General features: G+C 40.4%; 8 protein-coding genes and 1 pseudogene across 10 annotated transcripts; 1 reads left to right on the top strand and 8 right to left on the bottom strand.

Annotated features, from left to right (window-relative positions):
* Window positions 1-4,134: 4,134 nt before the first annotated feature.
* Window positions 4,135-5,145, bottom strand: LOC113030952 (olfactory receptor 8G17-like). The gene has a single exon (XM_026182763.1). The coding sequence runs from the start codon at window positions 5,143-5,145 to the stop codon at window positions 4,135-4,137; it is 1,011 nt and encodes a 336-aa protein (XP_026038548.1).
* A 14,610-nt stretch (window positions 5,146-19,755) lies between these two features.
* On the top strand, window positions 19,756-21,378 carry LOC145431617 (general transcription factor II-I repeat domain-containing protein 2-like). The gene has a single exon (XM_080307693.1). It carries the CDS (start codon window positions 19,756-19,758, stop codon window positions 21,376-21,378), a length of 1,623 nt encoding a protein of 540 aa, XP_080163819.1.
* Window positions 21,379-27,589: 6,211 nt separating this feature from the next.
* Window positions 27,590-28,670, bottom strand: LOC113030951 (olfactory receptor 52B2-like; annotated as a pseudogene).
* Window positions 28,671-29,365: 695 nt separating this feature from the next.
* LOC113030539 (olfactory receptor 1-like) lies at window positions 29,366-30,857 on the bottom strand. The gene has a single exon (XM_026182067.2). It carries the CDS (start codon window positions 30,344-30,346, stop codon window positions 29,366-29,368), a length of 981 nt encoding a protein of 326 aa, XP_026037852.1. The 5' UTR covers window positions 30,347-30,857.
* Window positions 30,858-37,100: 6,243 nt separating this feature from the next.
* On the bottom strand, window positions 37,101-43,547 carry LOC113017899 (uncharacterized). Of its 3 annotated transcripts, none has more exons than XM_080307142.1 (7): window positions 43,186-43,547; window positions 41,301-41,419; window positions 41,030-41,218; window positions 40,280-40,432; window positions 38,684-38,842; window positions 38,142-38,237; window positions 37,101-38,063 (listed from the first exon to the last, which is right to left on the bottom strand). In XM_080307142.1, the coding sequence occupies exons 4-7, from the start codon at window positions 40,400-40,402 to the stop codon at window positions 37,743-37,745; spliced, it is 699 nt and encodes a 232-aa protein (XP_080163268.1). In that variant the 5' UTR covers window positions 40,403-40,432; window positions 41,030-41,218; window positions 41,301-41,419; window positions 43,186-43,547; the 3' UTR covers window positions 37,101-37,742. The 3 variants fall into 3 exon arrangements, with proteins under 3 accessions (XP_080163268.1, XP_080163266.1, XP_080163267.1); XM_080307140.1 differs by lacking the exon at window positions 43,186-43,547 and adding an exon at window positions 42,431-42,560; XM_080307141.1 differs by lacking the exon at window positions 43,186-43,547 and having other exon boundaries at window positions 41,301-41,914.
* Window positions 43,548-50,786: 7,239 nt separating this feature from the next.
* On the bottom strand, window positions 50,787-51,758 carry LOC113031271 (olfactory receptor 1500-like). Its single transcript, XM_080307692.1, has one exon. It carries the CDS (start codon window positions 51,756-51,758, stop codon window positions 50,787-50,789), a length of 972 nt encoding a protein of 323 aa, XP_080163818.1.
* A 2,811-nt stretch (window positions 51,759-54,569) lies between these two features.
* On the bottom strand, window positions 54,570-58,304 carry LOC145431616 (E3 SUMO-protein ligase ZBED1-like). Its single transcript, XM_080307690.1, has 2 exons — window positions 58,219-58,304; window positions 54,570-56,807 (listed from the first exon to the last, which is right to left on the bottom strand). Exons 1-2 carry the CDS (start codon window positions 58,302-58,304, stop codon window positions 55,154-55,156), a joined length of 1,740 nt encoding a protein of 579 aa, XP_080163816.1. The 3' UTR covers window positions 54,570-55,153.
* Window positions 58,305-62,488: 4,184 nt separating this feature from the next.
* On the bottom strand, window positions 62,489-64,903 carry LOC113030797 (olfactory receptor 1E16-like). The gene has a single exon (XM_026182515.2). The coding sequence runs from the start codon at window positions 64,161-64,163 to the stop codon at window positions 63,198-63,200; it is 966 nt and encodes a 321-aa protein (XP_026038300.1). The 5' UTR covers window positions 64,164-64,903; the 3' UTR covers window positions 62,489-63,197.
* A 4,076-nt stretch (window positions 64,904-68,979) lies between these two features.
* Window positions 68,980-69,948, bottom strand: LOC113030917 (olfactory receptor 11A1-like). Its single transcript, XM_080307689.1, has one exon. It carries the CDS (start codon window positions 69,946-69,948, stop codon window positions 68,980-68,982), a length of 969 nt encoding a protein of 322 aa, XP_080163815.1.
* Between the last annotated feature and the right edge of the window lie 995 nt (window positions 69,949-70,943).

Below are 70,943 nucleotides of genomic sequence, written 5' to 3'. Positions count from 1 at the left end.
AAAGTATATTGTTCTAACAATATACCTTTCACATTTGAACAATATAATATCACGTTATTACAATATAAATATTATATTGTACGAACGTGATATTATATTCTTCAAATGTGAAAGGTATATTGCACGAACATGAAAAGTATATTGTTAGAACAATAAACTTTTAATGTTATAACGTGATATAGCTCTATTTTTCTTTTGCCTGGGTGGCAGCTCTACGCTTACGTACTCGGATGAGCTAGCCTCATCCTACAAGTTGTGCCTCTCTTGTGTCCAGATCACACGCTGCGCTGCCGTGCTGCTCCACCTTTTCACTTTCATTTCTGTGTTTGTGCGTGCGCAGTTTGAGAGGCTGCGTTGAGGGGCGACAGGATTTCAAACAGGTTTGATTATCATGCGACCATACGATTGATGATTGGGAGCTGGTCGTGAGGTGTTAACTGCTTTTCGTTTTCCCATGTACACGGTGCACACACGATTAAGGTAAAACTCGGGCCGATCCCCAAAACGGTTGCGCGACTGAAAAATCGGCTCAAAATGGGCCAAAAATCGCACAGTGTATGGCCAGCTTTTGGAGGCTAGCTCCAAACAAACATCCACAGCTTGGCAGTGTATACAGCACTATAATGACCAGACCTAATTCTTTTGAAAACCATACATCTTTCCACAGGTCTCAACTTCATCAGACATCACCTAGACTCAGAGCTGGATAAGGCCAGCACAAACAGCGGCCTATTCGACGAAGATGATGCATCCATGGGGTCGGGAAAGCCAGAAGCAGGGGAGCTGGAGAGGTACCTTTCATGTCCATTCACTGGATGGATCTATTGCATGGCTTTCCTGACATCAAGAAGCTGTCGATCAAAGTCAATACTGCTCTTCCTGCATCTGGAGCTTGTGAAGGACTTCTTAGTCATGCAGGACGCCTGTTCACTGCTAAACAGTTAGAGCTTCACAGAAAGAACCTTGAGAGCAAACTGCTGCTGAAGCTTAACCATCACCTCACTGAGTGAAGAAATGGCACATTTTTGCTAAATATGCAGAATGCACACCCATATAATTTATGGTAAACTGAGCTGCCTTGTATGAAGATATGTTGAAGATGCCTCGTTCTAACGTTTTCTCTGAGGCTGCTGTGCCATTTGGAGCAAAGATGAATATAAAGTTTACAGCATATCTTGTCACTGGAAATTGTTTGCACTGATACATACATTTTACTTTACTGATAAAATCCTATCTCTCAAATCCTCACTCCCCCTAGTGGTGAGCCCTGCTCTCACTGGAGAATGTACTTCAACTTTTCATCAGTTTGAGCCAGTGTCACTCTGTACACTTAAGCAAATTGTCAAGCAACTGAAAATTACTAGTTCTGCATATGAACCTCTTCCGTCTCGCATTGTGAAGGACGGCTTTGATGTAATTGGGCCCAGTATTCTATTTTTAATGAACTCATCATTGTCTTCTGGCTATGTTCCCTCTGTTTTTGAACATGCTATAGTGCAACCTGTTCTTAAAAAAAGATGTCTTGATCATTGTGATTTCGTTAATTATAGGCCGATATCCAAACTTCCGTTCCTCTCTAAAATCCTAGAGAAGATAGTTCTCTCACAACTCCAGGCTTACCTGGATGCACATGACATCTGTGATAAATTTCAATCTGGTTTTAAACCACGCCGCAGCACTGAAACAGCTTTGCTGAGAGTCCTTAATGATCTTCTCTTAATTACTGATTCAGGGCATTCTGCTGTATTAGTCTTATTGGATTTGTCCTCAGCCTTTGACATGGTTGACCATATTATTTTATTAACAAGGTTAGAATGCACTGTGGGCATTCGGGGCGAAGCCCTTAATTGGTTCAAATCATACCTTTTGAACAGGTCTTTCTCCGTTACCTTGGGTACTTATTCTTCCTCAACTGCATCCTTATGCTGTGGTGTGCCCCAAGGCTCTGTGCTTGGCCCTATGTTATTCTCATTATATATGCTCCCCCTAGGCTTAATCTTTGAAAAATATAACATTTCTTATCACCTCTATGCCGATGATATACAGATTTATTTTCAATTAGATGATGACGACATTGCTTCTTCGTTGCACTGCTTCCTCGAGTGCATGAGAGAAGTCAGAGAATGGCTTTCAGACAATTCCCTTATCCTGAACGAAAAGAAAACGGAGATTGTGGTGTTTGGCAACCATATCCCTAGGGGCCTATCAGCTGATACCTTTGGTTCCTTTGCCACTTCTTTCTCTGACTCAGTTAGTGACCTAGGGGTTCTGCTGGACAGCTCTTTCAAATTTAACAAACAAGTGTCTTCAGTAATCAAATCTAGCTTCTACCAACTGCGCCTTATTGCTAAGGCTAAGCACTATGTCCCTCATGAAGATCTTGAAAAGCTCATTCATGCTTTTGTGACTTCTAGATTGGATTACTGTAATTACCTCTACTTTGGTTTTCACTCCGCTCTCCTTCACAGACTTCAGCTTGTCCAGAATGCTGCGGCTCGCCTTCTGACTGGCACTAGAAAGCATGCCTCTATCACCCCAGTTCTTATTGAGTTGCATTGGCTACCCATAAAATATCGCATTGAATTTAAAATATTGTTGCTCACTTTTAGAATTATAAATAATTTAGCCCCTCGTTATCTTGTCGATCTTCTTAGTTTATATGTCCCGGGGCGAGCCCTCAGGTCTTCAGCCCAATTACTCCTGGCTCAGCCTAGATCTAGACTTAAATCGAGGGGTGACCGTGCTTTTGCCCTGGTTGCACCGAATCTGTGGAACAACCTTCCTATCGCTATCCGTGCGTCAGACTCCGTTTTATCTTTTAAATCCCGTTTAAAAACTCATTTATTCAACATAGCTTTTCATCTAGTTAGCGTCCCTGTTTTATACTTGGTTCAATTTCTTATTTATGTACTTTATCTTTTAGCTATATCTGTTCTTAGTAACTTTGTTCTTATATTCCCTTTTATTGTTGTATAATTAGTACCCTTAACCTGATGACATGTGGTACTTTGTTAATAGTCTTTTATTTATTGTCTTAATTTTCCTGTTTTTATTGTAAAGCACTTTGGTGTACCACTGGTCTTTTAAATGTGCTATACAAATAAAGTTGTATTGTATTGTTTATATATTTATATTATTTACTATAGGTATTGGTGAAAAAAGCTTTATGTTGTGAAAAACTGAAATCTGGAAGTTAGAATTGTTGTGCCTTATTTTGTTGATGTTTTTACATATATTCCTTTTGAAAATGGTAAAATTTGTATATTTATTTATTTTTGTTTGTCTGATAACATTTATTTAAAAAATAAATCAGACTTTTCAAACAGTTACTCGCTACTTGAGTAGTCTTTTCGCCAAGTACTTTTTTACTCTTACTTGAGTAACTTTTTTGACGACTACTTTTCACCTTTACTTGAGTAATAATATTTTAAAGTAATGCTACTCTTACTTGAGTACAATTTTGGATACTCGACCCACCTCTGATTATACACTTATTACTTCCTTTCAGTGTTGAGATGGTTGACTTGTATCTTCTTTCCACTACATAAAAATCTTTCATCTCTATCCCTTGACTCAGCCCTTTAAAAGGTAAATTAATACAGTGATGCAATATAAGTGCCCCCTCACATAATCATGATTAAAAACTGTTGCACCTTTGCCGATAGAGCAATTGTTCCAAACATTTTTATTTAGATGAAAACATTTTCAATTTAATTATTATAATTATGGTTGTAAACTTACTTAACATTTTTATTTTACAGACACTGGAATCAATACTTCACTTAAAGTAAATATAGAAAATATTTTTTTCTTTCATTTGCTTTGCATTTCAATTTACAATAATAATAAAAACATAAGCAGATAATCTGATGGAGAAATTCAGAGAAAATTTCCCCATCAGAAATTTTTGAGAAAAAGAAAAATTTGATGCTTTTTCTCAAACCAAAAGACAGTTCAGTCAGAACTGCAATTTGTGTCATGCATAATTTCATATTTAAATTCTACTTCTCAACACTCTTAACAACAGTCCACAACATATTATGAAACACTTGGCTTTACTGGTATAATTTATGGCTATTGCACTGTATTACAAATGAGTAAGCTAATTTCAATATGTTATTCTATAACACTCCTCTACGATTTAATACAGCAGTGATTACAAGGTCTTGTTTTTGCTTTCATGCGATTGAGATAAGTTCTTTTGCAAAGCTTCTTAACTGCATTCATCACTTCTTCTGTCTTCAAAGCATATACAATCGGATCGAGCAAAGCTGGTATTGTGTGTGTCAATGTGGAATTTATCATTCTGGCATTAGGATCAATGTAGGAGGTCATTGCAGCTATGTTAGTGATTCCAATTGGCAAGAAGAAAATGACCACAAGGATCAGGTGAGAAGTACAAGTTTTTAATGCTCTGAGTCGCTCCTCTCTTGACGTAGTCCTGCTCAATGCTATGAAAATACAGACATATGTGGCTATTATGAATATAAGAGGAATGATGATAAGTATAGCAACAAGTGCAGATGCCATGTTGTAATTTAAAGATGTATCATTACAAGCCAGACGATAAACTGGTCCGTGATCACAGAAAAAGCTGTTAACCACCAAAGATCTACAGAATGAGAGACGATTAACAAGCCCAACCATGGTTGCTATTACACTCACTAAAAAAATCCATACAAACAGCAGAATTGCAGTAATTGATTGTTCAGTCACAATACTATGATACCTTAAAGGGAAACAAATGGCTATAAGTCTGTCATATGCCATAGTGACAAGTGTCCATGACTGCACACTTGCAAAGAAAATAACAAAGAACATATAACTTAAACAGGCGTCATAGAGGATGTATCTCCTGTCAAACAGAAACGTATCTAAGACTTTTGGGATGAGAGCTGTGCTCCCACACAAATCTGTCAAGGCCATGTTGAACACAATCATGTATTTAGGAGTATGAAGAGTCTTCACCAGTGAAATAAGTGAGAGAAGAAAACCATTACCCAAAACAGTCATGATGTAGACAAAACACAGGAAGGCATAGAAATACCTAATATGAGGGATGTTGGAAAACCCACTGAGATAAAATTTTGCAGGGCGAACAAATGTGTTATTAAACATGGTAGTGGTTTTATCTTCTGTTCCCATTGCAAATATTTGTTTCCCTAAACATAATAACAGTAGAATAGAATAAAGCATAATGAGTTACTTCATTGTTGCTGTGTAAAAAAACTAAATTCACCCGCGAAGACAGAGCATTGCACAAGTGGGTTATACTGTGAAAGATGTGCCGCTTATATATTACCTCTATCACTGTGTGACAGTTGGAAATTCAGGTAGGTGTGCCTCTTTCTATCAGAGTTTATATCATCAATATGATGGCGTAACTGTTTAAGAGCACTGAATCATTAATTAAAAATGCTTAAAACAGCACTGGAAGAAGTAAAAAGTTTTAAGTGTCTTAACCCTCCTGCCATCCTTTAAAAAACTCACACCCATCACCCTAGGGACCATTCTCAGCCACGCCATAAAAAGACCATATATCCATATTTTATTCCACTTTAAATTAGCCAACCTTGTAAAACTACTTCTCCCTGAAATATTCATGTAAAGTTTTAATTATATTTTCGTTGTTTTAACCCTTCAAATCCCAGTGTTATTACATGAGCGCCCTGTGTTATAAGCCCCAAAAACCAAAAAACGAAACTAAATATTTCCACAAAAAACCAGTTGAAGTAATATGTGATTGTCATTATAAGTAGGCCTTTAGATGGACCAAAGATTGGCACCAACATACATTTTGACCTGCCATTATTTTTTTTGCATTTTTTTTGCAATTTAAAAATTAAAACTTCAAGGCCCTGAGTCTTCATTGACATCCAAGAAAAGAAGAAAAAATAAAATCATATGATGATAATTTGGGGTTGAAAAATAGCGTTTATAATGGAAGTCAATGGGCAGAAAATGGTCCCCAGGGTGATGGGTGTGGGGATTTCTGCTGCTCAGCCATTTTAGGCTGATTTAAGGAATTCACACTGGAATATTAACATTGACAGGTAAAAACTATCCTGTGGCAAGTTTGGTTATATTCCACTGAACACAGTGGAAATGGCAGCCATTTAACACATAGCAGTGGCACAAAAAGGTCCCAAGAAGGCAGGAAGGTTAAACTAAATTGTGTCTGAGTTTTTTTAAACAAGCAAAATTTGAATTGAAGCCACTAAGAGCTTTTAATGCTCTTTGTTTGTGTGTGGAAGGCTGATGGGGACACTCAAGTTTGTAAATGCAATAATTCGTACCATAGGTGCATCTACTAAAATCTCAGATAAGTTTGAATCTCAGTGACCTTGACCTCAAAGTCAAGGTCATGTAATGACCCCATGATGTTTCAATGTCTGAGGCAGGCCACAATGAGTGATTTGGTCTTTCAGATTGTGTTGATCTACTTGGATGATCTATTCGTGTTTTCAACAATATTCCAGGATCACCTTGTGAGAGTCTCTTCTCAAGGTAAAGGTTGAAAAATGCCATTTCCTCCGGCTCAAGTTCAAGTTTCTCGGTCATGAAGTGTTGGCTCAGGGGATAAGCACTGATCCTGACAAGATAAGCGCTGTGGCAAAATGGCCCAACCGCAGTACTGTGATAGAGCTAAGTTTTTTGGAATTTTGCAGTTAGTATAAGAGATTTATTGAGGGCTTTTTCCAAACTGCAGGGCCACTCCATGATGTAGTGAATGTCTGCGTTAAGAAGACCAGTCATGGCAGGGCTAAACAGCTTTTTGCTTCAGCCTGGATGTCACAGTGCTTACAAGCTTTTGAATTACTTAAGGAAAAGTTGACTAGTGCCCCTGTTCTAGGCTATGCTTCGTTCTCCAGAGGCCTGGTAATGAACTAATCATTTGATTCAGGTTTGTTGACCCAGGGTGATATCTAAAACCTTCAGGACACCGGCCTTTGAGGCCTGGAATTGCCCAAACCTGCTGTACACACTCCAGCCTCGTCCCCTTCTACCGAAGTGTCGAGGAAGAGCCAGAGGAAGAGGCCCAGGGACAGCCAGGCTGTACTTCAGTTTCTAAAAGACCAGGTGGAAAGAGAGGAAGAGAGAGAGAGACAGGCGCTGACTAGGGAGGAAGAGAGGGAGAGGGCAGCTACTGAAAGGGCAGACCGATATCTATCACTGTTTGAAAAACTTGTCGAAAAATTTTAAATAAAGCAATTTGGAATGCAAGCATGCTGATCCACACAGGTATGCACACATGGGTATTCACAGACGCGGACTAAAGCTTTCTTGGCTTTAAGACATGCATGCGCTCAAAGCACACTGTGCGCTGTCTATCTTGCGTGCTGCACAATATCGTTTATTATTTAGTAAATATTGATATCTATGACTAGCTAGTTTATTGTGATGGTGCTTTGTTTTCTCTATTATTATGTTGCTCTTTGTTGTTTGCTGTCTCCTCTGTTTGTTTTTTTTGTTTGTTTTTTTTTTTTCTCCATACAGGTGACCCAGGAGTTCTTTTTTTTTTTTTCTCTCTCTTCCCCCCCCTTCTCACCGTCTCTTCTCCCCTTTGGTTTTCTTTCTTTCTCTCCCCCTCTTTCTCTCATTCATTCCCCCTGTCCTATTTATTAAAAAAAAAAAAAAAAAAAATGACAAAGGATGAACTGAAGCTCTGCCATCACGTAATGTCGCATACTGCTGTTTCTGATGTCATTTAAAAAAAAAAAAAAAAAAAAAAAGCAATTTAAATCTCAATAATGAAGTGAGGTTTCTGCTGCATGTGCAACAGAGAATTTCTTTAGTCAAAGTAAAACATCATTTCAACAAGTGTAACAGTTACAATAACCTTTAACATTGAATTCAACCTATACAACCGTGAGCGCACAAGCAAATATACAAAAACGAACACTAATGTACACTATTTACAAGCTGAACAAATAAAGATGTATTTTAACTAATTAACTTAACTAACTAACACTAATTTGGAAAAAAAATGATTTGAATTTACTTTTTTTTTTAACCAACAGTTTAAAACAGGCTTTTTCTTTTGGCCTTAGCTGCCTACATATCTTGTGTGAGCATGACTACATCTTACAAATGAAACCTTTACCTAGATGTAGTCATGTTCAAACAGACATGCAGGCAGCTGTTCAGGAGCAAACAGTCGTGCAGCAAGCCTGGCTCGGATACAAGCTCCAGAAAACTCCCTGTCCACGCCCGTGCAATCTGTTTCGGCTTCTGGTCCTGCTTGTGCCGCCTCCTCCTCATCTCCTTCTTCTTGGCAGACGTCATCTGTTGCCACACAGATGTTGTGGAGGATGCAGCAAGCTCCCGCAACTTTGGGAGCAAACAGAGGCCGGATCTCAAGGGCTCGCAAGAAAATGGAGCGCCAGCGTGTTTTGAGGATGCCAAAGGTACGCTCTATGATGTTTCTGGCCTTGGTGTGGTGCCGATTGAACCTTTCTTCAACTTGAGCTTTAAAAGAAAGACAGTACACACTATTATTCAGTGCTTAGTAAACTTTCAATTAGTGTAATAGGTAGAATTATAATATTGCATTTCTTTTCTTAAAGCTCTGCATGCTTCACAGTAACAGATGTAGCACTACACGTGTTTGTAGGTGTAAAGAAAAGGGGAATTATTTTCTTACTTGACACAGGCTGGCGATATGGGGTCATTATTGCCACTGGGTGCTTAAGGCAAGGGTATCCTCCATCTCTGGAATATAATTGCATACAGTTTAGTGGCCTGAACAGTAGGCCCCAGGGGTCTGTTAGTTTTAAAGGGCTAGAGTAACCTGTAAGAGTTATTCACACTAATACTGATTAATACTTAGGTTTTAACCTTTATTGAATATTCCAATAAACACTCTGGAAACATAGAAAACAATGAAACACTACCTCAAAGATCCAGTACCATGACAATAACATTATGTACTGCTACTTTCAGAACCTTTAGCATTTAGCACTTAGGTCCTCCTACGCCATTCAGGCAGCTAACGAGCGGCTTACGCTTCGTCCCAGGCAATGTCGACGGTTCTCAGATCATCCATAAATGATCGACGCCATGTGATCTTTGGTCGGCCTTGCTTTCGTTTGCCAGTGCGTGGGAGCCATGTAATGGCGATCTTGGCCGGGCGATAAGGGAGTAGACTTAAAATATGGCAGTACAATGGTAATTTCAGTACCATTGATATTTATTTTAGAGATGGCACGATACCACTTTTTTATGTCCGATACCGATATCATAAATTTGGATATCTGCTGATACCGATATGAATCCGATAGTGTTTTTAATCAATAAAACAGTTTTTTTTATATCTTGCTGCATTTTGTATAAGTTCATACTCAAGTTTAAAAAACAACATCAACAATAAAGCTATTCTGTTATACCTGTATGCAAAAAAAATTGTTCAGTTTCGCAATACTGATCAATCTAATAAACTTAAACCTACACCATCCTCCCTATTCTGGTATTTTAAAGAGTAAGCAACCTAACTAATAGGGTTCCAACTCCCAGCAACAAAAATAAAAAAAAATAAAAAATAGGGAACCATTCCTCACGCTCCACCTCATGATGCTTAATCGACATAATCAATCTTAATTTGATGCAGTGTGGAAAAAAAATGCACAGAAATAAATTATTTTTCAAGAATAATTAAATAGATTCAACATCTTTCTTCAACAGAATTGCAGACTGCACAGATCGTACCTTCCCAAAGGAAAAAGTACTATAGCTTACTAGGGTATATATATTAGACTTAATAGTTACTATATACAGTAATGGACTTCTATACATTTTACATCAGATTAAAACTTTGGGTGTAAGATTCGGATAATTATTTATTAAAAGCTAGACATTTTAAATGAGAATAAGAAAGAAAAGTACGTCTTTGTGCCCCCTGGCTAAACTTTGCTAGAGCCGCCCCTGCACAGTTACCAGCCATCAGCTGCGTAGAAAAGGATCCTGGTGTAGAAAGTAATATTAAATAAATTCTAACAACAGATTATCAAAGTTAAACGTGCTGCTGTTGTTCAGCCGCTGGTTTCCTCTTTCTGGTGCGAAGTGGGCCAAAAACAAACAAGGGAGAAAAGCCGATCAGCTGATCATTGATCAGTTTCACGATTGAAGTAGCAACAGGAGAGAGAGAGGGAGAGAGAGAGGCAGTCGCTCAATATATCGGTTGTTAAGCTTAAAGCTGGAATGCTTTATAAACATTCAGAGATGAGCTTACACACTTGCTTTACTTCTCTGGGATAACTTTGTCAGAGATGAAATGCCGGGTTGTTAGCGAGGCTCCAAATACTCAACCAGACCGCAGACAGTTCTCGCACGCCACAGCCGCTCTATCACGTGACGCATACTGCTCCAACGTGCTAACGTTATGAGGCGAGTTACGGCGTGTCGCAAGTTTTGTGAGGAGCTTTCGTGATATTTAATGGATCGGATTACAGTTTTTATTTCTCTCCGATATCCGATCCAGTAATTTAGATCAGTATTCCACCCATACCGATACGTAATATCGGATCGGTCCATCTCTAATTTATTTAGACTGTTTTTCTCCAATTGATCTTTCTGAGTTAATTTCAGTAATCACTTTCTTCAAACCATCAATGTGTCTTTTAGACTCCATTCCTACAAGACTCATCAAGGGAGTCCTTCCATTAATTAATGTTTCAAACTTAAATATGATCAACCTATCTCTAATAATCAGCTATGTAGCACAGGCCTTTAAGCTGGCAATAGTTAAACCCTTAAAAAACCCATCACTTGACACAGCTGTCTGAGGTAATTATAGGCCAATTTCAGCCCATCCTTTTATCTAAAAAATCTTGAAACAATTTTTTGATAAAAGTTGTAAAACAGCTAACTGATCATCTACAGAGGAAAGGTTCATTTGAAAAATTGCAGTCAGGTTTTAGAGCTCATCACTGTACAGAAACAGTTTTAGTGAAGGTTACAAATGATCTTCTTATGAACTCTGACAGTGGATGCATCTAGGTGCTTGTCCTGAGTACAGCATTCAATACCGTTGACCACAATATTTTACTAAAGAGATGAGAACATGCCATAGGTATTAAGGGTACTGCACTGCAGTGGTTAAAATCATATCTGTCTAATAGGCTCCAATTTGTTCATGTAAATGGAGAGGCCTCTTCACTAGTGATGTGTCGGTCGTGAACAAAACGGCTCACGGTTCACACTGCAGGTCTTAATGCTCAATTCCGATTTTTTGATCAAATCCGATTTTTTTGTCTGCTTGTTCACACTACAAATAAAATGTGACAGCAAACGCACTCTAGTGTGAACTCTCAAAGCGGCCCGCATGTGCAAAAGAAGACGTCACACACAACGCGCTCTGTTTAGACCCAGAGCAAACAGCATTGTTTGACTGATGGCCGTTAATATAAAGACTTGTTTCGGACTTTACGTTTCCCAATTTTGCTTTAAGTTATAAAGTTATTTTGTTATTTACAAATGGCCTAATAATTATCCTTAATGCTGTTTTAGAGAGGAGCGGTGCTTCAAAGGATAGTTGCAGATTTCTGTCAGAATCTGCAGATTATACAGTATAAATAAAATGTTCACGTTTCTCCAACGTTGTCTTCCCAGCAGTTTCACCGGATGGCCAGGAAGCGTTCACGATGTTTTCTCGGGCGCTTCTCCGGCACTGATAATTGGCGTCTGTCTTGTGTCAGTGACGTAAAAGACAGATTTAATGCGACAAGACCATTCAAACAGCAGTTGCTTTCTAAAACATCAGATATGTATCGGATTCAGTACCACATATGAAAGTGACCCAGATCGATTTGAAAATATCGGTTTTGTGCCGTTCACACTGTCATACTGTCAATGGAAAATTGTATTTAGTAGTCAGTATAATCTTTTAGTGATATAAGTTTGCATATGGTAGAATACTGCATGTAGTTATTTGTATTAGGAAATATTAAACCATGTATACTTAGAGGCATATAATTAATTGTGTGTGATCACTAACAGGCTGCAGGCTTGGGGTGCACCCCAGGAATGCACCCCCACGTCCTGGGAGCACGAGAGAGCTTGTACCTGGTTTTATTGTTTTATGGCAGGATTAACGTAGTTACGTTTGTTTTAGTCTAAGTGCTCTTTGTTTAGATGAACTGCAGGACTTCCTCACCGTGTTATCTAGGGTGAACCATCTAGGGTGAGGGGAGGCTACCCTCTTCCTGACCAAGGATGTTTGACCCTTTGATCAGCAGTAACACACACACACACACACACACACACACACACACACACACACTGAAGTATAAATAAAGACCGGGGCAGTTTCTTAGTGCGAGTCTCTCAGTAGGGAGCTGCCCTTGCTAGCAAGAACTCTGTGTGTTTCTCTTCTCTGAGTCTTTACTGAAGAAGTGTTTTAGAATATTTTCCCTAACATTATTTGGTCCTTCGTAGCCGGAGCAGAAAATATCAGAATTGTTATCTGTGACTCTGTTCCAGGATCCAGCACTGATTCCTGACGCCGTGGGGAGCCAGCACCGAAGCCTGTGCACAGCCCTCTTGGACGAGGAGAGAGCCCCAGGACGTTAAATTCGGGTCTGGGCCGGTGTTATAATCTGGTCCACGGCGGTGGGATTCAGTCCAATGATCTGAATCACCAGTGGGACGTCAGGGGTGAGAAACACTATTTTGGTATATAAGACGGCCGCAAAAGTTTAAAGAAATGTGGTAAAAAAGGTCTAAGTTCGCCAAAAGGAACTGTGTTTCGACCAGTTTTAGAGGTAGCTGAAATTATCTCGTGACAAATTAGCGCACAACTGTCTATGTGTGTGTATGTGTCTGGAAGTAAGTTGATTTTACAGCACAATATGCTGCTGAACTACTTCCATTTTTGTTTTCTTTGCTGAGGCTCACGTGCTGGTGACAGGAGAACGGTTGAGTTTCATCTCATAAAACTGATACCGCTTCACCGTTAGGGTGAAGTCGAAGGCCGTATCAGTAAACCACTCTGAAGTCAAGCGTGCCAGCGACGGCCCAGCAAAATCTTTGAAAATGGGTGATAAACAAGAAAAATTAACACCTGATGAGAAATGTCTAGAAAAACAGCAAGCCGGAGCAGGACTAATGCAAAAGAAAGAGAGAGGAATGCATAGTGGAAGAGCAAGAGGTAGAGGCTACACACACACACCAAACAGTGGCTTTAACACTACATGCTGGAGGTGTGGAAAAGAGGGACATTTTGTACGTGACTGTAAGAAACAAAGAAGACAGTAACTCAGAATAGGATAGCAGCTCAGGTAAAGAGAGCAGTTCAGACTAGGAAGAACATAATAATCCCTCACCCAGCAAAAATTAGAGATCACAGTAGTTTGAAGTAGTTTAAAAAAGGGTTGGAAACAGACCTGACTGAATAGATATAAATGCAAGAGGAATAAAGTAAAATAAACAAAAAGCTAAATTACAACTTAATTTTAATGCATTCAAACTAATAATAAAAAGGATAACAACCTATAAACTGGTATTAATAATGAAAGCAGATAATTCACACAAACAGAACTGTGATAACTGTGATAACTGGAGTGTGCAGCGTTTCCGTGAGCAGTTTTCCTGCATCTTGACTTGTGTGTAGAGTGTTCATAACATCAGCATCATGTTTTTGTTTATTTGTTTTGTTGGGTTGAAAAATAGTTAAATAAACTGGTGATCATATTTATGGATCACCATGGCACATATCATCAGCCATGTGATTTATTTACGCAGATGAAAAAGTGAGTGTGAATGTGTCTGACGTCACAGTGTTTTTGTGCGCTGTGTAAAAGTAATTGCCTTTGATTGTGAGAGCGGTGATTCTGCAGGTCACCAGCTATTTAAAAAAAATATATATATATATATAAAAAAGAGTGAAAAAGAGACAAAATTTACATTGTAGATGAAAAATAATTATAGGAAAAAGGTTTTGTGTTGATCAGCCAAGAACAACTACAATCTTATTTTCTGCTTTTAAGAAAGGACTGTTCACAAAAACACACACAGAGAGAGAGAGAGAGAGAGAGAGAGATGTGTGTTGATTAAGCAGCGATGATAATAATGAACATGTCTTAGTTTGTTACTTTCAGGTGAAAAGCAGACCTGAATCAATTTTCCACATGCAGCGGTCGAAAGAAAGTTATAGTTTAACATCATTGGAAACATGCAGGCCAAGTTTCTGGCTGACTTATTTAAAGCGCCATGTGTCTCTCAACCTCACAAGCAAGTGCTCACTCCTCCCTGAAGAATGCAGCTCCAAAGAGCAATAACATGGCAGATAAAGACAGCAGCAAGTCCTGAGCAAAGAGTCCCAGCAAAGCAGCAGCAATGTGGACAAACAGCATCAGAGAAAAAGAGCAAACCCATCATCCTGACTGATCAGATGAATGGCACTGTGTCTACAACAAGCTGAAACTTCACTGTGCATGTGAAGAAAACGTTTGAGGAGAACTGAACTGTTGGAGTTTGACATTTGCCACCTGTGGAGTAAAATGCCAAGAAGAGACAGTGGGACACAGGACAAAGCTGAAGAACTGCCGGCTGTTGGACTGTTGAAAGTGGGAGAGGAACACAGAGTGAGAAGACTAGGTGAGAACACAGAGGAATGCTGTTATTTAATGTGGGAAATCAAAATATGGGTTAGTAAACCTGGGGAAAAGAAAACTGACTGCTTAAGTTGGAAAATTGTGAAGGAGTCTGAAACATTGTGAAAATAGAAACATATACAAAATCACACAAACAAGCAGAACATGAATTAACCCTACTAACAATTCCAAACACAAAATGACTCATGAAGACTCATAGCACATTAGTTAAGAAATGATTAAATAATAGCAGAGAAGTGTGTAGAAAAGGCAGCTTTTAAGAACATGCTCTGCTGGATATGCAGCTCCACAGACATGCATTAGACCTGCCTAATAACACAAACACCCATGCAATGAAAATTAGCTTGTTATCTTTCATCAGTGTTAAAATAGTGTCAATTTAGCAGACACTCGTTATCAAATACTGAATTTATCCAATGCAAAAAATTGACTCTCTAGGTTGCAGGACAACAGTTTAACTTTTGTGGGAAAAAAGATCCTGGTTTGACCAACCAGTGATCAGACAATAAATTTTGTTGTTAATATAGTAAATTGGGAGAAGCTTCCTGCTTGATTGATGCAGCGCAAGTAATTTACTGTATGAGGGAAATTGTCTTTTGTGATACTATTTTGAACATGCTTTTCTGTCGTCCTGTCAACTTAGTGGGTTAATAGCTGATATGCAAATTAGTTGATCGGTTTTAGATTAATGAAAGGTGACTGAATTCTAGCACGAGTGAATGGGATGTTTGTTGTGTGTTGAGTGGAGACTCTAAAACACTGAGTTTCCTGTTTTGATGTGCGAGTGAATCCTGTATTTAGATACACAACTCTGAATATGTCAGAACAAACTTCTTTTGTGAAGTGCATGACAGCATGTCACATGTTTTATGATGAAGGGAAAAAGGAAAAATTGAATAAAATAGATCTGTGGTTTAAATGAGTGAAGAGCACAGACCTGGTGTTTAAACTCATAGCTAATAAGACATTAGGCTTATGTGTGTGTTGTGCAGCTGATGGTTGGTTTGGAGTTAATCTAGCTGATGATTTTTCTTTTGTTGTGAAGTTGAGCCTGCCAATTAGTATGATGGTATGATGAACCATGCTAATGGTGATTTACCCTCCTGAGATGAGGAGCTTGTGTCATGACTATAACAAGGCCTTTTTATTTTGATACTTTCACAGTGCACTGAAAGTTTGGTTTGATAACCTCGGTTATTTTTCATTTTTATCTTTTGAACAGGCACTGATTTTGTTTGTCTATTTCTTTTCTTTAAGCAGATCTGCACGTCGGGAATTGAAAGTGCTATACGACCTGTCGAGAAAGCTGTTACAAGTGAGTTTTCTCCACATTAAAATGGGCTCTGGAGAAAGCTACTTATTTGGGACAATATTAGATGAGCGTCCCTGCCTAAAAAGGATTCAGCGAGGTAATCCGATCTAGAAGTTCTTCTTTTTCTTTTTCTTTTGAAATGACGTCATTTTGCTGAAAGTGGAAACTAAATGCGACGATGGTTTCCACTATCAGCAAAGAAAGAAAGAATGAATGAATGAATGGAAATAAAAAACAAACTGACTGACTGGTAAAAGCTGACAGGACTTGACCACGACTCAAGGTTAACCCCCACCTAGACAGGACACAAGGGTGGATGAATTTATGTGTTTTTGTTACAGGAGCAGAAAGATGACAGCAACATTCGAGGTTGCATGATGGTTTAACCTTTGAAATGCCATTTTCTGTGTCTGTGCATCTACCAGGGGTGTTATTCACTACCTTGTGTTGCTTACAGAGGTAACGGTGACAAAGTATGCATATGCCTGCGCAGCGCTAACATTTGCATTTTCTTTTCTACAGCATTGCAGTTTTTCATGTGTTTGATCATGTGATTTATAAGAGGATTAGTTAATGGTTTTTTTTACTATAGGATTTCTGGGTTTATATGTGACTGACATTCTTTCTACAGCTAGGGATGGCTAACTTTATGGTGTTTTTATGGCACCTCTGGAATGTGGATGGCTGGCGCCTGCCCACCAGGATGATCAATGTGTGTTGCTAATGTTTGTTTTTTGAGACTACATGTAAAAGATTCGGCAGAAGCGGACAAGTGACATGAGACAAACAAATAAGAGATGCGGTGTTATGGAATAGTTAATATGGGCTCATTTGCTGGCCACTCTTGAGCCCATAAATAATATATGAGTGGAGTGACTTTGCTTACGAGAAGTCACTGATTACATTACTGTTGACTGAGTACATGGGATGATCCATGTCTGAGGCAAATTATGGTAATAATTGTAGTTTACTGATTTGAGAAAACCTGCACATGACACTTGTCCTGCTAGTGCTGAATGCTTTATTACTTTATAGGTGTTTATAGGTGTGAAGTTTGATTTCACTTCCAGATTTTGCTTTCCAGGCCATGATGGTGTGTATGCAGGCTCCTGGCAGAGCCAGGTGTTATGCAAAACACACTAATATTTTTATTGCAGGATTATAGGTCCAGGGTGGTGCTGCTCCAGGGGAGGAGATGCCCTGATGTTGCCTGGGATATGATCTAGCTAATCTTTTTCTTTAAGACAGGAATCTGATTTTGATGAGTTGACTCATGGGAGTGTCCATGTGTCAAGAGAAGGGATCCAGGACTAATATGAAACAATGAATTAACATTAAATTTTGGAATTAACATTAAATTTTGTTTTATATAATTTTTGCAGCGATTTGTGTGATTAGCCGTTTTATTTACAAATATTAAACCTATGCAAGTGGTGCACCCATGTTCAGATGAGGCTTTGATGGCCTATAAGTGAAGTTCACTGAACTAAAGAATGTGGTTTGATGATTGTTGACATACTCTCCAAATAGTTTGTCTTCCTAGCAAGGAAATACAGGTGCAGCAGTAATCTCCTGAGAAATCAGGACTATGCATGACGAGAAGGAGTGGCTGAGAGGATCGTCCACAAGATGGGAGCTGAGGCCAGGAGAGAGGCTTCAGGAGGATCAGAGATCATCTTCAGCACAGCGGACATCACACAGAGAGCTGTGCTACTGAGCTTCCGGGAGATCAAGAGGAGACTTCCCACACAGCGTTGGAATATGAAAACTTGAGGGATGGAGAGAGCGTGCCAAGCTCCATCGACAGCGCAGAGGGAATCTAAGGATGGCATCATGATTCTGTGAAAGCCCAGGAACCAGAAGCTATGGTGGTGATGACAGCAGTTTCCTATGAACAACACCTAATGCTGTGCCACTATACTGTGCATACGATGGCACACTGAAGACTGCTGGGATCACAACAGCAGTAAGATAACTGAACCCAGCACCCTTTCCACAGAGGTGTTTTTCTGCAGAGGATGGACAGTAGAAGAGTCATAAGTATTCCTACCGCAGGATGAAGGCCTGAAGTGAGGTGATGGGGGTTGATAGAGGCCAATTCAAGTGCTTCTGACCTTTTCAACTGCCTGCAAAATAGCGGAGAGATCCTCCTGGATTTATCAGAGCCACTGCAAAGAGGTCGAGGTCCCAAGAAACCCCGGCACCCTCAAGACAGCACAATAGAGAAATCTCACACTTGGTTGTTTCAGTGGTGAGGGGGGAGTGCTGATTGAGCCCCCGTAGGGTAAACTCGCACTTCAACCTCCAGCCTCTGATCAACTCTAGGCCAACCAAGTGCGAGGCGTGACGGACCTGTGTGCAACCATGGGAAGGTGGACCCTCTTGGTTACCTTGACTACGACGCTCACTTTTACAGGACCCCAGCTGGTGCCGGAAACAGCTGAACCAGGAGGAAGGCAGAGAAGATGGACACACGACAACTCTCACCTAAGGGATATGACGCAAGACCACATTCATCCGTGGATGAACAATGCCAGGTACCGTTATATCCACGAAAGAACAAAAGCAGAATCGGCAAATACAGACTGTTATGTCTGTTCCCATCTACCCAGCATGGCAACATACCCCACAATATATATGTTCCTGGACTAACTCTCAGGGAAGAACTACTCTATGATACTAGCAGAGAAAGGGGACTTTGTGTCCTCTTCAACAACACATTCTGCGTTTACATAAAGAAGACGCACATTCATCAAACATGACTGACGCCCTGAATGTTTTAAGACAGATCCAGCAGGCCCAAAATCAGGACTATGTAAGTGACTGGTTTTCTTGGCTTTACACTGGCTCCTGGTTACAGGTGCTAAAAAGACTACTCATCGGAGTTGGGATATTTTTACTTTTATTTTGTGTCTTTGTAACGTGTATATTGCCATGTATAAAACTCATGATTAACCGCATAATATTTTCTACTGTTGCTGCATAAATAGCCATGACAAGTGATGATGATGATAATGACCCCGACCTGTTGGAACACGAAGACTTTGTGTGATTAATGACGATGTGACAGAAAATGTACAACAAGATGTTACAAACTGGTATCTCACTTTAAGTTTTACTGACAACAGGAGGGAATGTCAATGGAAAATTGTATTTAGTAGTCAGTATAATCTTTTAGTGATATAAGTTTGCATATGGTAGAATACTGCATGTAGTTATTTGTATTAGGAAATATTAAACCATGTATACTTAGAGGCATATAATTAATTGTGTGTGATCACTAACAGGCTGCAGGCTTGGGGTGCACCCCAGGAATGCACCCCCACGTCCTGGGAGCACGAGAGAGCTTGTACCTGGTTTTATTGTTTTATGGCAGGATTAACGTAGTTACGTTTGTTTTAGTCTAAGTGCTCTTTGTTTAGATGAACTGCAGGACTTCCTCACCGTGTTATCTAGGGTGAACCATCTAGGGCAGGGGTGCTCAATACGTCGATCGCGATCGACCAGTCGATCGCAAAGGTAGTATTGGTAGATCGCATGGCATTAAAAAAATAGATGCCAGCCTATCATCCATCCCGTCACTTGATTGATACAGGGAAGCCAGTCAGATGACATCGGATTTTTTCTGACGCTTAGGTCACTGCGCATGCGCAAACAGCGGCGCGAAGTGTAGTAAAACTGACAAGCTAGCCAGCAGCTAACTCCAATTTTTAGCTCTCGGTTTTTTCTCTTAAACCTAAGAAAGGGTTAAAAATGAGTGAGGGAGCTGGACCAAGTAAGAAGACAAAAACGTATCACTTTCATACGGAATGGGAGGAGGACTTTTTTTTCACGATGTCATTTTCGAAGTGCGTTTGCCTCATCTGCCAGGCTGCCATCGCAATGCCAAAGAAGGGAAATGTGGAGCGGCATTTTCGAACTGTTCACGGAAAATACGACACTACATTCCCGCCGAAAAGCGAGCTAAGAAAGAAAAAGGTGAAGGAACTAAAATCCCAATTGTCCGGACAGCAGTCATTTTTCACACAACAAACTTCAAAAGCGAAAGCCGCCACCGAAGCATCGTTCCGGGTGAGTCACATCATCGTTAAAAACAAGAAGTCTTTTCAAGATGGAGAGATGGTAAAAGAGGCATTCGTTGAAGCAGCTGACTCATTGTTCCGAGACTTTAAAAATAAGGCAGAAATAACATCTTCGATCAAAGCTCTCCAGCTGTCAAGAAGTACAGTTACACGGCGCTGTGAAGCCATGGCGGAGGATTTAACCCAGCAACTTTGGAAGGACATCGGAGATTGCCAGTGTTTCTCACTGCAGTTGGACGAATCTACGGACGTGAGTGACACAGCCCAGGTGTGCATTTTCATTCGTATGGTGTTTACTGATATCACTGCAAAAGAAGAGCTATTAACAGTCCTGCCCATGAAAGAACAGACGCGAGGAGAGGACATATTTCAGTCGTTCAAAAACTTTATCGAGAAAACCCAGCTCCCAGTGTACAAATTGGTGTCTATTACCACAGATGGAGCACCCGCAATGGTTGGCCGCTTGAATGGATTTATTGCCAAGTGCAGGCAGGACGATGCTTTCCCGGACTTCCTAAATTACCATTGCATAATCCACCAACAAGCGTTATGCGCTAAAATGCTCAACATGAAGGAGATCATGAATGTTGCAACGAAGACCGCCTGTTCTATTCGCGCCAGATCTCTTCAAAGACGGTTATTTCGTGCACATCTGGAGAAGGCTGACTGCGACCACTCTGAGTTGTTGCTACACACTGACGTGAGGTGGCTTAGTCGAGGGAAATTCCTGCAAAGATTTCGAGAGCTCTGTCCGGAGATTAAGGAGTTTTTCCGTGTAGCTGGACAAGCAGAATACATGCAACTTAATGACGGTCAGTGGCTGTTAGACTTGGCATTTTTAACCGATCTGACAAACATGTTGAATGACCTTAATCTACAGCTGCAAGGAAAAGACAAAACAGTGATCAACATGATCAGCTCAGTTAATGCTTTCAAACGAAAGATGCAACATCTCTCTTTAAAGCTGCAGCGCCATGATTTGATAAACTTTCAAAACCTGGCGTCAGAGCTGGAGATGCAAGGGATGGCCTGTTTGCAACTTGACAGTGCACGCTACACAGAGCAGATTGACAATTGTCTGTCAGAGTTTGACAAACGCTTTCAAGACTTTTCTTTGCTCGAGCCAGTCGCTACCTTCATGTGCTATCCTTTTCGGGAAGATGCTGATGTCGATTCACTCGCATCAAAAATTGCAAAACTATTTCACCTGAACTCTTCTGGAGTGGAAGATGAGATTTTGACACTACAAGCCGACATTGAGCTGAAGTCCAGAGATCATGGACAGTTCTGGAACTTACTCACAGAAGTAAAGTACCAACATGAGGAAATGTGCTGCCTCTTTGACTGCATTATTCGGCTCCACTTATTTATGTGAGTCATCATTTTCCCACATGAACATCATTAAGTCCAAGTACCGTTCCACCATGACTGATGAACATTTGGAAGTGTGTTTGAGGCTGGCCGTCAGCAGCTACTGTCCGGACTATGCATCCCTGGCTGATTCAATTCAGTGCAAGTCATCAGAGTAAACTCAGGTAATGACAAAAAATTTACATTGTTAATTGTGTTGTGAAATATTGGATATTGCGGTTATGCATGTATATACATTGTAGATAAAGAATCCTCAATATATTTATAAATAAGTATATGTTTTGGATTTTTGTAGTGGGTAGATCATTTTGACTTGGTCATTTTATAAGTAGCTCACATGCGGAAAAAGTGTGAGCACCCCTGATCTAGGGTGAGGGGGAGGCTACCCTCTTCCTGACCAAGGATGTTTGACCCTTTGATCAGCAGTAACACACACACACACACACACACACACACACACACACACTGAAGTATAAATAAAGACCGGGGCAGTTTCTTAGTGCGAGTCTCTCAGTAGGGAGCTGCCCTTGCTAGCAAGAACTCTGTGTGTTTCTCTTCTCTGAGTCTTTACTGAAGAAGTGTTTTAGAATATTTTCCCTAACACATACCATGATCGGATATGGGTCGCATAGGGTCAAAAAAGTCAGATTTGATGCGCTTTTGCCTGCAGTGTGAACGTAGCTTAACAGTCGGCTCTTTGAAGTGTACGAAGGGAGAGACATATTTTTTTTCGTTCTCTCACCCTCTCTCTCTCTCACTTTTTTTCTCACTTGTGTTTGTGCTGAGGGGGGAGGGGCGGTAGTTACACTCCCAATAGCACAGGAACAGAGCACAAGAGAGAAAGAAAGAGAGCCAGGGGCAGCAACAACAGACAACATCGTCACATTAGAAAGGTATAGTAATCATCCACAACTATTTTCAGTTGCGAATGATAAAGGATTCAGAAAAGTTTATTCATGCAGTGAATCCTGTGTATGCAATTCCAAGCAGGAAAACACTCTCCCAAAAAATCATCCCAGGCCTATATGACAAAGAATGTGCATTTTCTTTTTGTTTTGCATAGTTTAATTTATATTTCATTGTGTTCTGGTTTGCAGTGTTTTGTGTTGTTTCACTTTAAATTTGTTTAAAAGGACAACGCTGAACATTTAGATAGTTAAAAGTTGAAATGTAAATACTTGCTTTTTGTATTTTATAATTTATTTTTTACATATTTGTGGAGTAACTGGTCGGAGCGGCATGCTCCATTTTGCATAACTATTTTTAAATCCCTGTAGAACACATAAGGTAGCGCAATAAAAAAATTTTCATATGAAACCGGAGGAGTTGTACTTACATTTTATGCCATCAGGATGTCCTAAGTCGCAGTTTCCTTCCACATATGGCCTTGCAAAAATTTCCTAAAAAGCATTTGCAGCAACAAAAACATAATACTCCAGAAACAGGCTTTGCCGATCTGATCAACTGCTCATAACACTTCCACATTGGAATAGATGTCATTAAAGGGATAAATAAAAGCATATTTATATATAAACATATATAAATAAAAAACATGGGTTTTTTTTTTACATTAGTAATTCATTTTGTGCATAATTTTATATTTTTGTTGATGATAAATTAATTAAAGCAGACCTTCCCAAAGTGTGGGATCGCAGAGCCATTGCAGGGGGGGCGCGGCATGAAAAGGGAAAAAACAAAACAATGCTTGGACACTGCTAGCACGGGGCGCCCACACAAACGCAAGGCAGGAGATGAAGCATCGCTGAATACGTTTCCAAACCAACTTCATTCTAAGCCAAAGACTAGAAAATATGGTGAAGCATATTTTGGTTTCACCTGCACAAGTGCCAAGGTAGGTCTCGTCAGCAGAATTGGTTTTCCCTGCGTCGAGAGCACGCGCTGGGCTCTTCAAATCACGGACAAACAGTATCCCACATTCTTGATTTTTAGTTTCACAAACACTTGTTGTAATAAATAACTACTCCTGACATTTTGGAGATATTAGCTCTTTATACAGTAAAGTTACAGAGGGATACAAATAATATCAGGCTGATCCTGCCACGATTTGTTCCCCCTGTCTAAATCATGGTCAAACAGTATCCCACAGTTGTTTATGTTTTTAAACCAATGTTTGCACCTGACATATATACACTATCTATGGCAATGTTGAATATTATTACACAGGTAAAAAAAGAACTACATGTAAAATAATCACACCATGACACCTCTGCCTTTCTAAATAGAGGGACAGTAACTGCGTGTGTATGTAAGCGTGTAAAACCTGAAGATAGAGACAAAATACCGTTAATCTGACTATCTGCCATTCTGCAATTCATCTCCTGTAAACAATAACGTGGCGCACAGCGTGATGTGGAAAAAGGCACATACCTTTAACGTTGCGTGACGAACTCTGTATTCCTCGTCCACACATAAACCCAAAGAAGGAGTTTTAAAAAATCTCTGTTTACAGTGATTCCAAACGCCGTTTATTTTAGTTTATTTTCTTACTACCTACAGATTACTTGTATTTGCTTAATTGTTTACTAAACAATAGCATACTTTTTTCAGTCTGTTTTCAGTCACTTAGATGAGTGATGAAAAATTTCTTAAATTAAACATTTTCTAAAACAGTGGACAAATGCTGAAATAGTGTTCACTCAGAACACAAGAAAATGAAGTCACCAAACATCCTTTCTTTGAGAAAATGCAGTACTGCTGGATGGTACTGCACTGTGGAAACAAAAAGACAAAACTTAAGTAATCAAGAAATAAAAAACAATAATATCTTTTTCTGAAAAGGCAGAGGAATCAAGATACACTCACACATGATTTATATGTAGAGAAGAAAGAACTCTCTCATGTAAACAACATGTATTAAAAAAGTTTCACAATAGGACTACACCTGTTAAAAGAACCTGTTAAACAACAACCCATGGTGATGTGTGGTGACTCATACATGTAAGGACATTCTTGCAAATGAAATTCTTTACATGGTTTTATTTCTTGCTGAAATGAAAGTGAATACATGGTGCCAGCCATGCAACTTCTTGGTTAGCAAAACATACTGACATGCACAAGTTTAAAAAGATTTTCACAACTGAATGTCTTTTAAAAAAGAGAATCGGGACCTAAGTTTTTATTCATTAAATATATTAATATTTTCTCATGTAACCATTAAATTAGACTATAATAAATGTACTGTAGTAAAAGCATCACTACAATTTTTTTTATAACTGATTGGGGATTAATTGTAATAAAAAAAACACTTTCAGTTTAATTTTGTACAAATTAGTTTTCAGACATTTTGTGAAAAGCAGCTCAGTTTGCACACATTTATTTTCTTTTTGAGGGCCTAAGATGAGAGGAATGCATGTGTGTGCATGACGAAAACATAAAGTACATACACACGTAATTTGTTTTGTTTTGTTTAAATTATATGTGTTAAGCTTGTAAAATAATTTATCTAAAATATACTATTATTTTATATGATATTCAACATTTTATGTAAACATGATATACAGTAATGAACACATAACACATTATTATTATTTCTAAATATTATAGCACATTAAAGTGAGCAGGTCAATAGTTGTTTATTTGCTAAAAGAAAGTCTACTGTAATAGTCTAAGTAGAGGCATATGATTCACCATTTTGTGACTGTATTGTTAACATTATTTCTTTTACAAAGCTGTTTTATTGCATTTTTCACTTCATCAGAATCAGAAAGGGTTTTATTGCCAAATGTTGAGCAGGTTTACAACATTAGGAAATTGCTGCGGTGCTTCAGTGCAAACATACTTTCATAAATTACACTAAAATAGACATTAAAATAAAAATAAGAATAGGAATTAAAAGTGCTAAGTAGATGGATATATACATGAGTGCAGGTGGTGATCAGTGCCAAACATTGAATGATGCAGTGAACACAGCGTAGGGTCATGTGTTAGTGGTGGGAACAGTCTTATAGTTATTGTTCATGTGTCCGACAGCAGAGGGGAAGAAACTGTTCTTATGGCGAGAGGTTCTGGTGCGAATGGACCGGAGCCTCCTGCCTGAGGGGAGCAGGTCAAACAGACTGTGTCCAGGGTGAGAAGGGTCACCTGAGATCCGAGCTGCACGCCTCAGTGTCCTGGAGGTGTACAGGTCCTGCAGAGATGGGAGTCTGCAGCCAATCACCTTCTCAGCAGAGCGCACAACACGCTGCAGTCTCTGTTTGTCCCTGATAGTTGCTCCAGCGTACCACACGGTGATGGAGGAGGTGAGGATGGACTCGATGATTGCAGTGTAGAATTGCATCATCGTCCGTGTTGGCAGGTTGAATTTCTTCAGCTGCCTCAGGAAGTACATCCTCTGCTGGGCTTTCTTAATGACGGAGGTGATGGTGGGCTCCCACTTCAGGTCCTGGGTGATGGTGGTACCCAGGAAGCGGAATGAGTCCACAGAGGTGATAGGGGTGTCAGACAGGATGATGGGGGGGAGTGGGGCTGTGTGCTTCCTGAAGTCCACAATAATCTCCACTGTCTTCTGGGCATTCAGCACCAGGTTGTTGTGGCTGCACCAGGACACCAGACGTTCAACCTCCCTCCTGTAGGCAGACTCATCCCCGTCCGAGATGAGTCCAATAACGGTGGTGTCATCTGCAAACTTGATTAGCTTGACAGACTGGTGGGTGGAGGTGCCGCAGTTGGTGTACAGGGAGAAGAGCAGAGGAGAAAGAACACAGCCCTGAGGGGAGCCGGTGCTGATGGTCCGGGAGTCCGAGACATTCTTTCCCAGCCTCACATGCTGCTTCCTGTCCGTCAGGAAGTCAGTGATCCACCGGCAGATGGGATCAGGCACATTCATCTGGGAAAGCTTGCCTTGGAGATGGTCTGGAAGGATGGTGTTGAAGGCAGAGCTGAAGTCCACAAACAGGATCCTGGCGTAGGTTCCTGGGGAGTCCAGATGCTGCAGGATGAAGTGTAGGGCCATGTTGATGGCGTCATCTACAGACCTGTTGGCTCTGTATGCAAACTGCAGGGGGTCCAGGAGGGGGGCCGTGAGGGTCTGGAGATAGGGGAGAACCAGGCGCTCAAATGACTTCATGACCACAGATGTCAGAGCCACGGGTCTGTAGTCATTTAGTCCAATGATCCTAGGTTTCTTGGGGACAGGGATTATGGTAGAGGACTTGAAGCAGGCAGGCACATGACATGCCTGCAGTGAGGAGTTGAAAATGCCAGAAAACACTGGGGCCAGCTCGTTTGCACAGTGTCTGAGGGTGGCAGGAGACACACCGTCTGGGCCGGGAGCTTTCTGAGCATTCAGACTCTTAAACTGCTTCCTCACATCTGCTTCATGAATATGAAGAGTTGTGGTGGGAGGAGGTGGTGTGAAATCCTCTTTTGTGCGGGGTGAGGAGGGGGGTGTTGTAGGTGAAGTGTTTGAAGGTGGTGATGGCTCTATGGAGGGGGGAGAGGTGGGGGAATGAGTGTCCAAAGTGTCTCTATTGTTGGGGCCGTTGGAGGTGTGAAGGCTGCCTGATGGCTCGTCAAAACGGCAGTAAAAGTCGTTAAGGGTGTTGGCCAAGAGCGAGTCATCAGTGGAGTGGGGGGTTTTAGGCTTGTAGTTGGTGATATTCCTAAAACCTTTCCACACAGAGGCCGAGTCATTCTCTGAGATCTGCTGCTGCATCTTCTCAGAGTGCTGGTGTTTAGCAACGTCCACTTCTTTAGTGAACTTGTACTTGGCCTCTCTGTAGCAGTCCCTGTCTCTGCTTCTGAACGCCTTTCTCTTTTCCAGCCACAGCTTTTTGAGTTTAGGAGTAAACCAGGGTTTGTCATTGTTATAACTCACCCTGGTGCGTGATGGCACAATGCTGTCCTCACAGAAGTGGATATAGGAGGTGACAGTGTCCGTAAACTCGTCCAAGCTGTTAGAAGCAGCCTTCATTGTGTCCCAGTCTGTAGACTCCAAACACGTGCGAAGCTCCTCCACAGACTCGTTGCTCCACAGTTTTTTGGTCCTCACGACAGGTTTGGAGAGCTTCAGCCTCTGTCTGTACGCGGGGATCAGGTGGCTCATGATGTGGTCAGAAAGTCCGAGTGAAGCGCGGGGCACCGCACGATAGGCCCCGCTGATCGTGCTGTAACAGTGGTCTAATGTCCTCACCTCTCTGGTTGGGCATTTAATATACTGCTTGTATTTGGGAAGCTCATGGCTCAGATTGGCTTTGTTAAAGTCCCCAAGAGCAATGATGAGAGAGTCCGGGAATATCCGCTTCTGTCTTTAAAGCATATACAATAGGATTGAGCAAAGGTGGTATGGTGTGTGTCAACGTGTAATTTATCATTCTAGCATTAGGATCAATGTAGAAGGCCATTGCTACTATGTTAGTGATGGCAAGAAGAAAATGACCACAAGGATCAGGTGAGAAGTACAAGTTTTTAACGCTCTGACTCGTTTCTCTCTTGAAGTAGTCCTCCTCAGTGCTATGGAAATACAGATATATGTGACTACTATGAATGCTAGGGGAATGATGAGAATTATAATGACTAGGGAAAATGCTAACTTGAAATTTAAAGATGTATCATTACAAGCTAGATGATAAATTGGTCCATGATCACAATAAAAGCTGTTTATTACTAAAGATCTACAGAATGAAAGACGATTAAGAAGCCCAACCATGGTTGCAATTGCACTCACCAAAAAAATCCATACAAACAGCAGAATATCAGCAATTGATGTTTCAGTAACAATACTATGATACCTTAAAAGACAAATTGACTTTTATTATATCAAGATAGCACAAGAGTGTGATGATCAAAATGGTGACCACTTCCGGGACAAAAACAACTGTATTATGATGCTAAAACAACTTCTACTCTATTCAAGAATCTGCACAGACAGCAACTTAATGCAAAGCTAGCTAAGAAATCAGAATGTTGACCCCAGCACATCATTCAGTCCAACACCGTCAACAGGTAACAAAGACAGTGATGAGCAGCCCGGGTTGCAGCATTCTACCCTTTATTTCTCAATTTCTCCTCAAAGAGGAGAGGTTAGAAGCCATGGCACAGGGAAGAGAGGCCACAAGTGCTACTTATGCAAAATAATTTATCGCACAGGCAGTACAGCCCTGTGTATGCTGCTCTAACACTGTCCACAAACGTAACAGGGCTGGCTGCTTTAAACTTAATTTGCGATTCAAAATGAACCAAGAAGTAGGAATAGATAAAGGAATATTTTGGATTGGCATAATTACATAATTATACATCAATATATGGGCATCTTTATATTAACTCATTCACTGCCATTGACGTCTATAGACGTCAATTGAAAGCATACGTTTGAAAATGGCTGGCAGTGAATGAGTTAATATAAATAGATAAATTATCTATAGATATATAGATAGTGTATATATGTGCATATACAAGAACAAATACATTTGATGAAATATGATAAGCACTCACTTCCTCTTACTTCTTTTCAAATAGGAAATGGTTCATATTTTCTTAGTGGAATTCATTGCCTGAGGTCTGAATGATAAGTTTTGTTCATTGTGTTTATATGTAGGCTTTCTTTCAGATTTTACATATGTCATATAGAAGAACCCATAGTCACATATTCATATGTTTAGGGACATTATTGCTAAAGAAATTTTTTTTTTACTTCCTGATCAAATAAAGGTGAATACACAGTTCCAACTGTCCTCCTGGTTTTTATATTTAAATATATAACTTTAAAAAAATCAGGTACATAAATTCAACTTTCATTCATTCATTGCTTTTTTAAAACTTTTTTTCAAGGGTTGTGGGTGTTAAAATTATTTTCCATACAATATACAGTATTCAAAACATTTTATGTAAACATGATATACAGTGAAGAAGATAACATAATACACTATTTCTAAATGTAATATTATAGCACAAATAGCTAGAACTTGTTTTTTCTTTTTTTTTAAGTATACTGTAATAGTCCCAAATGGGTCAATATAATAGAAACATTTGGTTCACCATTTTGTGACTGGACTTCTAATATTATTTATTTTCCAAAGCTTCTTGACTGCATTCATTACTTCTTCTGTCTTTAAAGCATATACAATAGGATTGATCAAAGCTGGTAGGGTGTGTGTCAAAGTTGAGTTTATAATTCTGGCATTAGGATGAATGTAGGAGGTCCATACAGCAATGTTTGTACCTACAAATGGTAGGAACAAAATAGCAACAAGGATCAGATGAGAAGTACAAGTTTTCAGTGCTTTAAGTCGTTCCTCTCCTGATGCAATTTTGCTCAGCGCTATGGAAATGCAAACATAAGTGCAGGATATGAATATTAGCGGAATAAAGACTCCTATACTTACAACAACATTTGCCATAATGATATTTAAAGATGGATCATTACATGCCAGACGATATATTGGTCCATGATCACAGAAAAAGCTTTTCACTACAACAGAGTCACAGAAGGAAAGACGATTAATAAGCCCAACAACTAATGTTGTTAGACTCAACATAACAAGCCATATAAACAGCAACATTGATGTAATAGATGTTTTAGTCACAATGCTATGATACCTTAAAGGGAAACAAATTGCTATAAGTCTGTCATATGCCATCGTGACAAGCGTCCATGACTGCACACCTCCAAAAAAAAAAACAAAGAACATATAACTTAAACAGGCCTCATAAACAATGTATCTCCTGTCAAACAGAAATGTGTCTAATAGTTTTGGGATGAGAGCTGTGCTCCCACACAAATCTGCCAAAGCCATGTTGAACACAATCATGTATTTAGGAGTATGAAGTGTCTTCACCAGCCAAATAAGTGAGAGAAGAAAGCCATTCCCCAAAACAGTCATGATGTAGACAAAACACAGGAAAACATAGAAATATTTAACATGAGGGATGTTGGAAAATCCACTGAGATAAAATATTGCAGGGCGAACAAATGTGGAATTAGACTTAGTAGTGGCTTTTTCTTCTGAGTCCATTACAAATAGGTTTCCTTAGTCATAAAAATCACAGATAAAAGCATATAACACAAAGTGAAGCATCTGATCCAAAGTTGCTGTAATAAAATTTTGCCCAAACTACATAAGCAGTGCACTACAGTGAGGCGTCTCATGACCAACCTGGTATTTGTATTTTACCTCTAAGACTGTGATGCAGCAGAAGCAAGTAACTTTGTCACATGGCCATCTTATTTTCTACTCACTGGGTGGCAAAAAAAAAAAAAGGTAAAATTCCAGCAGCTCAGGTTTCAGTGTAATATAATAAAATTATATAAATTTAACATCACATAAAAATACTTAGCTTTTCAGGAGGTAACATTGGGAAGATTATTTTAGATCAGCATGATAAATTAAAATACAGATGTTTTAGCTTTAAATCACATTAAATCGTAAATTTAACAACTGTACTAACAGATTTTTCATGTTATTTTGCATTAAATATGTTAATGCGCTCTCTTTAATTTTTGCATTTATACTGATATTTCATGCATCCAAGGAATAGTGCCAAGAAACTAGAATCTAAGTCATGACAAAGGAAGGCAAGGTAAGGCATACTTGAAGATGTTCAAGTTAAACAGGTTAAAACCTACATCTTTCATTTAGTAGTCTGTTTTCTTTACATAATAAATTCAATTACCATTGTTCTTTGAAAAATATAGTTAATTAATATGCATATTTTATACCTGGCTCTATAGTTTCAATCAAAGCTTTGACACAGTTTTCATTGAAAAAAAAATGTAATCAATCGCAAAGTAAAATGTGTCGCTATGAATCTAACTGTTAGAAACATCCTTAGCAACATAAGCGTATGTGCCCCAGTAAAAGTAGACTAGTGCCAACAAATTCATTAAAATTATTTGTTAGGATCCCTGGGTTTTTAGACCCAGGGTTTTGTATTTACAGTTCTTTTGGGTTTTGTGATTCCTTGTTTATTGAGAATCTCTTATGCTGTTTGACTCTTCTCGTGTATAAATAATATACTATAGTTTCCTTTATAATTTATTTTATCCTTTGCAGTCTCTGTTTATATTCTGCTTCTTCTTTCCTGTTTTATTGTGAAAGTCTTTTGTCTTGTGTGTCTTGTGTAGAGTTTACTTCCCTTGTCTTGTTATTCCTCAATATTCCCGATTTACTTCGGGTGTGTTTCCTATGTGTCTCCAGTGCTTTGAGTCATTCCTCTCCCGACGCAATTCTGCTCAGTGCTATGGAAATGCAAACATAAGTAAACGCTATTAATATTAGAGGAATACAGATTAAACTAACTAAGGAAACATATGCCATTATGCGGTTTAAAGATGTATCATTGCATGCCAGATAAAACACAGGTAGGCAACGGCGGCGGCGACGACAGCACTGTTCCGGAGGCTGGCCGTGCGGAAGGCAACGGCGGCGACTCAGGCAAAGGGGGTCTGGGGGCCGCCCACGACCAGTAGCCTGGAAGGTGGCCGATTAACCACAGACCCAGACGAGGCAGGACCAGACGATGCTGAAGGCAAAGACACGGAGGCAGGACCAGGCGACGCTGAAGGCGAAGACACGGAGGCAGGGCCAGGCGACGCTGAAGCTGGACCAGGCGAAGTCGAAACTGAAGCTGGGCCAGGCGAAGGCATGGACGAAGCCGCTGCTGCAGGCGAGGCTGAAAGCACTGAGGCTAGACCAGCTGAGAATGGCGCTGCAGGCGTCGGCGTGGAAGCCGGAGACGGTGGCGCTGCCGGCGGCGGCGTGGAAGACAGTGGCGCTGCAGGTGGCGCTGCCGGCGGCGCTGCCGGCGGCGGCGTGGAAGCCGGAGACGGTGGCGCTGCAGGCTGGGCGGATCCCTTGGATCCTCCTGCGATGACAGAAGACGAAGGCCGGAGCGGTCCCTCGGACCCTCCAGCAGAGACACGAGACAAAGGCTGGAGCGGTCCCTTGGACCCTCCAGCGGAGACAGGAGAAAAAGGCCGGAGCGGTTCCTCGGACCCTCCAGCGGAGACACGAGACAAAGGCCGGAGTGGTCCCTCGGACCCTCCAGCAGAAGCCATCACAAACCCAGCAGGCATGGAGTCCACTAGCTGACATAAAGGCAACTGGCACTGCACTGAGCACTGGCTCTGCCCAGGCAACGCTGACATGGTGCAGTTCTCACTAAACTTCAGGGGTCCAGAATCAGCTGGGGACTGAGACCTAGCCTCTGGGGAAGCCCTGGAGTGGCAAACTGTGCCAATGGCGGCTAAACCATGAAAAGCACCCTGAGTAGAAACAAGACTTTCTCCCTGCATAGAGTGAATGAGTGAAACTGGTAATACCGGAGCCTGAGCTACGGGTGACACAGGAGACTGAACTACAGGTGACACAGGAGACTGAACTACAGGTGACACAGGAGACTGAACTACAGGTGACACAGGAGACTGAACTACAGGTGGCACTGGAGACTGAGCTGAAAGTGACACTGGAGGCGCTGGAGACTGAGCTGAAAGTGACACCGGAGGCGCTGGAGATTGAGTGGAGAGCGAGTGAGCAGCTGACACTGGAGACTGAGTGGAGATATATATATATATATATATAAGACCATGAAGAAGAACGAGTTAAAGTCTCTTGTGGTCAGTGGGTTGGTTGGGAAAGGTGTGTTCCCTTTAGACGCGGACACTAGGATGCAGCGTCGGTCTTTGAAACCTCTGATCAGCCTGAGGTTTGTACTGGGGATGGGACAGTGACACCTACTGTGGTCAAACCAGGTGGGGGAAAACCCCCAGCCTCTCTTCCACGGTTTGAGCCCTTCTCTGTTGAATCCAGTAATCCCAGTGTTGGTGCACGCTTAAAGGTACGTTTGGCTCGTCTTGAACTTGAACCAAAGAAAGGGAACGTAAGGATGAGCTTGAATTCAAGCTAAAGTGTCGGCAGCTAGAAGCTGAGACATCTATTAGGTTGCGCCAGCTGGAGTTGCAAGCTAACAAATTGTCTCCTGAGCCTTCTGCTCCACCTTCAGTGAAGTATGAAGATAACGTTAGTAATCCCTCAGATAATTCTCCCCCTGCTCCTGCACCTCCAACATTTGATGTAGGCAAAAACATTGCCCTGGTTCCACCATTCAGGGAGACTGAGGGGGAGGCCTATTTTAATGTGTTTGAGCGCATTGCTTTACATTGGCCCAAGGAGGTTTGGTCCCTTTTGCTTCAGTGCAAATTAATTGGTAAAGCACAGGAAGTATGCGCAGCTCTCACTATTGAGGACAGTCTTGTGTATGACAATGTCAAAAGTGCTATACTCAGCCTATGAGTTGGTCCCTGAAGCTTACAGGCTTCTATTTGATAGGTGGTGTCAAGCAAGCAAAGTTTCAGAGTTTAACGCACTGCGTGAACTGTTATTGTTGGAGGAATTCAAAAACTGTGTTCCTGAGCATACGGTGCTGTACCTGAATGAACAAAAAGTTGCCACTTTGCAAGAGGCAGCTGTCCTGGCAGAAGAATTTGCTTTGACGCACAAAAGCGTGTTTGTAAATCTGAATCACCCTATCATGAACAAATGAAAGAGGACACAAAGCCGCACCCTCAACAACCTAGGGGTTCCTCGGGTTCCAAGTCTGATAGACAATGTTTTTACTGTCACAAAGTGGGGCATATAGTTTCTGAGTGTTTGGCTCTTAAACATAAACAGTTGAGGTTAGCCTCTGGTTTTTTCAAGGTTGCAGTGAGAAACTTATTTCCTATTCAGGGTGTTGAGTTTATAATGGGAAATGATATTGCTGGGGTCAAGGTACTCCCTGTTCCTGAAGTGGTGGATAAGCCCAGCTGTCTCCTAGGAGAGGATGAGCTGTTGAAATCCCACCCTGATGTGTTTTCTGTCAGTGTTCTTACCAGGTTGCAAGCTCATAAGCTGGAGGAAGTGAACTTGAGTGAGACTGTTCTTGGATCTTGCAAAGAAAAGCGTCTGGACTTCTTTAAGTTGCTTGAAGACGTTTCACCTCTCATCCGAGAAGCTTCTTCAGTTCTAAGGTCAAATGGTGGAGAGTCCCAGATATAAACCTAGTGGGAGTAACCCCCCACAGAGGGACAAAAGGACCCCCTGATGATCCTCTAATCGCCTGAGCCAAGGTGTGAAACTGGGTGTGGGTCCCAATCAGCCAGAGTTTCGGGTATGTTCATTGTGAAACCTGGCCCCACCTTATCATGCGAATTCCTGAGGTCAGATGGCCCAGGATGTGAGTGGGCGTCAAGGCGTCTGGGAAGGGATCTCAAAACTGGATTATAGATGGCAGAGAGTTGGTGTCGTAAACCCCCGCCTCTGTTCAAAGATGGTCGCTCACAGTGGACATAGATGGCTTCTTTCACTCCTCTTTCAAACCATCTGTTCTCTCTGTCCAAAATGTGAACATTGGCATCCTCGAAAGAGTGTCCTTTATCCTTAAGCTGCAGATGGACTGCTGAGTCTTGTCCTGTGGAGGTGGCTCTTCTGTGTTGTGCCATGCGCTTGTGAAGTGGCTGTTTGGTCTCTCCAATGTAGAGGTCTGGGCATTCCTCGCTGCACTGTACAGCTCCTTTGACTACGATGACCTGGATGACTGAGAACCTTCACAGACATGTTCTTGGATCTGTTCTAACTGAGGACAGAGAGCCGGCTGCTAGCCTTTCTGAACCAGCACTCGATGAACAGGGTCTGACTACTCTGTCTGACGTTCTTCCTTTGCCAGTCTCATCTGTTCCAAGGATAAAGCTGGAAAACGTGTATGAATAAAACTCACAGGAATATCCTAAACAAGAAATTGCATAGATGTTCACTGTGTATGCTTTTGCATCCTTAATAAAATAAATGCATTGGAACTCGCTACTCCCCTCTGCGAATCTCTACCATATGGCTACCTTTCCTGTGAAGTGGAAGGGTTTGTGTGTCCCAGGAATCCCAGGGGCTATGTTGTCCGGGGGCTTCTGCCCCCTGGTAGGCTCTCCCATAGCAAACTGGTCCTGGGTGAGGGACCAGACAAAGGGTGATTCAGATGACCCCTATGAGAAGAACCCCTTGGGAACAGTTCACCCTGCACGGGATAGGGTTACCAGGGCCCTGCCCTGGAGCCAGGCCTGGGGAGGGTGCCCGAGAGGGAGTATCTGGTGGCCAGGCCTTAGCCCGAAAAAGAGACCACCTGCAGGAGGCATCGTAGGGGTCGGGTGCATTATGTGCCGGGCAGTGGCCAGGAATGGAGGCCCTGGGGGACTGATCCCTGACTACCAAAACTACCAATTGGGACATGGAATGAAACCGTGCAAAACGTTTCGTTGGCATTGTTGTGTTTGTTGAGGAGAAAACTTACAAACATACAGTACATCACTTCAGAGTCACACAACTGGCGATCAAAGATTTATGTAAATTTGACAAGCTAAACGCACTATATACTGCACAGCAGCGGTCCCCAACCTTTTGTGCACCACGGTCCAGTTTAATGTCAGACAATATTTTCACGGACCGGCCTTTAAGGTGTTGCGGATAAATACAACAAAATAAAATGATACAGACAAAGACAAAAACTGTGGTATTTTGTAAATATAATAATAAACGCGAATTCAGCTGTGTAATTGTGTAACTTTATTAGCAGTATACTCCTGAAATGCGCCAACAACATTGAGAATAACATCCTCCTCTCTGCCCCTTAATGCTCTCTGGTCGCTATGGTAACGCGTAAATAATGCTTTCAAAATAAGACACACAACTACAAAACGGGAAAAGACCCAGGGAAACCGACTTAATGATTAAAAACCCTGAAAACCATACACTTCACACCCGAGCCTCAACTCTCGCGGCCTGGTACCAAACGACTCACGGACCGGTACCGGTCCTGTTGGGGACCGTTGCTGTACAGGAGACACGGCACTAGATTGATTGACAATGGTCTCCCACAATACATTGCAGCGTTACGTCAACTCCAAAGCCCTATCGTTGAGTCACTTCCGGTATTTCAGACAATCCCTTTCCGTCAAGAGCCACTTGTTAATTTGTTGCGGACTTGTTAAAGTGTTTTCTTAAATGTTATTTTGTTGTCAATTTTTTTATTTGTTTTTGTTTTTTTAATGTAAAAGTGTTTTCGGAAATGTTATTTTGTTGTTGATGTTGTAAATGTGATTTGCACTTCCCAGCCACCGTACATTTAAGCTTAGAAACATATACTCACATATGCTTGTGCCAACATAAATCTAACATCTCCAATGTTTTGATTCTGCAATAGTAAGGTGGATCATGAAATGAGGCGAACAGAGGACCGGTCCAATACACTGTAAAAAAAAAAACGTTGCTAAAACTTAAAAACTCAAGGCAACCGACTGCATTTACGTTTTTAGGTTCTGATGGATAACTTATAATTTCAAGTTTAGGTGATAAGTTGCTTTAGCTAATGTTTTTGTGTTGACAAAATTAATAATTGTCCTTTTTCTCAACTCATATTTTATTGTTTTTGCAACGTATTTCCTAAAGTTTACACAAGGTATTAGTTTTAGTTTTGGCAACGTATTTCCTAAAGTTTACACAAGGTATTAGTTTTAGTTTTGGCAACGTATTTCCTAAAGTTTACACAAGGTATTAGTTTTCGTTTTGGCAACGTATTTCCTAAAGTTTACACAACATATTTTTTTTGTTTTGCCAATCAATTTCCTAAAGTTTAGAAAAAGTATCTTTCATAGTTTTCATGAGGTGCTCCCTGTTGTACCAATGAATGTTTACAGTTGATTTTCAAATAACTTTGTGTTCAAACACAACTGCACCACTGACAATGTTGACTTTTGAGATCAGCCATTTTTAACATACTGACAACATTCAGCCACAAATAAAGTCCTTCCAAAAACACAAAAAAAGTCAAATTTTTGTAACAAATGTTACTCATCCAATTTTAAAGGTGGTGTTGTCAGACAGAATATCAAACCTATCTTGATAGATAGTCACTAACAAACAGATTCAAAACATCAGATGGCAGGATGTGAACAACTTCCTGGTTTCCATACAGCTAACAACTTTCAAACAAATTTTTCCACCACTTGTCTTTTAATAGTAATGGTATCAACACTCCAATTTCCTGTGAAGTTCAGTATCGCGCCACATTTGTTATAAAACTAATACAAATGTACCTAAAACCAGATTATAAAAATTGTTTAAAACAGCTCAAGTTAGAATAAAACCTTTCAACATTTTATAATAACATGTTATACATGAAATCTGCAATCAGCCATGCAAGCTACATTAAGTAAAGTTAGAACAGAAGACATTGATTCAGAACTTTCTGCACCTTACCGTTTTCTTAAAGACAGAAATTAACTTTTTTCAGAGCAACTTGCCACGAAACCCAAAAACAGTAAATCAAAACAAATTGCCATTCTGTTTTACACAAGTTGCATTTGAGTTGAACATGTTGTCAAATAGGTTAGACTTTGGTTAAGAGCTTGGTTTTGAAGCTTCTTATCCTCTGGGAACAGGTAGATGTCAACTCCATAAAAATGTGTTGCACAGCTTCAAATGTGTACTTGAGTTCTTTGGGAAACTCCATGTTGAGCCCATAAAGTAGGCCAAACAAGTAGGCAAAGGCAGTGGGAAGGTCTGGCAGATCATCAAGAATAATGTCCTCTTCCAAAACAATGGCAGTGTTGACCACTGTGGACTGCGAGTTGGGTCCCACGTAGTCCTCCAGAACAGTGAGGATGCCCACCGTAACACCTCGGGTTGCCCTCTCAACTGGATCTGTATCCTATGCAAAATAAAAAACAACAGTACATATAAGTCTCTGAAAACCAAAACTGAAGATTGAGTAGATTTGCATACTCACCAGACATGTTAAGAAGAGTTTGGTCTCGTCGTCGCGAACAAATATCGGTAACCCTTCCAAACTGATGGTTCGTCGATGCTGGACTATGTTTGAGACCTAAAACAAGGAAATCAAATAAGACTCAGTCTCATTTATAAACCTACCATTTTGTTTTTAAAACACATTAAGTGTTGTTGCTCAAAATACAGCCTTAAGAAATAAGATGTTGAAATGAGTTATTACAGATAATTGGTCATGTTTTTGTCAGTTTTTTTTATTTATTTATTTTTTAAGTAATTTTGATGTGCAACAAATGTAGCACACTTATTACAACATTTATAACAAAAAGTGCCATGAGTGGGATGAGAGTTGAACTGTCTGTCATTACCTGCAATCTGCCAAACACAGCGCTGCTTGTTAGCTTATAATCCCATTCAGGACACACTTTTTGAAAACTAACAATTTTTACATCAATTTAGTAAATATTTAATAAAGTATCTTTCGTTACAGTGGGAACTTCAGGTTCCTCATAAACCAGACACAAATACATTTTTATATATTACCTGTTCATCAAACTTCTGCAACAGGGAATCCATGTCATTGCGGAAAGCAGCTTTTCTAATTCGATACAGCTTAATCAGCCGAAGTGAGTAAGTGTCGAGGGCAGTCATGAAGGTCCCCATGAGATCCTTGGTGGTAATGCGTGAGAATTCCGCACAAATCTACAAAGCAACAAAAAAAATATAGAAGAAAACTTTTAAAGGTACATTATATAAAAATCACATTGTTTTCAAATTTGGTTAAAAGAGCTTAATTTCAAAACATTTAGTTAGTCTCGGTTGATCTATTGGTCAGGCCTTGATTGGATTTTTTTTCTTTTAGTGGTAGTGGTGGTACAAATTATAACTGACGTATTAAAAAAAACAAAAAACAAAACAAGAAAAATCTGATCGGCAGATTTTACAGTAAGTCTATAGAATACCTAATCAAATGTTGATAAGACAAAATAATGGTTTCAATTGTTACAGGATGTATTGCAGAAAAGAAATAAATCAATAAATTGTATTTTAAATTCATTGAAAAAATTCCATTAATTTTATAGTTATGTAGAAATGAAGTAAGAATAACATCCTGTGGTCAAATTTGTATACTTTCATAACACGTAAGTGACTTTCTCAATCCTGTTCTGTGAGTTTCATGGCTGTTGCCCGCTAAGGGTCAGCACCAAAAGATTCTAGATGCCCAGTGAAGACAAGTCATTGCGGCGACCGTGGTTCAGGGGGTTGGGAAGCTCATCTGTAACCGGAAGGATGCTGGTTCTATCCCCAGCTCTCTCTGTCCTGGTCGTTGTGTCCTTGGGCAAGACCCTTTACCCCACCGCTTACTGGTGTTGGCCAGAGGGCCCAGTGGCGCGATATGGCAGCGTCACTTCTGTCAGTCTACCCCAGGGCAGCTGTGGCTACAACTGTGGTTTCCCTGCACCGATGTGTGAATGTGAGAGTGAGTGAGTGAGTAGTGGAATTATAAAGCGCTTTGGGTGCCCAGAGAAGAGCGAAATAAAAGCAATCTGTTATTATACACAGCAAGTTGACAAGTAAATAGATTTCACTTCAATAGAGTTCATATTTTTAGAGCCAAGTATTTTTTTATATTTTACCACTAGCATTGTTAGCTCAACGGTAGCCTTCAACCTTTTCTACAAGATATTGGAGTGATACAAACAGATGCTTCTCAAGGGCACAAGAAATGGAGCTCACGTTCATTTACTCACCCAGACAAGTTTCGAGGCATTTGGAGTTGTTCAGAAGGAATTGTAAAGGTCCTATATCATGTAAAATCAACTTTTTGGAGCTTTTAAACACATTTTAATGTTATTTCCTTAGATTAAAATCCCTCCAGAGTGGTTTTTGGCTTAATTCAGGCATTTCTTAGTTGTCTCAGTGAATCCTTTCCCCATAACCGTGGCTCAGCTCTCTCTTGCAAAACGACTGACTCGTAACATTGGGATTAAAATTTCTTTCTAACAACTCCAAATGCCTTGAAATTTTTCTGGGTGAATAAATGAACGTTTTCAATTTTAGAAATAAGACCACACTGGGGAAAAAGGGAAGAAGAAAAAAACGGAAGTTTTCCTTTAAATATTTAAGAGATTATCTTACCTGTTCTTTCAAGAAGAGAGCTGGCCATCTGAGCTGCATTTCCTTGACCAAGGGCTGCATCTCCACAACTTCTTTCCTCCTGAGAGAGAATGTGATGTCCATCTTTTGGGTGATGAGTGCCATGTTCTTATCCGTCTTCTTCACCTTTTGGTTCTGTTGAGATAATTAATGGGTTGGTTTTGAAAAGTGCATCATTTATATTTTTAATTACATCATCATCTGCCTCAATGTTCTGTTAAGCAAGCACCTGTTTGATTCTTTGAAATGAATGAACCTGAGAAAATTTTAAAATGTCACTAATTTCCTCAATAATTCTCTGCAAAGCACTTTTAGAAACATGTAACAATGTTTGCATGCATAGAAAAAGTCTAGCTATTTTATGTTCAAGACATTGGTAATCTACAAACTCATTGTCCTCTTTATCACTTGATGCTACACCTGAACCACTTGGTAATGTCTCTGGCTCCTGAGAGGTATTTAAGGATTTATCAGGGGAGCTACTTTCACTAGGACATGCATTTGCATGAGAAATCAGTCTAATACAGTTTTTTATATCTTTTGAGTTTTTGTGCTTTCTGCTTGTGTGTGACGTAAAGGTTGTTAAATTGTTGGTAGCATAGTCACATTTTTGGAAAGGACAGGATACAGTCTGATTTTTTTAAGTGCCTTAAAATATGTGAAATAAATGTATGCTGTGAGCAGTTTTCCTTAAATTCACAAAAATCACAAAAAAATGTTGAGATCTCCTGCCTTTTCTTAGCCCTGTTGTGTGATCTGCTGAGGTGAGACTTCAATGCCCCTCGTGTCCTGAACGAACAGACGCAGTCACTGTAAACACAGGGCAAATGAAATCCTCTTCTATGTCGTAGCTGGTGATGTCTTAAGAGTACTTCTTGGCTTGAACAGACAAAAGAGCAGAACTGGCACTGCATACAAAAGCTATAATGAGAAGAGAGGAGAGGACAGTGTCAACAATTCAAAAGAAACCTGAATTAATCTCAAATTACCAAAGTTACATTACCTGATAATGTGTTTGGGGCGGGGGGCAGGCACTCCTGTTCTGATTCCTCTCCTTACCAACTCCTCATCAGTCCCTCATAAATCAGGACAAGCAGTGGTCTGGAGTTGGCTTTTAATTCTCTAAATAAATAAAAATAGCAATTAGTTTTAAAATAAAATACCAGCTTCCTGACATTACTTAAGAATTTTTTTCTCCTGTCCTAATTTTTTTGGCTCACTAAAGTGAGCTGATTCTGCCTTGTAAAATGCCATGTGAAACACAGTAAAACAAATAATTTACAAAACATACATTACATCAAATGTTTAATTTATTTAATTTATTATTAACAAATTGTATTCTACATGGAATGCACCAACAGTATACTGGGATGTATTATGTAAGCCAAGGATAATTTTGTGTGATTGGTTTTACAACTTAGAATGACAAACATTGGATTGAGAGTATGAGTGGGATAAAACTCCTGAAGCATCTGTTTAAATTATCAGTGCATTTATTAATGGTGCTCCATAAATAAACCAAAACAATGTTGTTTTGTGCATAACAAAAAGCTCACAATTGTGCAGTCAAAATGTAAAATAAAAGATGCTGAGCATAATAACAAAGACAGATTTCGCAGCTGCTCTGTTTCCAAGTTCTACTGCGCAACTGACAGCCTGGAGTTTGAAATCCTCTTTGTAACTGTGTCTCTTACAGGCGCCATTTATGGTCCTTACACGCATAATATGGTAATATTACGTTGAAGCAGAGTACGTATCACTCTGCGAGGCTCCTCGGTAGCCGTAATGCTCCAACAATCCATCAAGCAGTGCAGCTTCATAGCTTACCAAAGTCGTACCAAAAAATTTTTTGACATATTTTTTTAAGCTGTGTACCACATAAAATTGGTTCGAGGTCAGTAAGCACAACCAGAATTCATACATAAGGCAGACTGTCGATTTTTGAGATGAAAGGATTTTAGGCCGTGCGTCAACGCGTTAGCCCGGTTAGCTCACTAACACCACCCAGCCCCACGCACGGGGTGATCCGCGGTAACTAGTTAACGGAGATTTGCCCCGTTAATGCAGTTATGGCATTAACTTTACGCTGACAGTACTAAAATAGTAATCTTCAAATGTTTTCTTTTTACCGACCAGCTCCTCTTTGATAGCTGCCGTGTCCATCTTGTCGTTGCCTGCAGGTGAAGCGATGGGGGAGGGGGAGTTGTGTTCAGTGAAGGAGAGAGGCGGAGTAACACAGCGTAGAGACAAAAGTGGACGAAAGAGAGGCAAACTTGCGGCTCCACGAGTATAATTATAATGTAACATAGACTATATCGATATAAACTATATTGTCACATCTCATATTTCATTTAGTTCATTTAGTGGAGCTCGCTGGCCATGAGGACTCCACCACCCCGTTCACACAGAAACTAAAGCACACATTTTATTGGCTAGATGTGATTCGAACAAATTAAACGACATGGCAGCAGGCGCCCCCGAACTTTATTTTATTTTATTTTATTTAAATAGCGGTGGGGGGTTGCTGCCGTTGGTCATGAGTGAGCCAGCCTATTTTGTTTCGTTCGGTGGTATGGCGGCCACAGACTGCACTTCATGAAATACGCATAGGGGGTGTCGCGGAGGCTTGTCAGATATGAGCGCGCCTCTTTAGTAGCGAAGTTTGTCGGATTTTCATTGTTTTGTGACATGGCACGTAGTTTGTGACATGGAATCTTAAATGATATAGTAAACACATACCCATAAGCCACAAGGCTTCTTAGCCAAGAAAGTAATGCTATGCTAAGTTTCGGAAAAATACGAAGAACTTCAGTTGTGATATTTCTAACAGACAAATTGAGACTGTTCAAACATATACTGTCTGATATAATAAAAGAAACATTACTTGCCTTTAGAAACTTGAGATGAACGATCTATCCAGCTCCTAGCCTCACGTTCTCATTAAGGCAGACGGGCAGGTGGCTTTCAGTCCTTGCAAAAGCGCAAAGTAGACCCCGTAGCATCCAAAAATATGAGATGCGCATGCGTACTCAGGCACAGAAAGGCGCCAACAGCTTCAACTCATGTAAAACTTGAATTCATTCATTTTGCCAGCAATAAATTTCATCTGAGACCAACTTTTGCTCCAAAACGTTAAATGATTAGTTGAAACCCTTAATGTATTTGAGTTTATGGGCCAACTGAACTTTTATTGTTGAATTGTGAAAGAAATGACTGTAAGCTCAACAACTGCAAGTTTGATTTTTTACAGTGTAGAATTTAAAGGTAAGCACCATCTGTTAAACCAAAGTTGGATGAATTCTAAATTATCTGTTCGCTGAGTTAACGATCTTCACTGTTAAATTGGCTCAGTAATGCTGAAACATTAGACCAAGAGACGTTTCTTAAGAACTACAGGTTGATGTCTAAGTGTTTCAGGGCAAGTCGAGTATGGACACTAGAGCAAGAGACTTTTGCAAAGATCTACAGGTTGACGTATAAATGTTCCGAGAAGCGTTGGACGCTTTTAAAAAACACAGAATTTAAAGTATTTTGGAAGCCGGGCTCCCTATAAATGCAAAGTTCAGGGATTGGTATCCCCACCTGACTACGGACGCCTAGCGTGACCGGTTGGACCGGAGATCCAGGTTGGCGTACCTCAGGGACTTGGGACCCCGTTAAACGCTAGTGGTTAAGAGACCACTGGGAGTGGTTAGAGTCCACCCCCTTTTTGCCTTTTTTGGACAGCAGAACTGAGCTTGGGTGCTTATAATCTTAAAAAGAAGCGCTGGGCGCACGGCCGGAAATATAGTTGAATTCAACGAGTGTATAGGAATTGTGTGATTCTTGTTGTTAAAATTGTAAATACGTGGCTTCTATGTGAGGTGGCGAACATTCTGACAGACTGTTTCGCTGCGATGAAAATATTTAATGGTAGTGGTTAGAGTCCACTACTTTGCCTAGGACAGAGAATTGGAGTTGAGCAGGAAAACATGGTCGACAACAAGTAATTTTGAGATAATGCTTGTATATTGCTGCTTGGCTAAAGAAGTGTGCTAATTGTGCTAAAGGATTGTGTTAAATTCTGCTAAAGAATTGTGTCAATTGGGCTACTGCGAAGAAAAAAGGGTGTAGAAACTGAGGAAATGCAGTAACGTGGAGAGTGTGTGTGTATGTGACAGGAAGTGAAAGTGTCTGCATGCAGTCTGAAGGAAATTGGCTGATGTGAGTGCAACGAATGACGAGAAAGAGACATTTTAAAATGTGGATAGAAGAATCACAGAATGAAAGTGTCAATAAGTAGTGATGAGAAGGATATTAAATAAATGTCTTAGTTTGTTAGTACAGGTGCCCACGGACCTGGATCAACTTCCTTCACGAGCACAGCGGCCGGGTCAAAATGATAGATTAACATAATTGGCATGATACCCAGGCCAGGTTTTGGCTGAAATTTCACAGCTTCATCTCGATGTACATCTTATCCTGGAAAGAAGCTTTAAGGATGGTCAATCTCTTCCTGAAGATAAAAGGCAGCTCCAGACCAACAGCGTCAACTTCAAGAATCAACAGCTGGTGAACAGACAGCAGCACTGACTTAAAACTCTGAAAGGTTCAGCAGCATGTACAAATACTATCGTGGATGGAAGCATGCGCTCTTAATCACAAGCTGGGAAGTTCACCAGTGACATCCTTGTGTGTGAATGGACTTGAGAGGACCATCTGTTTTGCATTTGCCATGCTGGGAGTTAAGCAGCAAAAGAAGAGACCGAAAAGAAAAGAATGAACAGATAAGAAGAAACAGCTCATTGGTCCTCTGATTGCCAAAATAGTGTAGATTTAACAGACACTTGCTATCAAATGCTGAGGTTATCCATCGCTGAGAAATAACTCTCCAAGCTGCAGGACAACAGGTTGACTTCTGTGAAAAGGAAAATAGACTGGTATGACCAACCAGTGATGAGACAATAAATGTAGTTTTAAAATAGTAAATTGTGAGATGTCTTCTGCTGATTGAGCAATACAAGTGATTTACTGTATGAAGGAGATTCTTTTTTGTGGTAATATTTCAAATATGCATTTCTGTTGTCCTGTCAACTTGGGTTGACAGGACAGTGGGTTATGTGGGTTATGAACTGATATGAAAATTAGGTGATCATTGTTAGATTAGGAATAGATGGTTTGATCTCACAAGTTAACAGGATGTAGCAGAGTCTGTTAGAGTAGAGACTAAAAAAACCGAGTTTCCTGTTTCTGATGCATGGGTGAGGTTGATATACACCTCTGACTATATGAAAATAAACTTGCTTTGTAAAATACATGACAGCATGTTACAATATAATTGAGTAAAGTGATTGGGTCTGTGACTAAAATGAGTGCAGCAGTGCAGACCTGGAGAAGAAATTTACAATCTAGTGATGAAACATTGGCATGAAGTGTTTAGGAAGTGGTTAATGGAGAACATTAGTGTTGTGTGAATTTTGCAGTTGCTAACAAAATTCTCTGTGTATTTAGCAGGTGGAACTATGCCAGTTGATCCCAGACTCTCCAGAATTGTGGAGCACTTGTGGGCAACCGGCAAATATGATGTAGGGAAAATGAACAGAGGGGGTGACACTTAAGTCTGAGTTCAGACCAGATAAGCATCAGCATTTAATTAAAGCTAGAAGCAGTGACGACAGCACTGAATCTCGTGTTACCGGAAGTTCTAATGCCTACATCATATTGTTTTATTGGGAGCAAGAGCTTTTCTGGTTTGTTTTCCCTTTTTAAGAGAAAACAGTTCATTTTGGACGGGTTCTGAAATAGGTCTAATATTTTATATGTAACAGTGCACTTAGACCCATCATTGGTCAAGATGGCGCCAGTGTTTACGGCCTGCCGTCGGACTCTGTTTGTACTAGTGTTTTATTTTTACTTTGTTTTAAAACATGCTAACTCTCTGCTTGTATATGATTGCCAAATGGTGCTGGCTATAAGATCCTCTAAGTTAAAAAACTCTTTATTGCAATCGTGGATATCAGGGAACCTTCTCCCCACCGCTCCTGTCAGGAGTTCCAGCTTGCCTCCGCTGTGTTCCGGTGCTACCTCAACCTAGAGGGCGCCGTGGGAAACGCAGTGGCTTATTGGTGAGAATGAAGGCTACCTGGACACGATTTTGAAAAATACTTCACCCTGACACCTGTTGTCGGGCTTACGACAACAGGTTCCTCAGACACCTGTGAAAGGTTCCTGCAGTTTTTTATCAATAAGATAAAACGTCTTCGATCTATGATCGCTGATCTATGATCAGCTGCAATCTTTTGTAAATGGACGCAATGTTCTTGAGAGGTTTCAGTCTGGTTTTAAAACTCTTCATAGTATAGAAACTGCACGTTTAAGAGTTCTTAATGATCTTTTATTAGCCACTGACTCAGGTGACTCAGCTGTGCTTCTGCTTCTGGATTCTCCATTTATAGGTCTAATTTAATAGCTCTAGGTCTAATTTTTACAAAATATAACATTTGTTTTCATTCATATGCTGATGATACTCAGATCTATCTTCAACTGAAGGGAAATAGTTCTGCCTCGCTAGAGGCAGAACTGGAGGCAGTGTATCGGTGAAGTTAAATCTTGGATGGCCTCTAACTTCCTTAACTTCAATGAGAACAAAACCGAAGTGATAATTTTTGGACCAAGTGGCAATCCCAGCACCTCTAATTTTAACCTGCACAGTCTTGAGTCTTTTGTCAAATCGCATGCCAAAAATTTAGGGGTTAATATTTGACAGCAATTTCATCTTTGAAAAACAGATGAGCTCAGTCGTACAGCAGTCTTTCTTCAAACTGGGGCTTTTATCTAAGGTGAGATCATTTTTATCTTTTAAAAACATTCAACGGGTGATTCATGCTTTTATTATATCCCAGCTGGACTATTGTAACTCCTTATATGCTGGAGTTAGCCAGACCTGCCTGGCAAGGCTGCAGTTAGTCCAGAATGCTGCAAACAATGGTTTCTATGATCATTTTTCTATGATTTTATGGTGATTTGTGTGATTACCAATTCAGGTACAGATAAAACGTAAGATTATAATGAACCATGAGTTCCCACAACTCCGGATTTTTTCCTAGAGAACCAGCGAGAATCACAAATCATTCCAGGCATAGCAGACGGCACAATCAGTGATTGAGGTCAAGGGTCGTGTCATTTGGGGTGCAGCAATAACCACGAGGGGGTTGGCGGAAATCCAGAAGGACCAGACCAAGAAGGACCAGCACGCTGAGTCAGTTGAGTAAGAGAAACACCCAGACCTCAACAAAAGGGGGCAGAATAATCCCCCGGTCTGTGGAAAAGACCTCAGGGTAGTAGAAAAAAAGTAGAAGCTGGAAAGTAATGGGAGGTCTGAGAGTATTAGCTTTACTAATAGTCTGTGTGATTTTTATGTTATGTTAATTGCCGGAACACAGTGGTCATCCCACATCTGGTCCACTCGTTAAAGGGGGACAGACTGTCCAGAGAGGGAAAAAAGCGCGGCAACTAAGAGAACTGACATGTAATGGGTATAGAAATAGCAACCTGGGGTTAGATTGGCTAATTCAAAATATAAAGGAACAAAAGGTGTCAGACTGTGCGGCGGGCGTAGCCACTTGCCTAGGGATGGGTATCGTTTAGGTTTTATCCGATACCGGTGCCAAACCGGTACTTTTGAAACAGTGCCGGTGCTTAAACGGTGCTCAAACCAGTGCTTAAAGAATGGAGAACACAAAATTGGTCCAAAAACCTCTCATGTTCAGCTGTTTTTTTGTAAAAAGATAACAATGTTAGCCTTTTCTGCAGCTATGGGGCATATGTGGTGTCACTCTTGGCTGGAAGCAGTGCTTAATCAATGGAAAAAACACAAACTTTGTCCAAAAACCTCTCATGTTTAACTGTTTTCCACTTTTTCTTTGGTCATTTTAGCCTTTTTGGCCAGGGTGAAGGGAGTATCTGCCATCAAACAAGAAGACAGCCGCATGTAGCTATGATGATGTTTGCTAGTTCACCTTACATGCATTAATGTAATAACGTGGTTAGCCTACTCAACGTAAATTACACACGAACAACATTAAGCTACTCACGCAGAGAAGAACGGCTGTTGCTGCCATTATCATCCGTCATCATTTCTGCTACACTGGCAGGGCTAGGGGCCAGGACTCTATTCTTCGGGTTTTTGGGGGATGTTGCTCTGGGTCCGATAACTGGCAACCCACCCGCAGTAGATGTTCACGGTGTGAGGTCTTGCAGCAAGCTATCAAATACGGCGCATTTCTTGGCTTTTAAAAAAAACGCTATGCGTCACCAGGTGTTTCATCGGATTTGAGGTGTTACCTCCTTTGACAATATCACCTTAAAGCACTTGTTGCAGGCCGCTGAGTTTGCATCTTTTGCTGTGAAGTACAGCCAGACTTTTGACCGCTTCGCCTTGGGCATTTTAATCTGTAGCTCTGCATAAAAGAACGTACGTACCTAGACCGGCCTACTATCCTCGGAAACGTAAAATGATTGGCTAGAATCTAAAGTGTATCACAGCTTAGGAAAAAAAAGCACCGAAATAAAGCACCGAAATGTGCGCTGCTTTTCGGTCTGGTTACTACCGTTTATGTCAGAACCGGATACCGGTACCCATCCCTACACTTGCCCACACCTCTTCACTGAACCTGGCCCTTTCTATTCAAATGACACGTGGGGATTTGGTTGTATGCTTAAAATAACCAGAAGTGCTGTTTATATAGGAAACTGCTAAACTCTCTCCAGCCTGTTTCCACCAATTGACAATAAAACTAATCTAGGACATTTTACCCCAAGAAAAGCTAACTATACCTGTTTTGATTTTACAGTGAGCAACTAGGGAAGTCAGATGTATGATGCAGGAGAGATCCCAGTGGACTGGTGTACGGTGGTGTATCCAGCCCAAGGGAATGCCTCCAGGGAAAACATGACATAAATTGGCCCGTGGGCAAGATCGGCTTTGTACTATTATGCTGGGTGAAAAGGAGGTAAGGGTCTCAGGAAACAGGGCAGGGCAGCTCACAGCCCGGCGTAGATGCCAGGTGCTGTTCTAAAGGTCCACTTACTTGTTTGACTTATTTGTGGGGTTTCTAACATATATGGACACCATAGGGGTCCCTAGGGGAGTCACATTAATCGCATAGATCGCATTAATTATATACATTACAATGTCCTAAGGTCCTAAGGGGGTGTATGTGCAATGTTTAGAGATATGTGTTGTACTTTCATCCCCAAGAACACTGCTCCAGACAGTTCTGTAACCAGAGCCTGGAAGGCCTCAGAACATTATCCAAAACAATACACGAACAATGAAGAATACACAACCCATTGGAGGAATGCATGATATCTATGTTTGGGCAATGGGAAGGTTTTATTTTGTCTATTATTGGTAAACAGTGGCTCCAGTGTGTCATACTGTGACCTTTACAAGATGGCGCCTGGATTGAAATTAAAGTAGAGCAGAAAAACACGAATGTCAAGCAATTTGCATGACTGTAATGTCGGTGATATCCTACTTCGAGATTGTGTTGAAACCCCATGAAGAGAATCTATAAGAAATTAAATTGATAATTGACTTTGAACATGGGATTGAAATCACTACATTCGTAGCAATTCCTATCACTAGACACACTGAAAAGCTAATTTGACCTCTTAAATCTGTTTTCACATAGAATGTGTAAATGTCACAAGCTTTTTAAAGTTAAGAGTGTGTCTTTGTTTGGAGTAGACTTCATCTGCTATTACCTTTTTAATTAACCATAAGCAGTGGATGATTGTAAATGCCAGTCAAGTATAATTTCTTATGTGTTGAACTGGAATGTTCTGGTGAGCACAGGTACCAGTAATACTACACTAAAGTACCAAGAAAGTAGATTTTTGCAATAAAATAACTGTAATATATCATACAGTTGTGTTTTCCAATGAGAAAGGCCGAAATTAGATTTACAGTTTTTATTTTACTTTTAAAATGATTTACCTTAAACTGGTTTAAAGTGCACTTAATGCTAAGGTGTCACAGCTAAATCATACTCTGGACATAAGTTTCCACCATAAAAAGTGACAATTAAATAACTACACAAAACTTAGAGACCAAGACCATACACAAAACAGAAACTTCCACTAACACGTCTAGATATCTTGAAAGTCACAGTAGGGCTTTTATTAACTGCCTTGAGGTTTAAAGTCAAATGAGAATACTTCAGAATGTAAAGAAAGAAATAAAATGCATATTTACACTTTGTAATGTTCATTGACCAGCATCAAATACACTATTACATTAGACTCTTTCACAGACTCTTTTACATTTAAAATAGTCTCAATTTTCAATAACAATTATAAAATGTTATATTGTTATTATGAGACATGAAACATTGTTTTGTTTGCCATATTTTGGATTATTTTATATGAAATTTTCTATGTTTTCAGCTTTTTAAACCCCCCAACAAAGGATGATTGGGTACTGCTAAGGTTCAAATCTGAATGCTTTTTATTTGTTTGCAGAAAATTTAAATTGCATTTTAACTTTTAATAACTTCTTTAACGATTCTTTGATTTCCTGTGTCTGAAGACCATAGATTATTGGATTTAAAGTCAAAGGCATGACAGTGGCCAAAGATAGACTTACAGTCCTTGCATTTGGAAGTATTGTACTCCCAAAGGTAAAGATAAATAGTGCAGGGAGGAAATAAATTGCCACTAATGAAAGGTGACTTGTGCAGGTTTTTAAAGCCTTTAGTCTTTCCCTACATGTAACAGTTTTTGACAAAGAATAACCAATACAGCAGTAACTTCCCACGATAAATGCCAGTGGAACCCAAAGAACAAGAACTGGTGCCAAATGAGCAATTACACGATTTGGAGTAAGATCATTGCAGCCAAGCTGATACACAGGTCCATGATCACAGAAAAAGCTCTGAATAACCACAGAGTCACAGAAAGAAAGTCTTGTGAGAAGACCAACTGCAGTGAGTATGATAGTAATTGCAAGAAGCCAGAAAAAAGCAATCAAAGATAAAATGAGCTTGTGGCTGATTCTCATTTGGTAGTGCAGCGGGTACATGATAGCCATGACTCTGTCAAAGGACAACACAACCAGATTAAAAGCCTGAGCTGCAAAAAAGGTCAAGCAGAAAAACATGAATGCCAAGCAGTCATTGTAGGAGATATGGTGATGGTTAAACAGAAAAATGTCAACAAGCTTTGGCATCAAAGCAGAGCTACTTAACAGGTCTGTAAATGCAAAGTTCACAACTCCAATATGTTTTGGACCTCTCAATGTATGATCCAAAATTATGACAATCATCAGTAGTGTGTTTCCCACCACTGAAAAAATGTAAATAAAGCACAGAAAGACAAAGTAATACCTAATATTAGCTATGCCATTAAATGCACTTATTATGAAATATGCAGGTTTCACAAATGTGATGTTTTTCCCAACAGCTGAATTAAAAAATTCCATTTGAATAATTTTTTTTTTAATGTTGAAGGTTAAAGTTAATGTCCTTTATTTTATGTTTCAGCAAACCTTCTTTAGTTAAGACTGGCTCCAAATGGAAGCAGAGCACGTTTGTGTTCTGTCCCTTATAGTCACTTTGCATTCCCCTATGACATCAAACCATATGGTTACAGCTTTGTGCAGACAATTTAACTAATAGGAATATTACATAATGGTTAATATTTTCTGACTGCCATCTTACTATCCCGAATTTTTTTCCGAATGCTGGTCAACCTCAGACTGACAATACAACTCAAAATCATGTTGTTTTGGATTAATTAAAAAGCTGGAAAGGGTACTTTGTGAAAATGTGTGCCCTTTTTCTACTCCTGACATTAATCTAAGATTATCAAATACCGGCTTTGCTGTCCTGCCAAGCTTGCTGTTGGGCACTGTTATTTTGTGTCAATAAGCTCGTAAGTAGCAAATTTAGTTAATAGAAGTCAGTCAATAATGGTAAACGCTAACATGTGTTAAGACTCATCAAAGGTAATGTATTTTTTCATGAAACAGAAGAGGATGGATGGCTGGAATGGAATGAAAAGATAGATAGATGTTGTGCACTGCCTTGGAAGTTTGGAGTGGAGCAGATGTTGTGATGGGCCAACTCACAGTTTTTTTTCCTCCAGAAGTCAACCACCATCTCTTTTATTAATCTAAGCTTACCAAATACCGGCTTTGCTGTCCTGCCAAGCTTGCTGTTGGGCACTGTTACCTGTGTCAATAAGCTCGTAGGTAATGTTGTGTTAAAGCAGGTGTAATTGGTCTTCACCCATGATGTTGTGATGGGCCAACTCACCATCTATTTTGTCTTGCTGACATTCAGAAAGAGGTGTTTCTTTCGGACCATTCTACAGTTGCCCTCACCAGATCCCTGTACTCAGACTCCTGCCCCGCCCCCCCCCCCCCTTAATGCACCCAACCACTGCAGTGTCATCAGAAGTGTACAAGGTAAAGAGGAATGGAGATGTAGACCGTGTCATGTGGTGCCCCAATATTACTAACCAGCACATCAGGAAGGGTGCCCCCCAGAGTTACAAACTGAGGCCTCTCTGACAGATAGTCAGCAAATCAGGAGACAGTAGAAGTTGTGATATCCATCCCGAGAAGCTTCTCACTTAGCAGAAATGGCTGGATTGTTATTTACTTTGCTTTTGTTTCCTTGTCGTTTGTTACTGGAAGACTGACTATGATTCTATTACCAGCAAATTACATATTACAGTATGTCAGCTAACACACTTGCTCTTGTGGAGACTGGGGAGATTTTCTTTTCCACCCCTTAAAGAGCACCCAGTGTGCACATTGCCCGACTAATATTACACCAGACCAGTAGAGATAAAAAACAAACCCAGAATTTAAAAAAACATCAGTTTTAAAAGGCGGCTCTACAACCATGTGCAGTCCGTCCTCCAGCTGACTACTATGTTTGCTGCACAACTTGCTTGAGGTCTTCTAAAATCACTTCTTGAGTCTCTGCTGTAAGGACATAACCACAGTGTGTGTGAATGGCTACTCAATCATCTCAGGCTCTTCACCTTCACAGTTGCTCCTCAGTGCAAATGAGAGAAAAACAGCACCTGCTAGTGATGTGTGGATCAATCCTGAAATGTCGATTCCTCTGATACCAATCATTTATGTTCTAGAATCAATTCTTACATTAAAATATCGATATTTTAGTAATTTAGGGTAAATTTGTAGTTTATCATTAACAGGAACACAGTGGAAAGAAACTATAACATTCGGATTGTCTACATTCAAATTCAGAGGCTGCTTCCACCTGAGGACCCGGCCTTCGCGGTCTAAAGAAAGCCGGGTAGTACGGCACGAGCTCCCTCCTTGGAGTGAAATGCTGCCGTCTGCTCCTTGCTATCTAAAATATAACCGGGCGCTGACGTAAACTCTCGACCGTCTCACACTTCTGTTTAATCAGTTTTCTGTTTGTGTGAAAACCCCGAAGGAACCCACCCAAGGGATTAAAAAAGTTACATTTAATTTAATCTAATCTAATAACTTTAATCTCAGCCAAACCGATTGACCCACGAACAAATAAAACACTGAAAAAGCCAAACAACATTTTTAAGTTATCAAAGGGACTTATATATCATGTTTAACCTGAGTAGCGAAAGACAGCGGTGGGTTTGAAAAGGATTAGCCAGGAGTCCGGTGTTCTCACTGGCTCTAGTGAGCCTTGAACCCCCACTCGCTATCGAGCTAGTGAGACGTCTGTTACCCACGTCGGAGCGCAAAACGTCGGAGCGCTTTTGAAAATATGTGGTGTCTTGATAAACCCTAGCAGATATTTGAAGTTTACACAGCTGACACATTTTTATCATATTTTAACATATGTTCACCTGAAAATATGTTAAACGTTTATTTTGTGACCCAAAAAGAATAATAAGAGTAATATTAACACTAACTAGCTGCCACCATTATTGACTACTGCGCTGGGCTGCGCTACGAATTCTGGGACACAGCTTCTTCTTCTTCGGGGTTTAATGGCAGCTGGCATCCTTGTACATGCAGTGCTGCCATCTTCTGTTTCAGTCCATTATTACACTCTTAAATCCTACTACTTATTCCTGCGTCTTTTGGGATCTTACAAAGCTTCAAACGACACGTCAACTATTAAATTAGTTGTCGACAATTTTAATAGTCGACGTAATCGTGACTAGGGCTGGGCAAAACGATTATTTTCCTAATCGATGAATCTAGCGATTAATTTTTCGATGCATCGATTAATCTAATGATTAATTTTTCAATCCGATTCGATTTTGATTTGATTCGATTATCGATTATTTCCATATTTTTTGACTTGTATAGCAATTTCACATTTACTAATTTATGTATATCAATGAAAAACACAAATTTCTTCATTTGAAGACCTTTTAATAAAAAAAATTGCAAAATAAAATTGTAGAGGTCATACAATCAATAGCATTTAACAAGAAATGAAATGTGCAAACATATAAAATTAAGGAAAAGTTAACAAAACATTTCAAATAAATAGCAACAATGGTGTCTTTAAACAAACAAAATGTAACATTCACTTTGCTTTCTCCCAAAAAGTGCTCTTCATTCACAAAACAAAATCCACAATAACATTGTAGTACAATCTTCTGTTTTTAACAAAAAATTAAATGTTGTGCAGAACAAATATGAACAAAGGAAATCATAGCAAAAAATTTATAAAATATAAACAGCAGCAATGGCATCTTTGAACAAATACAACGTAACATTCACTTTGCTCTCTGCAAAAAAAGTGCTCTTTGTTAACAAAATATCCATTTTGCTGCCTTCTCTCCTATTTGTGTGTGTGTTTGTGTGTGTGTGTGTTCAATCATGTTCATCACATGAAGTAGTTATGCATTGGAGTGGAGAAATGTTAGCATTTCTACATGCTCAGCAGTCAGGCTTGCCCTTTTTTTGGTGACAATGTTTCCAGCAACTGAAAAAAGCCTTTCAGATGGTGTTGATGTGGCAGGTACAGCCAAATATGATTTGGCTAAATTAGCCAGTGTGGGGAATCTTGTTGCATTATTCTTCCACCATGTAAGGGGGTCATTATCCCTTGGAATAGGGGCTTCCCCAAAATACAGCAGTGCTTCTTTCCTCACCGCCTCATTTTCTCCATCCCCACCCTGGTCAGTGTTTTCATTACAATCTTCCTCCTCAGAATCTGTACCCAACAAAGTGTCCAACACAGACCTCTTCTTTGTTGGGGGACTTGCTGAGGCTTCCTGTCCCACATGTTCCTGCTGTAACTGTGATCTCTGCTCCCGTTTGAGATCAAGTGCCTCCCTCTGTACTGTTACTTGCAGTTTCAGAGCATCTTCTGGAGAAAGGAATTTCAGTTTACGAAAACGTGGATCAAGGGCAGCAGCAATGAGTGACACATTTTTTCCATCTGCTTGAAATGCAGATACCTCTGGCTGCCACCTATACAAGATTTCCTCTTCTGCACAGTTCTGGAAAGAGTTCACTGCAGCAGAATCAAATGATTTGTTTTTGGTGGATTTCAGGAGACCTTTCAGCAGGGGGGGAAGAACAGAGACTGTGACATAAGACTGTCCACTAAGAACATTAGTGGCTTGCTCATAAGGCTTGAGCACCTCCTTCAATTCATCCAGAAGAATCCACTGATCACTTTTCAGATCTAGGTACTGTTTCCCACGCTGTGTGACTTTTGGATCTGAAAGCGTCGCAACCACTGGCCATCTCTGTTCCAACAGACGTTCAATCATGTAGTATGAACTGTTCCATCTGACAGCGACATCCTGGATTAGTTTATGCTCAGCTGTACCCATCTGCTTTTGCTTCTGCTTAAGTTTGGTGCAAGCTGGCTCACTTTTCCTGATGTGCTTTACAAGGCCCCGTGCAGCTGATAGTGCCTTATCAATCTTGGGGTCTTTCAGTGCATGGTTTACAACCAGTTGCAGTGTATGCCCGGCACACCGATAGGACACCACTCCAAACTTCTCTTTCAGGATGTGGAGAGCTGCAACTATGTTACTTGCATTATCATGCACAACGGCAAGGACATTATGCAAGGAAATGTGGAATTTCTCTGCCACCTTCTCCACCCAGGAGGCAAGGTTTTCTGCAGTGTGGTGCTCTTCAACTGGCAGTGTTGCTAAATTGAAGGAGAGAAGATCCCAATTGTCATTAATGAAATGACAAGTTACCCCTAAGTAGGACTCTGTGACCAGACTTGTCCAAGCATCAGTGGTAAGGGAGATTTTGGATGTGGCCTTTTTTAGTTCATTCCTTAGTTTCTCAACTGAAGTTTCATACTTTCTCTCCATCATGCTTGTAAAATGACGCCTAGACGGCAGAGTGTATCCCGGTTGGAAAGTGGTCAGCATTTCTTTGAATCCCTCACCCTCAACCACAGCAAGTGGTCTCATGTCTTTTAAAATCATAGTTAAGACGCTCTCGGTAAGTACAGCCGCCTCCTGGGGGGTGCATGGTGTACTTCTTCTCTGACAGTAGTCCTCCAGACTTTTCTGTTTGTTCCTGAAATCATAAATCACACACAGCACACAGATGAATTCGAATAATTACAAAATAATTATATGGAAAGCATAATATCAAAATAATTAGATAAGGATCTGGTTGTTATAATAAATAAATATAAACCATGTATGTGCCTTACTGTTGTTGAAATCTCCCAATTCTTTGAATCTTTGGGCTGAAGGAAGGACAATACTCGGTGTATTTATGCTCAATCAACAATCATTTATTTCCATACAATTCAACACTTAAGAGCATAAGGACCATCATGATGGGGAGACCTGCCTGCAGAGGGTCACAGCAAGTCTCAAAATGGTGACGGGTTGCTCAGCTTTTTATAGTCTCTAGTGGCCCCCACCTAGTCGTAAAAGACCAAACATTAACATTCTTTCTCTCTTACGGCGCCTCAGTTATGACCTCGGCAGTTGTTTCTCTGCTTTCTGTAAGGTGGGGGTGTGGAATGTGGTCTGTCTATCTCCCCTGTCTTAGACACAGAGTCTCCTGCTTACAACCTTCTCTTTATGATTCAACAATAGAACATGTCAAGAAAACAGTGTAACACATTCCCAGCAGATCAAGGATACAAAGTGATGCACATTTATCTAATAAACTAATAAGTGAATATGTTCTTTTAACTCAAAAGTATAATGAGAACTAAACTACATACAGCTCACACACTCTATATTAAAGGGTATAATATGATCTACAGCAGTATTCTAATTCAACTACTTTGATTACATATATAAGGTAACATATAATAACAGAATAATCTAATACTGTTATGCCATGTGCTTTCATAGCATAACAGTAAGAGATTAATGATAATCACCAATGTTGAACATATGATATGGCTGCAAAAAATAACTGCAAAAAATAGCGTTTAAACAGCCATAGCTGATGGCACATTTACTGGTGCACTGCTTTCTAGCCATTAGATGGCATAACTTTGACCTATAAGATCAAGCTGAAGAAGCATTATGTATAAAAACAGCATTCAAATAGGATGAAAGACATTAAACTTGACAAATCAAGAGTTCGTTGTCATTTTGCTTTTGCAAGCATTTTAACGATGTTGTAACATTGTCCACGACGGCTACGTTTAGGTGGTGGTGAATTATCCTTGTTAACATTTCTCCTGCGGCCAATTCTATGTCTCACATTTTCATCTTTCGCCGATTCTGATAATCAGCCTGCGCGCATTCCGACTCATTTTGCCAGCATGGGCCACAAATTAAAAAAACAACTAAACAGCAGCTGCTATATGTTACTGCTAAGCAGCTTAAATTAGTTTTGTATTTATGGAGGTTGGGTGTTTATCTCTGTCTATGAGTGAGTGTATGTCTAGGGGAGGGGGGGAGGGGTCGGATGAATTAACGGGTAAAAACCAGCGTTAGTAAAAAAGTTGAAAACTTACGGTGGTTTGTCCTTTTCAGAAGCTGCTCCTGGATGTCGTCGTTTGAGGTGCTGGTGCATAGCCGTCGTGCTTTTATGATAGGCCATTTCCACCTTACAAAGCCGGCAAACGACTGAATCACTTCCTTTTCGGTTAAAATATCCCCATACTGTAGAACTGCGTGTTCGGGTGCAGTGGTTTAAGTCGACTGCGACTACCTCACTCATGTTACCGCTACTCGCTGCCGCCATGTATTTTTTTGAAAGTGACGACGCATCGACGTAAATTGTTTTACGTCGACGTATTTTACGCGTCGACGTAATCGATTACGTCGACGCGTTGTCCCAGCCCTAATCGTGACTAGTCGACTAATCGTGGCAGCCCTAGCTGGGAATGCCTAGCAGAGGCCCCAGTCCGTGAGATCTTTAATGCACACCTCCAGCAGAGCTTCAACAGCATTCCAAGGGAGACTGGGGACATTGTGCACGAATGAACAATGACAATGCTGCCCTTTGTAACTGATTTCAAATCTATCACTATCTATCTAGTGTGGACGTAGCCCCAGGGTCCTGTTCGCGAGTGATGGGAGAAGGTAGTGGAAGATTGACAGACGGATTGGTGCTGCGGCTGCAGTGATGCAGATGTTGCACCGGTCTGGTGTGGTGAAGAGGGAGCTGAGTGTAAAAGTGAAGCTCTCAAAATTAGTTTTGTCGCTGATTCATTTTTGACCTCTTGCCTCAATTTTATTCTGCAACTTAGACATCCACATTACGCACACTCTTACATAACACATACATATAGGGCCTTGGAGGTGGGCATGTTTTACAGCATCCAGAGGATGGTCGGTGTATTCCAACCCACCTCTGGCGCTGGTGCCCTACCCTCAATTTTAAATGCATATAGACACTGAGGGTTTTCGGGAGGAGCCGTGCTGCTCTCTGATAGGAAGCAGGAACCACGCTCTCCTGTGTTTTAAATGCACTTTAGAACAGCACACAGCAACACTACATATGAGTGGGCGGAGGGAGGTTTGGGGTCTTCACTCACCCTGGTTCTGTTAGCCGTCAGGGCTGGGGGGCTGGGAGGAGGTGCTGGCCGTCAGATTGGGTTTTGGGATGCGGGGCCTCCCTGCTACTGCAGAGAAGGAGGTGGTCCGCTTGCCTCCATCCCAGAGAGAAGGGTTACATCTCCTGGGTCTAGGTGCGGCTTGGCCCTCTGGGGGCGGGGGTACCTGGACCTAGGTTATAGAGTATGTTTGGGGAGTGTGACTGTCTGTGCAGTGTCTATTTGTGTCTGTCTACACATTGGGTGAGTGCCGAGTATTTGGTTGTGTATATGGGGGTGGGAATGCACGTTTGTGTCCGCGTGCGCCTGTTCGTCTGTGTCTATATGTCAGGTTGGGTCTTAGACTCCACCTCTCTGGGTACATCTCAGGCCCTCCAAAGTACGGAGGCCTATCTCCCCTCACCACACTCCCTGCCGGTGGCTGATGCCCTCAGACGTTGGTGTGTTGGTGGTTCTTGTCGACTGGGGCTGGGCGCTCATGTATGTACTGGCTCACTCCTGGTGGCCGATTGGCAGGGCCTGGCGCCTGTGGCCCGGCTGGGCCCCTTCTGGGGGGTGGGGTGCCCTCAGGCCTCTGGGCCTGAAGCTCGGTCCTCTCTGGCACAGCTGGCTGCCGGCAGAGCCCGCGGGCACGCCACTGAAACCCCCTCTGGCCTCTGCTCCGTAGCTGCTGGGTGACCTCTCGTTTGGAGCTCTACTCAGCTCTTCCCAGGAGGGTGGCACGGTTCCCCCCCTTTGGTGGTCCTCCTCGAGTCCTCGTACTCTGGGGCCTCTGGATGTCTGGGGCCTGGATCTCCTCCATACCTGCTTCATACCCTGGGGGACGGGGCTATGACTCCCCACACTCCCTAGCAGATCGTTACATGGAGAAACCTTTGGAATACAAGCATGCTGATCCACACAGGTGTGCACACAGGTGTACACACGGGTGTTCACAGACGCGGACTACACCTTTCTTGGCTGCTGCCTCAAAGCACATTGTGCGCTGTCTATCTTGCGTGCTGCACAATAGCGTTTAATATTTCGTATCTACTGTTATCTACTGTTAGCTAGTTTATTGTGATGGTGCTGTATTTATTATGTTGCTCTTTTTTTGTTTGCTTTCTCTTCTGTTTTTTTTTCTCCATACAGGTGATCCAGGTGCTTTGTTTGTTTTTCTTTCTTTCTTCCCCACTTTCTCACCGTCTCTTCTCCCCTCTGTTTTTATTTCTCTCCGTCTCTTTCTTTCATTCTTTCTCCCTGTCCTATCCCCCAGTCATGTCTGTCCCGTTTGTAGCAACCAAAAATAAAATAAAATAAGTACATACAGTAATTATAATAAAGGTCAATCAAATGGACCAATATGGCAAGGCTATGATGATCCACTTGGTAAAATAAATCCGCTTGGCATCTTTCTTGGCCTTAAGACAACAATTCTGATGGCTAAAGATCCAAACTGAACAACAAAAAAATAAAAAATAATCCCCTGACTTCTAACCCTCTACTGCATGACTTTTTAATTTTGGGGAAAAAAAATATTTCTCCCTATTTTGGGGGAGTTTTAGGGTCCCTAATAATATATCAATCATAAAATTTGACACCCTGCCAGATATTGGTTTGTTGCTTCAAGGCAACACTGTGCAACAAGGGTAGTAAAATGCCAAGTTATTCTATAATAAGTTGTATTAGTACAACAAGGATGAACAAATAAATAAACAACAAATAAACAATGTAAACATTTCACAAAACAATAAAACACCAAAATACATCCAACATTTGACCCTAACCCCATGCACGTGCGCACACACACACACACACATGCACACACACACGCGCGTTGTGTTCCCATCACTTTTGGGGACTAACTTACATTAATTTCCTGGAGACTTATCCTAACTCTACCCATCACAAGTCCCTGCCTGAACCTTACCCTAACCCTGACTCAAGCCTTCACCCTAAAATTGAATGATTTACCTTGCAATTTGTCATAAAGTAGGCAAGACCTCACAATATGAGTGTGTAAACAAATTTGTGTCCCCACAACAATAAGTAATACATGACCACACACACTGATACCCACACAGCAATATTGGTATGGCAGGGATCTGGCCCACACAATGTGCTTACACATGGCCCATATACTGCAATGAATAACGGCCCTTTGGTGGCCTAGACCTTGTTTGCCAGAGGTGGCCCACGCATGGACCAGCACAAGGCCAGTTTCAGACACCCTGGTCGTCCTGTGCTGGCCCATGTGTGGATTACCTCTGGCAAACCTGATCTGGGCCACCAAAGGGCCATTATTCATTGCGGTATGTGGGCCATCTGTTGGTGGTGTGCAGCCACGGGCCAGTTGTAGACACACTGCTGGCCCTGTGCTGGCCCAGAACGGTTTCAGCTCTGGCCCTAGATGTCAGCATAATGTGTACCTTAATCAAGCCATGCAATAACAGCCTGTGCCAGAACATGCAAAACAGTGCAAAAGTAACATGCCGAAACTCTGTTCAGACAGTGAATGGACTGATTTTTATGTAGCGCTTTTCTACTCTCCCAGATTACTCAAAGTGCCGGTTTGATACCAGATCCTGGCCAGACCTGCTTGCTATGTGGGCACTAACACACACACAGACACAGTTACTTTACCAACTGACCCCTGAGCTCCTAAGTGTCTCTCAAACCTCATTCAGGGATCCACTCCTCTACTTCACTGTTACTCCCTGAAAGCTCACTGTCCTCACTTTCTGAGGACAGAAAGTGCACATTCCCTTGGTTTCCTTGCATAAAAAGTTTTTACATCCATGTCCTGTAATTATGAGTAGATTGTAAAGTAAAAAACATTGACTATGATCATATAAATGCACACAAACACATCTCTACACACATATCCAAATGCATTATATTGCCTGAAAAAAATTGGGCTAACTGCGCAGTGTTGCCTTGAGGCAACAAATGAAAATGAACAGTTTTACAGTATAAATACATTTAAAAAAGTAGAACAAACAATCAAATATGCTTCTTAACATATTCATGCACATAAAAGTATTTTTAATATACATTTACTTCACTATAAACATGTAAAATAGTGATCTTTATCTTGCCTCCTAATGGAGATGTCTCTCATGTAGTGCAGCTTGCAGAAAGGGGCCCTGCCCCCCCCCCCCCCCCCCCCCCCTAAATCAAATCATTTTATTGGAAAGAGATGTGCCTGGTAGCATTGTTTGGAAAAAAAAAAGTTGGTTTTTTTTGAAGGGCCACTGTAAGGCATGAAAATGTGGTTTGTTGCCTCAGGGCAACGCTATGCAGTAGAGGGTTCTAATGTCACTATCAAGTAAAAATTTCAACTCTTCTCCAATGTTTTGATTCTACAAAAGTAATCACATCACTTAACTTTCCACCTTATAAACACCAGCACTACCATTGCAGGCATTTTACATGCTGATATTTGGCTTTCAGTCAAAGCAGTGTTTGCCTTTGTGCTGCCTCACAGAGAGACAAGCTGGCACAGCGAATTTATTAGAAATCGTGGATATGAAAAAGTTAAAAAAAAATGCATATATGTTTTGCTTTCTTCACTAAAAAAAACCCTCCTAGAAGAAAATTAGACCAAGATAAAATAATTGCATTCTGTTTTGAAATGATTATCAACACAGAGACAAAAAAATAGGTGAGACATTCAATGATTTTTTAGATACTATTGCTTTTTAAACACCCCATAATCACCTTGATCACAAATAATACGTGCATCCTAACAGACTTTTTGTGTTATCGTTGATTACATTTTGTTTAAGAAATAATCTCCATTCCTATGAAATTACTTGTTCTTTTATTGCAAACAGTCTTAACTCATAATGACATTAGACAATTCTACTTTAAATTCTATTTCAAAGGACAGATTTCAAAGAAACACAAACATACACAATATATAGTGCAAACAAATGCTCACATCACTGCTAGTATTAAATTGTTATTTTGGATTTTCCTCGCCTTTTTAATAACCTTTTTAAAGATTCTTTTATTTCTTGTGTTTGCAGAACATAAATTATTGGGTTCAACATGGGAGGGAAGACCGAAGTCAAAGACAGGTTTATGATCCTAGCATTTGGTTGTATTTTTTCCATCAAAGTAAATGTAGTTAACAGTGGAATAAAATAGATTGCCACTAATGAAAGATGGCCAATGCATGTTTTAAAAGCCTTGAGTCCTTCTTGAAGTGTGGCCACTTTAACCAGCGTATAGCCAATATAAAGGTAACTTAACAGGATAAAAGCTAGAGGAAGCCAAAATATAATCACTGGGTACAAGCAAGCAATGACATAGCTGGGGAAATGGTCATTGCAAGCAAGTCGGTATATCTGACCATGGTCACAAAAATAACTATTAATAACCACAGATTTACAGAAAGAAAGTCTTGTAAGTAGTCCAACTGAAATTAATACAGCAATAATAGTAAAAACCCAAAGTGAGGCAATCAAAGAAAACATGAACCTGTGGGTCACCTTTACTTGATAGTGGAGTGGAAAGATGATGGCCACCATTCTGTCATACGAGAGTGCCACCAGATTAAATGACTGCAGTGACAGACAAGTGTAGCAAAAAAACAGGAATGTTAAACAATCGTTGTAGGGGATATAGTAGTGCCCAAACAGAAAGATGTCAAGAACCTTTGGCACCAGGGCAGTGTTACCAAACAGGTCCACAAATGCAAGGTTAAAAACTGCAATATACTTTGGAGTTCTCAGATTATGATCCAAGTATATTACAGCCATCACAACTGTGTTTCCCACCACAGAAACAATATAAACAAAAAATAGAAAGACATAATATAATGTTATGTTTGGGATTCCAGTTAAACCACCTATAATGAAAAATGCAGGATGTACAAAAGTTATATTTTTTCCAAGAGCTGAGTTGAATAACTCCATTGCAAAGATGCCTACAGCACAGTGGTGTCCACACAGATGCCTCTCCTTTGCGCTAGTATCATGACTCTATACTCTTATGTAGATGGAGGAAAGCACCTTACTCTCAGGGGGAAGAGCTCTGTTTATGTTTACCTGTTTTCAAAGAGGATGCTAAAGAGAAGCTGTCTTCTTCTGGATATCTGGTAAATAATGTGTTTAAATGCATTTAAATCATTAAATGTGAAGTTTATTTCAGTACATCTGAATGCAATCATGTTAAAAATATACACAGAACCGTCAATGCATTTTTTATATTTCATGTTGCAATTGGATGGATGATGTTTCAACTAGTTTACTGTTTTTATATGAGCAATTAGTGTAAGAAATAAACAGCAGTCAGGAAAGTGTGAAAAGATACACTTTATTATCACATCAGTCTATAACGTTGCACAACTACGACTTTGAAGTTTTGATAGAAATATTGTGATGAACACTAATATTTTTTTTTTTAATTTCCCCACTCGCCCATGTGGGCAGACTTTTAGCCTTCAATCTCAGGTTCTCTACCAGAGGCCTTGGAGGTTGAGGGTCTTTGCTGTCCCTAGGACTGTATTCTTCTGGACAGAGATCTCAGATGTCATTTCAGAATCAGAATCAGAATCAGAAAGGGTTTTATTGACAAATGTTGAGCAGGTTTACAACATTAGGAAATTGCTGCGGTGCTTCAGTGCAAACATACTGTCATAAATTACGCTTAGACATGAAAATAAAAATAAGAATAAGAATTAAAAGTGCTAAGTAGATAGATATATACATGAGTGCAGGTGGTGATCAGTGCCAAACATGGAATGATGCAGTGAACACAGCGAAGGGTCATGTGTTAGTGGTGGGAACAGTCATACGGTTATTATACACAGAACCGTCAATGCATTTTTTATATTTCATGTTGCAATTGGATGGATCTCCTCCTAGGATCTCCTTTTCTTTCTCAGGTTTCTGCTGCCTGAGATATTCACTAAGCACATAGTCAGTTGAATCTTTGTTGTTTCAAATAACAAAGATAGCTGGATAGTGGTTCTGACATTCATTAGTCCTCGGCCTCCTTCCTTCCACTTAGCGTGCAATCTCATGGTGCTGGACCTGGCGTGAAACCCTCCATTTGTCGCAAGGAGATTTCTTTTCTTGATGTCAGTGGATTCCATTTCCTCTTCTGGCTAGCTTATTATCCCAGCAGGGTATCTATTAACTGGCAGGGCATAGATGTTGATTGTCCCATTCTTGCTCTTCTCATTCAGCTGACTCTTCAGGACTTGCCCGTCACTATGCAGGTATTTGCCAGTTGCAGCTTTCCTGGTGATCTTGTTTCGGTTCCCATTTGCCTGTGGGATTCCAAGACACTCATAACTATTCTCGATGTCTCCAATGTTGCCTTCTGGTTGTGCAATTTAGCGACCGTTGTCCCAATGGCCCCATGGTTATGGTTTGTTACCATCCAACCATGCTTCTCCAGTCCCAATGACGCTCATACAACATAACAGAGGTTAAAGAGGTATTTATAATCCTAGCATTTGAAGGTACTATATATAAATAAATATACATATACTAAGGAGGAAATCGATTTATTTTAATTAAAGATGACCTGTGCAGGTTTTAAAGCCTTCATTCTTCTCTATATGTATAAATTATTAAGAAAGAATGGCCAGTACTTAAACTATGTAAGATGCACAAAGGATATATTTTTCTGAACAGCTGAGTTTAAAAAAAAGAAAACATAAAAACTTTTTTTGTGTTAATCTTCTATAAAATCAAAGCCCTGTATTCTTTGTTCAGGCAAGCTTTGTTTAGTGAAGACTGGATCCACATAGATGCAACACTGTTCTGTCACTTACAGCAGCTGCCTGTTCCCCGGCATCTTCAAATCAGGTAATCTAAGCTTTATGCAGAGAATTTAGTGAATAGTGGTCACTAGGGCTGGGTATCGTCACTGATTTCTAGAATCGATTCAATTCCGATTCACAAGGTCCCGAATCGATTCGATCCACGATTCGATTCGATTTAATTCGATTCGATTCGATTCGATTTGAATCTGGGAAATTTTGACAGTCAGAAATATTATAATTCAGATCAGTACATTTACATATTTTTGTATCTATAAAAAGGAAGCTGACACACGCAAGACTTTATCAAAGGTGTAACGTCACAGCAGATGCCTTTGTGTCAAAGTAGCTGAGGATAAAACAGAAAAACATGAAGGCGATTTTCCTGGCCTGGGATTTTATAAAAATATTCTGCAGTACATCAAAAACGAAAGAAAACCATTAATCAGCATATGAACATTACCTCTGAAGTTACAGGGGTTTTATTAGAGACACGGCGTTTTGCATTTTGCATAATTTTAAAAAGTTTACATTTGTTCAGTATTGAACAGCAGAAATTAGGTTTTCTTTTCGGAAGTATATAAAACGAAAAAAAAACGTAGGCCGACAGCGCTGTAAACAACGGTAGACTTGTGCCTAACAAGCAAGTGAATAATGAAGTACAGAGAGAGAGAAAGGGGTGGGAGGGAGAGAGAGAGAGAGAGAGAGAGAGAGAGAGAGAGCAAAACAGTAAAAGTCAGAGTGAATTCATGACGATGTTTATGTGAAGCGTAGTTTGGATCTTCTTTTGCTGCTGGTTCGGTCAATATTGTTTTGGAGAGACATCAAACTAACAGCTTTAGAATCAGCGCATAAAGGGCGTGAACACAAAGCGCGGACCTGCCGACAGATCAGAATCAGCGAACTGTCGGCTTTCAGCCCCGACTGTGAGAAATGCGACATCTAACTGATTCTGATCCGCGGGTTGCGCTGTGTGTCTAAGTCTTTGTGCAGAATCCGTGTTCCTGCTCTCATTTACTGTCTTAGCTGTTTGGTGGTTGTTGAAAGTTTGTGAGATTTCACCAGAGATTCTGGCATTTCGGGCAAAATAAATTTATATTAAAAAATCGATTCAGGATTTTACCCAAATTGTCACTAGGTGTAAATGTCCAAATGAATGTGAGTGTGAATGGTTGTTTGTCCCTGTGTGTTAGCCTTGCGACAGACTGGCGACCTGTCCAGGGTGTACCCCGCCTCTCGCCCTATGACAGCTGGGATAGGCTCCAGCGCCCCCCGCGACCCTGAAAAGGATAAGCGGAAGTGAATGGATGGATGGATGGATGGATGGATTCAGGATTTTAATGAATCGATTTTACGTTATCCAAGCCAGAATCGATTTTAATCGATAAATCGATTATAAGAACCCACCCCTAGTGGTCACTAAGTAATGGCTGAGCTTGCTTGACATTTCTAGCTTTCTTTCAGTTTGGTCAGATCTTCACATTTTATTAAAAAATCGGTCAGACTTTTGTTAAAATGGTATTTGCAGTAATATAAATACATTTTCATGACAGACAAAGGCAGGAGTACATGCTGAAATATTCTTAGATCAAACAATAAATAAATGTCTTTAGCAAGTTACTTTTAGTTTCAGTGTGAACTCCGATAAAACAAAGTATAGAAGAGAAAATATGTTTCTCTACATACCTGTTTCAAAAAAGTATACTTTAAACCAGTGGTTCCCAAACTTTTTTTGCTAGGCCCCACACCGAAAATGGAGATTTTTTAAAACTCATTTTTTTCCGTTTATGTGTGGACGAGGAATACAGAGTGTCACGCAACGTCAAAGGTATGTGCCTTTTTTCACGTCACGGTGTGCGCCACGTTTACATGAGATAAATTGCAGAATGGGAGATAAAGACAAAATACTGTTACTGTTAATCTTACTATCTTCTGGTTTTACACGCTTACATATACACACGCAGTTACTGTCCCTCCATTTAGAAAGGCAGAGGCGTCACGGTGTGATTATTTTACTGTAGTTGTTTTTTTTCATGTGTAATAATATTCAACATTGCTATTAATTCATTTTTCAAAAAACGCCTCTCTGTGCAAAATGGGTTTAAAAACATAAACAACTGTAGGATACTGTTTGTCTGTGATTTGAACAGCCCAGCGCGTGCTCCCGACACAAGGAAAACCAATTCTGCAGGGGAGACCTACCTCGGCACTTGTGCAGGTGAAACCAAAAAGAAGATATGCTTCACCATATTTTCTAGTCTTTGGCTTAGAATGAAGTTGGTTTGGAAACATATTCAGCTATGCTTCATCTCCTGCTTTGCGTTTCTGTGGGCGCCCCGTGCTAGCAGTGTCCGAGCGTTTTGTTCCCCCCCCCCCCCCCCCCCCCCCCCTCCTAGGGGGTGGGCCCCACACTTTGGGAAGGTTTGCTTTAAATAATGGTTCATTATGTTCTAAAATGGCGACACTTACATTTAACCCAAGATTATTACAATAAGTTCATAAATCACAACATAAAACTCAAATAATTTTTCCTGATGTACGTATAATGCATTGATATTAGAAAGATGCCCCAAATATCAAGCCTTTAGTATTCTTTCTAGAAAAACAAAATTCATTTTTCCCTTTTAATTTCTTTAATGAAAAACATTAAAAAAAAACCCAAACAAACTTCATATGCACAGCAGCTAGCTTTTGATTATGGAAAGGTATAATGAAGAAAGGTTAGTCCTGCTGCTACTTTTTTCATTGGATACAGTTGCAATAATTTCTACATGTTAAGGGAAGGAATTACCCCTGCAGAATTCAATTAAGAAACATTCAAATAAAATATTAATTTACTTATTTTAGGATTTCCCACTTTAATTTTCAAATGGTTGTCCTTTTTAGTGTCATGGTTATATGTTACATTTTACAAATTACACACTGAATTATAAATGTTTTGCTACATGCGTTTCATTAAACTACAGCACTCTGTGTGATATTTGTATTTTAGCTTTTAACAACTTTTTCAAAGATTTTTTTATTTCTGCAGTTTGAAAGACATAGATTATTGGGTTTAACATGGGAGGCGTGACACTGGCTAAAGATAGGTTTACAATCCTTGCATTTGGATGCATTGTACTCCCAAAACTATAAACAACTAAAATAGGAATGAAATATATTGCCACTAATGAAAGGTGACCTGTACAGGTTTTCAAAGCCTTCACTCTTTCCTTACATGTAGAAATTCTTGACAAAGAATAACCTATACAGCAGTAACTTCCCAGGATAAATATCAGAGGAAGCCATAGAACAAAAGCTCTTGACCAAGCAGAAATTGTTTTGTTAGGGGTAACATCATTGCAGCTAAGCCGATATATAGGGCCATGGTCACAATAATAGCTATTAATAACCACAGATTCACAAAAATATAGTCTTGTGAGAAGGCCAACTGCAGTTCCTGTTAGAGCAATAGCAAGAAGCCAGAAAAAAGCAATCAAAGACAGAATGATTCTGTGGCTCGCTCTCATTTGATAGTGCAACGGGTACATGATAGCCATGATTCTGTCAAAGGACAGAACGACCAGATTAAAAGCTTGCATTGAAATTAAAGTGAAGCAGAAAAACATGAATGTCAAGCAGTTGTGGTAAGAAATATAATGATGGTTAAACAGAGAAATGTCAAGAACCTTTGGCACCAAAGCAGAGTTACTTAACAGGTCTGTAAATGCAAGATTAAAAACTGCAATATATTTAGGACTTCTTAATGTATGGTCAAAAATGATTATAAGCATCACAGCTGTGTTTCCCACCACTGAAAAAATGTAAATGAAACACAGAAAGACAAAGTAATACCTAATATTAGGTATGCCAACAAATCCACTTATTATAAAATTTGCTGGTTGCACAAAAGTGGTGTTTTTCTCAGCAGCTGAGTTTAAAAAATCCATTTCAAGACGTTTTTGTCGTCTTCTTTTTTTTCCAATTCAGCCAAGCTTTCTTTAGTGAAGCCTGCCTCTGAATAGAAGGAGAACAGCTTTGTGTTTTGTTCCTTATAGCAGCTATCTGTTCCCTTGTGGAAGTAACAGGGTGATTAAGGCTGAATACAGAAAGGCTAGGCAATAGGGGTAACTTAATAAGGGTCAAGCTTGTCTGACTATAGCAGAAAGTTTCTCAATTTCCTTACAGAAAAAAAACTCATATATAACTGCTAAAAAGCCCACAACAGTTATGATTAAAAACACAATATTACAGTTTTTCTCAAATGCTAAAACACAAAAGCCAATCCTCTAAACCAAATGACCAGTTGTCTAAACACATTTAGACATGTCACATGAAGACACAATTCACAGAACACAATCCTCCGTTGTCATAAATCTAAACACATCTTTCCTTTAGTGATGTGTCCTGTGTGTCGAAACATCGAATATTGGTCGTGTCCAAATTCATGGGCTGCATCCTCCTGAGGTCGCATTTGTAGACCGATTACGTCACAGCGACGCGCCGAAGGCTGTCCAAATTCGTAGACTCCTCCGAATGCAGCCGACAAATGCGTCCTCCTTTTCCCCGAATTTGAAGGATGTGTCGGGTGTGTCCTTCGTGGCCTACCATATCCCAGAATTCATAGCGCGGCCCAGCCAAACTCCAGTTTCCAACAATGGCGGCCGCTACTAAGTTTTAAAATTACTCATACTAATCTTTCTGGGTCACAAAATAAACCTTTAACATATTTTCAGGCGAGAAAGTACCTGTGTAAACATCAAATATCTGCTCGGTTTATCAAGATATCGCATATTTGCAAAAGTGCTTCGACGTTTTCGGAGACGTCTGCTACCAACCAGCTCGATAGCTAGTCGGGAGCTCGAGGGTCACTGAGGCCGCCGAGAACGGCACAACTCCCGGTACATCATTTTCAGATCACCACGGACTTTCGCTACTCGGGTTA

The sequence above is a fragment of the Astatotilapia calliptera genome, chromosome 10 (assembly GCF_964374335.1).
Source record: "Astatotilapia calliptera chromosome 10, fAstCal68.1, whole genome shotgun sequence".
Taxonomy (NCBI): Eukaryota; Metazoa; Chordata; class Actinopteri; order Cichliformes; family Cichlidae; genus Astatotilapia; species Astatotilapia calliptera.
Note: the sequence above shows the minus strand (reverse complement) of the source record. Positions and strands in the feature narration are given on the sequence as shown.

What these genes read in the sequence shown, in the direction of transcription:
- LOC113030539 (XM_026182067.2), bottom strand. Translation starts at nt 30,346, where the DNA reads ATGGACTCAGAAGAAAAAGCCACTACTAAGTCTAATTCCACATTTGTT.
- LOC113017899 (XM_080307142.1), bottom strand. Translation starts at nt 40,402, where the DNA reads ATGGCACTCATCACCCAAAAGATGGACATCACATTCTCTCTCAGGAGG. An exon ending in CTCTCTTCTTGAAAGAACAG is followed by an intron (nt 38,843 to 40,279) that starts GTAAGATAATCT and finishes GTTGCTTTGTAG; the next exon opens with ATTTGTGCGGAATTCTCACG. An exon ending in AACTCTTCTTAACATGTCTG is followed by an intron (nt 38,064 to 38,141) that starts GTGAGTATGCAA and finishes TATTTTGCATAG; the next exon opens with GATACAGATCCAGTTGAGAG.
- LOC113030917 (XM_080307689.1), bottom strand. Translation starts at nt 69,948, where the DNA reads ATGGATTTTTTAAACTCAGCTGCTGAGAAAAACACCACTTTTGTGCAA.
- LOC113030797 (XM_026182515.2), bottom strand. Translation starts at nt 64,163, where the DNA reads ATGGAGTTATTCAACTCAGCTCTTGGAAAAAATATAACTTTTGTACAT.
- LOC145431617 (XM_080307693.1), top strand. Translation starts at nt 19,756, where the DNA reads ATGTCATTTTCGAAGTGCGTTTGCCTCATCTGCCAGGCTGCCATCGCA.
- LOC145431616 (XM_080307690.1), bottom strand. Translation starts at nt 58,304, where the DNA reads ATGGCCTATCATAAAAGCACGACGGCTATGCACCAGCACCTCAAACGA. An exon ending in TCTGAAAAGGACAAACCACC is followed by an intron (nt 56,808 to 58,218) that starts GTAAGTTTTCAA and finishes TTATGATTTCAG; the next exon opens with GAACAAACAGAAAAGTCTGG.
- LOC113031271 (XM_080307692.1), bottom strand. Translation starts at nt 51,758, where the DNA reads ATGGAATTTTTTAATTCAGCTGTTGGGAAAAACATCACATTTGTGAAA.
- LOC113030952 (XM_026182763.1), bottom strand. Translation starts at nt 5,145, where the DNA reads ATGGGAACAGAAGATAAAACCACTACCATGTTTAATAACACATTTGTT.